The sequence below is a fragment of the Hippichthys cyanospilos genome, chromosome 22 (assembly GCF_059441005.1).
Source record: "Hippichthys cyanospilos isolate Australia breed blue-spotted pipefish chromosome 22, RoL_Hcya_1.0, whole genome shotgun sequence".
Lineage (NCBI taxonomy): Eukaryota > Metazoa > Chordata > Actinopteri > Syngnathiformes > Syngnathidae > Hippichthys > Hippichthys cyanospilos.
The window spans coordinates 7,299,844-7,371,086 of NC_142390.1; the positions used below are offsets into that span (position 1 = coordinate 7,299,844).

General features: G+C 41.5%; 4 protein-coding genes across 9 annotated transcripts in view; 3 read left to right on the forward strand and 1 right to left on the reverse strand.

Moving 5' to 3' along the window:
- cry1a (cryptochrome circadian regulator 1a) overlaps positions 1–4,428 on the reverse strand; it is a 13,072-nt gene extending 8,644 nt beyond the window's left edge. Inside the window, exons 1-2 of the mRNA XM_088405798.1 lie at positions 3,556–4,428; positions 139–247 (exon numbers count right to left, since the gene is read on the reverse strand). Coding sequence (XP_088261924.1) covers positions 139–247; positions 3,556–3,713 — 267 coding nt within the window. The 5' untranslated portion in view covers positions 3,714–4,428. The remainder of the gene's footprint in view (positions 1–138; positions 248–3,555) is intronic.
- Positions 4,429–7,433: 3,005 nt separating this feature from the next.
- LOC148405712 (ankyrin repeat- and BTB/POZ domain-containing protein 3-A-like) lies at positions 7,434–56,590 on the forward strand. Of its 2 annotated transcripts, XM_088406803.1 has the most exons (17): positions 7,434–8,518; positions 36,353–36,505; positions 40,404–40,641; positions 43,033–43,185; positions 43,877–44,042; positions 46,275–46,364; positions 47,133–47,234; positions 48,220–48,313; positions 48,408–48,543; positions 48,650–48,882; positions 49,733–49,911; positions 51,301–51,406; positions 52,988–53,090; positions 53,162–53,243; positions 53,328–53,396; positions 53,477–53,590; positions 53,990–56,590. In XM_088406803.1, the coding sequence occupies exons 1-17, from the start codon at positions 7,603–7,605 to the stop codon at positions 54,224–54,226; spliced, it is 3,171 nt and encodes a 1,056-aa protein (XP_088262929.1). In that variant the 5' UTR covers positions 7,434–7,602; the 3' UTR covers positions 54,227–56,590. The 2 variants fall into 2 exon arrangements, with proteins under 2 accessions (XP_088262929.1, XP_088262930.1); XM_088406804.1 differs by lacking the exon at positions 47,133–47,234 and having other exon boundaries at positions 7,435–8,518.
- A 768-nt stretch (positions 56,591–57,358) lies between these two features.
- Positions 57,359–63,580, forward strand: LOC148405713 (uncharacterized). 5 transcript variants are annotated; one of them, XR_015864291.1, is made up of 10 exons: positions 57,359–57,692; positions 58,497–58,699; positions 58,783–58,884; positions 58,959–59,054; positions 59,118–59,228; positions 59,356–59,479; positions 59,555–61,038; positions 61,274–61,532; positions 61,604–62,285; positions 62,368–63,580. XR_015864291.1 is itself a non-coding variant. In XM_088407029.1 (9 exons), exons 1-9 carry the CDS (start codon positions 57,665–57,667, stop codon positions 62,149–62,151), a joined length of 2,955 nt encoding a protein of 984 aa, XP_088263155.1. In that variant the 5' UTR covers positions 57,359–57,664; the 3' UTR covers positions 62,152–63,580. The 5 variants fall into 5 exon arrangements, 4 of the variants coding, with proteins under 4 accessions (XP_088263155.1, XP_088263153.1, XP_088263154.1 ...); XM_088407029.1 differs by having other exon boundaries at positions 61,604–63,580; XM_088407027.1 differs by having other exon boundaries at positions 58,959–59,228; positions 61,274–62,285.
- Positions 63,581–67,137: 3,557 nt separating this feature from the next.
- The window catches only part of igf1 (insulin-like growth factor 1), a 16,958-nt gene continuing 12,852 nt past the window's right edge, over positions 67,138–71,243 (forward strand). Inside the window, exons 1-2 of the mRNA XM_088406174.1 lie at positions 67,138–67,590; positions 67,987–68,155. Of these exons, the coding sequence (XP_088262300.1) occupies positions 67,540–67,590; positions 67,987–68,155 (220 nt within the window). The 5' untranslated portion in view covers positions 67,138–67,539. The remainder of the gene's footprint in view (positions 67,591–67,986; positions 68,156–71,243) is intronic.

Below are 71,243 nucleotides of genomic sequence, written 5' to 3' on the forward strand. Positions count from 1 at the left end.
TAACTCAAATGTGGCATCCAGGCAAGTTATGAAGTTATTTTTGCACAAGCTGCATATGCAAAGGTTTTTATGTATGGAGGAATCATCATGAGCATTACACATGGATAAAAGGAGCGTATGAGTAAATGGGCGTCCCACCTTGAAGAGTCTCGGAAAGACATCAGTGGGCTGGCCCCGGATCACAAACAGACGAGAGTTGAGCTTGCGGAGGTTGGAGTCCAGGTCCTCCAGACTCTGCAGCAGGAATCTACGCAAGGACGGGAATGTCAGCTTGCATTTTCCTCCCCAAAATATTCCGCTCGCATGAACAGGCAGGTGTGTTGGCCGTGTGTAGGCGGCGGAAAAACACAACTTTTGATCCGCCAAACACACACGCAGTAAGCGGCACTAATACGGAGCTTCCCGTGCTATCGCCGTGGCAACACTAGTTGGGTAGGTGGAAACCTCCAGCTTGGGTTCCGTAAGTGCTACATTATTTACCAAGCAACCTCCTGAGTGAACATGAGTAATGATAAAAATGCTTTTTAAAAAAATTCTTGAACCCTTTTTGAAATTGTAAAGCAGTGGGGGTTTTTTTTAGCCAAGGAACGCTTTTTTGGTGGGAAAAACTCTCGAGGCACACCAACAGCAAAAGAATTTGGATATTTGAGACTCTATAGCAAGGGTGTCAAACTGATCTTTGTCGTGGGCCACATTGTACTTATAGTGTCTGTTAGAGGGCCGGAATAAATCTAAAAATAGTCTAAAAAAGCTTCAACTTTAACGTACCGCTTTAATTTCTCTAAAATCCTGAAAATTTAGGACTTAAAAGGACTTAAAAATAGAAAAACATGTGTCTAATAAACGCCAATTTTGCTGGTTTACGTCTTTACCTAGTTTTGAAAACAGAGGCCGATAAAAACTGTTCAAAAGATAGATCGGGAACAGAAAATGTTTTTTTTTTTTAAGACAATCTGCTAGTTTAGCTAGAAACTTGAAATCAAATCAGCATTTGACAGGCCACATAAAATGATGTGGCGGGCCGGTTCTGGCCCCCGAGCCTTGAGTTTGACACCTGTGCTCTATAGCCTATATTAACAATATTTAGTCAATTCAATATACATTTTATGAACAGAAATCAAATAAACACAGTTTAACACCTGTAAGGTCAGATGTTTATAAACGTTTTCTGTTGAGAGCTACATACAGAAAATAAAGATGTAAAGGTCACTTTATTTATTTGTTTTTTATAAATATAATAATTCATAAATAATAATAATATAATTTGTAAAAAAAATTAATGAATAAACTGTAAAAATAATTCAAGCAAGCAAATTAATTGACGCCAGTGCGATATACTGTAGCTATTGTACTGCTAAATCGAGGCAAATTTGATTTTTTTTTCTCACATTTCTAACCCAACCTACCGTCAAAAAATTCTTTATTACCTTTTTTAAATAGCGTTGCAGGCCGTGACGACATGTATTTTTCGTAAATGCCGAGGGCCGTCAAAATGTGGCTGTCGAGTCAGAAATAGCCCTCGAGCCATAGTTTGGATACCACTGCTTTAAGATCTTGTCATAAAGTACTGTGCTGCCACCTGTTGATAGTACAGCGCATCTGTGTCAAACATATGGCTTGCGGGCCGGTTCTGGCCCCCAAATGGGTTTAATCCGGCCCGTGAGATGATTTTGTAAAGTATAAAAGTTAGCAGATTTTTTTTTAATAAATGAAAAATTTAAAATGTTTCATAACTAATAGCAATGTTGATCTTTTATGATTAATACTGATGACGTGCTTGTTTTATTTTGAATAGTATTAAAAAAGAATAATACATGATTTTATTGGTCCAGCCAACTTGGGAATAGGTTTTTCTCCATGCGGTCCACAAGCTTAAACAAGTTTGATTACGCTGCAGAGATAGTTAGCGATAAACAGCTGAGATAGTCCAAGGGGGTCTCGGCGCGGAAACAGGTCAAAAAGACGGGGAGGAGGGGGGTGGGGTTCTACTAACACAATGACCCAATTGTGTAACACTGGCGCCACTTAAGTGTTCTTCACTTCAACTTAAGTGTTCACTTGCTGAGATGTACAATACAAATTTTTTTTTTCACGCAGCGGCCTTGGTTTTCTATTCACGCGTGACGAAAAAGCATCCGCGTCAGCGCTTGCGTAACCAAGATGGATGCGCCCTGTTACATGCTCACGTGGGACCACCCCCATTTCACCTGTACGCAATCACACTTCCTCATTAAACGCAGACTACTGCCCGACTGAATTGGAGCTGATTAAAAATTGGCCAAAAAAATGACTGGTTCTTTGAAGATAGTTTTCTGTGCAATTTTAGCCAATGCTGTCAAATATTCTGTCACATCTTTATTATTGTGGGTGTCAAACTCATTTTTATTGTGTGCCAAATGAGCACTGTAGTAATCGACCTTGACCACTAGATGGCAGTGTTACCATACATACTACAGATGAATTACACGCTTGTAATTCAAATAAGGAATGGAACTCAATCTTTCACGTTATACCACTCATGTTTACATAATATTTTGTCGGCCTTGGAAGATGAGTGAAAATGCTAAAAATCTGCAGGCACTCGGGTAGCATTTTCCAATAATGCTTGGCACTGAAAGAGCTAACGACAACTTGCAAGTTTGTGATTTTAGCAAGAAATTTGAAGTTAAATCGGCATTTGGCGGACCACAAAAAATAATGAGGCGGGCTGGATCTGCTCCTTGGGCCTTGAGTTTGACACCTGTGCATTAAAGGATCAATTAAGATGTTATTTTAGGGTTATCACTAAATTTGATATGTTTGATATGTTAATAGTAAGGGATTGTTCATTTTTAATGATTTTTAGGTTCATGTTTTAGTTTCATAAACAACACACTATTATTGGAGCTTGTTTGAACCATTCACTGCCATTGATGGGAATAGACGTAAAAAAATCATATTTTACTGGCTTGGCAGTGAATGTTTGTTTTGTTTTTCTTTTCTATTAGTATTTTTTATGTGGTATTCCTTGGTTCATGAGTTTAACTATTGAAGCCGCGCATGCTAACGCAACATGCTGTACAGTACCCTATTAAGCATTTGGGTTTACATTATTTATTGTTTAGATAACTGTTTTATTGATATTTATTTGACTCTCGTACTATGGCATTCAATTCAGATACTTGGTGCAAAAATTTTCAGCATCACGGATATGAAATTTTGCCAGTTCTGCCATGAGCACAGTTTCCATGTTTACGTGTGTTTATTTGCATTTGTCAGCATGCGGTTAGATTAATTGAATGGACCCCAATATGCATAGTGAATGAAGTACAGTCCTTGAGGGCCGGTATCCTGCATGTTTTCCGCTTTTTTTTTCTCCACGAAACGCCTGATTCAAATATTTATTTTATTGGCAAGCTCTGCAGTAGCTTGAAATCGATCCTATTCATTTGAATCAGGTGTGTTGGAGGGAGAAGGTTCGAAAACATGCAGGAAAGCGGCCCTCCAGGACCGGAGTTTGACCCGTGATGTAAAGTGCGGAGTCGAGTGTTTGTGGATGCATGGTGGGGGTCTCACCTCCACCTGTTGATGCCCACGTTGGATGAGCCTGCAAACCAGGGGTCGAGAATGTAGATGCAGCGGATGGTGTCGGCCCCCAGCAGAGACTCCTTTAGGGACGGGTTGTCGTGGAGCCGCAAGCCCTTCCTGAACCAGTGGATCGTATTCACGACCATCACTCAAATGGATTGAGACTTCAAGCTTGGAAATGTCCTTCAATGTGTGCGTGTGTGTTTTTAAATCCGGCTTGTTGACGTTAACAAAAATCCAGGCAGAAAAATGACCAAAAGAAAAGCCCAACGTTTTAAAATGTGTCAAAGTGGTGGCCAAGGTATGTAGGAGTTAACCTTGCTCCAATAAAACCTTTTCCATCGTGACAAAAAATTCAGAATGCGTTAGAGTCTGAACCATTTGGCCCTCAAAAGGCTGCGCACAACACGGCAACGTGACAGGCAACCCGGCGGGCGCTAGGACCTGCGCGGCTAGCAAACAAGGCCGCCTCGTTGTATAACTTGTTTTTCGAAAAAGGCCCCAAAAACAGAAAAAATGCGCAGATTTAATCTTTTTTTTACACGTATATGCGCACAAAAGCCATGATTTATTCCAAAGTTGCAACGAGTGATGTTGTTAACGAGTTTACAATTCGATCGTAATGTCCCCGCCACAACACGGGTAACGATGGTTATGTAAATACACGTAGCAACAACGATTACATCCAAAAAAAGACGACAGATCGGAACCGCAATTCACACTTATCTTCTCTAAATGCCTCGTGGATCTTTGTGGCTCGTATCCTAAGCAGCCGAACAAGTGTTTTTGCTGTTTTCAAGGCTAAACTTCCTCCGCAAGATACACGAACGTCAACTCACTCCTCGCGCCGCACCTTCTGACTTATCCACGCCTACTGGATGACGCACAAAGCTTTGCGGACCGTGATTGGTTCGACTCGCCCACAGCCCACTCACGTTTCCTCAGCGTGGTTCCACCATCACGTAACAGGAGTGCCGATGACGCTTAGTGACCCAATTACTGTAAATTTAATCAATTTTAATTTTATAGTACTTCACATTTATGTTAAATTAATATTCAAAATTAATCATCTTGTTTTTTTAAAGTAGCTACGGAGTAAAAGGTGGACAACCTTTGGCGGGGACGCTAAGACTTCCGGGTTCAGAGGTCGAATTTATGCGTTTTATTTTAACTGTATAATACCATATTAAAAATATTTCACCTTATTCAACTTGGTCAAAAACTTAAATTAATTTAAATATCAATATAATATGATACAAATATAATATAAATATCTTTGATACGAAATGATTTAACAGTTTGTAGTTACAGGTTGACCTCGCTAGAGGGAGGTACTAATTGTATGGACGTTGATAAATTGTACACATTTGCAAATTGTTTGTGTTTTTTTTTCACGTAATTTTAAAACTCAGTGGTTTTATGATTGATGATAATGGTATGTGACAAAGTTAATTATTGTTCAATGCTGCATACAAAATGTTTGTGTTTTGTGCGTACAAAATTTACAGGATTAGATTTGTGCCATAAACACGCAAATGCGATGTGCAATACAGCGTAGGAAATGCATGTTTTGCGCGTGTAATAATTTGTTTTATGCATGCAAATCTATAACTTGACTGGTACAACAAATTAGAAAAGGCTGCAAACACTGAAGCAGGAGATCACACTGACAAGCACCAAAATTACGTAAATACCAATTAATAATAATTATATGAGCAGTCAAGTTGCATAAATGCGCCAAATGCACAAACATAATCCAAAGCAACGCATGAGTTGTAATTCAATGTAACACAATACACAAAGGCGACACAATACACAAATAAGACATAAGAAATATGGTATAGCATACTATTGGCCAAATGTGGTGTATTGGTGCAGATGTGGTACATGTTCATATCGTAAAATACTCAATTTAAAGTAATTGCACGAAGAAAAGACAGAGGAAAGCACGAAGAACGTTTAAATTCTTCTTCTATGCAGCCAAAGTAGCAACAGCCCCAAGAAAAAGACCGTCTTCCGGGAGAGGCAAAACGTATGAAAATAAGATCGAGGGGAACCAATTAAGTGTTTTCTTTCCTGGCCTGTTTAAGACAAACACACAATAAAAGGTCAGAAAAATGCTTTTTTTTTTCATTTATTTCCGTTCAACGGCGACAGTGCCTCCTGGCGGACACAAAACGAACGTGGCATTAGACCCGCCTGAAGATTTATGCGTGAGACCTTTGAAACCGCACGATGCTTGTCTTAAAAGTAAAGACACGAACGAAGGCACTTTTTTTTCATTTTGTACACACGTATGCATTACGACTACCCTGACGGGAAACACCAAGTGTTTGAAGAAAAAAAATCACACTAAATCATAACCGCCAGAACGTAGGTAAACTAAAAAAAAAAAAATTACGAAGCCGATATTTCTTTGGCGGGCATTTTAAGTAATGCAAACGTGTATATAAAGCGGCCCACTCCTCTATCGTCTGAATCTTTTAAAACACATTATGTTTTTGTCACCCTATTGCCCCTGCTTATGTCACTTTTATTTTTTTCTCTACAAGATTACCTTACATAAATACCGGTCTAATTATGTAAGGTAACTAACGCGGGCACGTGTGAATGCAATGGCAGATTTTGTCCACTTGAGGACGGTAAAACAACACAAGAAATAGACAATCGGGCATTTTGCTGCAGAAACGATTTGAAACGTTTTGGATAGTAAATTCTTCCAGTCCATCGATAAATAATGAATAAATCACGTGCTATGCTTTGGATTATGGGTATTGACTTTCCATTAGATATATAGATAGATAGATAGATAGATAGATAGATAGATAGATAGATAGATAGATAGATAGATAGATAGATAGATAGATAGATAGATAGATAGATAGATAGATAGATAGATAGATAGATAGATAGATAGATAGATAGATAATATTTTTGGGGTATAAGAATTAAACGAGACATTCAAATATTAGTATTTTAGTACTTTAGGATTTAAAACACTATATTAGGACCAGGACTATATACAGGAAAAAAGGGGAAAAAAAGCACATGATGATGATGCTGATTTGCTGTTACTAGGCAACCGTGCCTTAACAAACCCGCGTAGAGTGCACGCGTGGATTCATCTGACAGCTGCCCACCTCATCCTGCAGTAGGTGCAACTCATGTTCAACAAATGTGTAGTGCACAGACATGAATAGTAAAGTTAGTTAGTTGGGTTTATACTTTGTACATGATCTTATTTATGGAAGCAATTGGAATTAGCGTCTTCTTCTTTTTAAGAACTAATTCAGGCCACTTGTGCCAACAATCTGCTGGTGTCTCCCCAAAATGGCCACGATAGGAGAATCCCTGACTTGTTCTTGTGCAAGGCAAAAAATTTGATTGTAGCTTAAATAAATTGTTACGAGGTGCTCCGAGAGGGATCGTTGCCCCTGCGAAGCCGTCAAATATTTGGACTCAGATTGCTTTTGTTGCATAAAGTGGAGCAATCGTGCGTGACGTTTCAGCGACATTGTTGAGCAAAATGTCACATTGGAGGAATTTGAAGCGTCTAGAGAAAATATTATTTTGCCGGACTTCATGATCATCTTTTTACGATGGTACCAGAGGGTCTCAGGGAAGGAAAATAACAAATAAATAAATAAATAAATAAATAAATAAATAAATAAATAAATAAATAAATAAATAAATACAAGTAATTTGCCGCAGTTTTTTTTTTTATCTGCATGTGTTTAGTTTGCGGTTTGTTTTTGGAGGTGGTCCCCCATAATCTGCTGCACGTGAAACGAATACGCGATTTGTTTCTGCGGGTTGTTTGGTGTCCGCCAATCAAGGCAGGCTCCTCCCCATGTTGCGCGAGAGGAGCCCCACGCACGCGCGTCCGCAGCGCAGAGAGTCAAACGAAAAAGACGGAGGGCAAAAGTTTGTCACTCGGTCGGGCGATGACGCGCGCGGCTCCCTGAAGCGCGAGCGCCCCGCGGGTGGCCTGAAGTCCCGCTGGCATGCCCGTGCCCGGCAGAATGCGGCGCATCCATGGCGGGCAACGGCAGTAATCCGAGCTGCGCCGCGGGCAGGACGCTGGAGGACCTCACGCTCGATTCGGGTTATGGTGGCGCGGCGGACTCGGTGCGCTCGTCCAGCGTGTCGCTGTGCTGCTCCGAGCCGCCCCTGCAGTGCCTCTCGCACGGCGGCAACCGCTGGCATCTGACCGAATCCATGCACAGCCGCCAGAACAGTTTGGACACGGTCAACACGGTCCTGGGCGAGGACGCGGAGCTAGCGCTGGAGTGCGCGGCCGCGCAGCTGTGCGCCAAGCTGCCCGAGCCGGAGGAGCTGCCGTGGAACCTGGCGGAGGTGGAGGTCGCGCTGCGCAGGTGGCGGCGGCGGCCCGGCGAGGAGCCGCCGCCCTCGCCGTCACCGTCGCCCGGGTCGCCCCCGCCGGAGGTGCTGGCGCGACTCTCGACGCTGCTCGGCCGCGCGCTGGTGCGCCTGGCCCGCGAGGCGCAGCGGCTCAGCCTGCGCTACGCCAAGTGCACCAAGCTGGAGGTGCACACCGCCGTCAAGGTGGTGCTCTCCTGGACCGTGTCCGTCAACTGCGTGGCGGCCGCGCTCAGCGCCCTCTCTCTCTACAACATGAGCGGAGCAGACCGCTTGGGCCGCGGCAAGTCCGCCCGCTGCGGGCTCGTCTTCTCCGTGGCCAAGTTCTTCAGGTGGATGGTGGACAGCCGCGTGGCGCTGCGCGTCCACGAGCACGCCGCCATCTACCTGGCCGCCTGCATGGAGAACCTCTTCCGGGAGGTGCTGGCCCGCGCTGCGCCGTCGCAGCTGGAGGCCGACGGACTGGCGGATCTCAGCCCGGAGGCTCTGGAGCAAGCCGTGGGGACAGACTCGGAGATCTGGGGGCTGCTGCAGCCCTGTCAGCACCTCGTTTGCGGCAAGAACTCCAGCGGTAAGAAAGTGATCCAAAAGCTCGCCGCTGCATCTTGCAGAACGCGAGGAGATTGTATTTCCGGTTCGCTTTTGGAAGCTCACATGCATTTATGCTCCTCTAAAATATGTTAGCTGCTGGGAAACATTCCTGGATCTCAAGTCCCAGAATAATCCTAACACCCAATTGGTCCTCCAAAGATTCTATTTCCAAAGTCACCAAAAATACACAATGTGGGAATTCTATGGTAAAAACTTGAGCTACAAAAGCCAGGTTCCAGGAACTTTAAATGCTTCGGTCCTCTAAAAGTCTCTTTTCTGACGTTTAAGTCCTGTGGTGCAAACGGACCAGATCTGTGGTATTATCAGTTCGTCTCTAGATACCCCATAGGAATATTTTTTTTGCATTATATACTGCATATTAGTCCGTGTGTGTAACGCAAGATGAATTTCCTCTGGGCAAAACCCAAAAGCAGCAAATGATCCAATTATCTCCATAAACTGTGCACATTCATTTAGTAATAATGATGTCGCTGTTTATCATTTATTCGTACCGTGTGTGCTCATTTTATAGAGAGATGCTAATCTGCCTAATTAGCCCCCCTGTTATGTTTGTCTGTAACAAATGGCAATGCTGTCTAATCATTTAGCTAATTTTCACGTGTTCAATTTTTAAAATGATGAATTCATCAAATTAATATGATTATTACCCAGCTCTAGCACTTTCTGTTTTAGCGGCCACGAGCTTTTGTTGGCTGAAGGCAGGAAACACTAAGTAGTATCCTTAATCCTCCAGTTATGTTTGTTTACAAGCGACAGCAATAATGTCTCTGGGTCACTTTGACCCGGGATGTATCAAGTTGCTAAAAAGTGTCAAATATGTGTAAAATCCAAAACAAATATTTTGATTAACCAGTCATTTATGGGTCAATTTGACCCAAAGGTGTGATTTTTTTCAAAAGTGTCAGTTTTTTTTTCTTTTTTTTTAATGGAAATCTATTCACATAGTAACGAAGGCAATATTTAAATGACACCCTTGTGTTGCATTAAGTTTCTCAGGAATAGTAATAAAATCCCGGGTCAATATGACCCACCACGTATGTAGTTAGCCAAACATCACAAATGTGCATAATTCAAATCCAGTGTTTTGTTTTCATCACTGATTTATGTTTGTTTGTCCGGAAGAGCAATAATGTTGCTGTGTTAAATGTATTTCTCTTGAATAGTAATAACATCCTGGGTCAATTTGACCCAGAGCCATGTGTAATTATACAAAAGCATCAGCATGTTTTTTTTGTGTGAGTAATTTTGCAAACTGGGCAGCTCGCTGGTGCTGTGAATATCATGTCACAGTTAAAGGGACCCGAGTTCAAATCTACCTGGCTCTGGCCTTCCTGTGTGGGGTTTTCATGTTCTCCCCGAGCCTGCTTGGGTCATCTCCAGCTTCCTTCCACACCCCACAAACATGTGATTGGGTGCGTGAATGGTTGTTCGTCTCTGTGTGCCATGCGATTGGCTGGCAAACAGTTCAGGGTGTCTCCCGCCTACAGCCCAAAGCCAACTTGGATAGGCACCAGCAGGCTTGCTGCAAGGCATAGAAATTGGCCTCCGTAATTTGAAACAAGGCACATTTCCAATTCCAGGCCAGCAAAAAGCCATATTGGATGCTATACGTACCCCTGCGATGATTCCGATGACTTTTAATGATTTTCCACACGTAGATGGCAGTAGAGTGTACTTGTTTCAAATCCACACCCTTCAGGGATTATTATTGTCTGTAACTGCGAGATTAGTATTGATTCGTATCTGGGAACATGGTTGCAAATCCAGTGATGGCTTCAAAAGTAGGGCTCCGCTTCTAAAACGCTTTTCGCAGGAAGTAATCGATCGGTGTCTCCGTTAGAGAAGGCGGGGTGGTAAACATGTCAAGATGATATAGAGAAAGGTTGCGATAGACGTTAGCTTTGCTGTTTGTTGGCTGTTTTAGCAATTGTTAGCGGTTAGCATCATTGTTTCTTAAGGATTGTCGAAAAGTGTATGGCTCTGAAAGAGTTAAGTCGATAGTAACTTTTGCCAACATTGTCTTGTAAAGTGTCTGGGTCACTTTGACCCGGGATATATTTAGTCATGCAAATGTGTCCATAGTCCGATCTAATATTTTGTTTCAATCAATGATATATGTTGAATTCTTAAGACGAGCAATGGTGTCTCTGGGTCAAAATGACCCGGAAGTGTGCGCATTTATCCAAAGTGTCAAAGAATGTTGACTGATTGGAAATCCACTCACAAAGTCAAGGCAAAACTCAATTCATTCCCATGTGTTGCGTTTGTTCCTCTGAAATGGTTATAATATCCTGGGTCAATTGGACCCGGTGTCTAGTGTAATCAGCCCAAACCTTTTTGCGTGTTTTCTGACATAGATTTATTAAAGAAGTTGCAAAACTGTAAAACAAATGAAAAAAAAAAGTACTACATACTGATGCCAATTTCACTGGACCTGTTGATTATACAAGCAAGCAGAAGTCCAGTGCAGAAAAACGACATTCAACATTTACTATAGCTTTCAAATGGGTCAGTTTGACCCTCAACATAACAAGATGCTTTTCCCATGAGTCTGATGAGTTTGAAGTGAGTTAAAATTGTTTTGAGATCAGAGTTTGTGGAATATCTTTGCTTTGATTACATGTTAAATACATGTTCTAGTTAATTTGTTCTTCTTTTGAAAAGCGTGAGATTTGCTGATGCCTGCAAAAAAGCCTGTTTTAATCTTACCGTTTGTCCCCGATGAAGCGTTTTCACATTTGAGGATGTACGTATGTGGGCTATTTGAAAGATACAGGAAAAGCTGAGGGCACGTTTAAAGTTCATAATGGGTCCGCCGGGACCGTCTGCCGCTTTTGGAATTCCCATCATGTTGATTGTGTACGATTTCGTCTCATTGATTGCGACCTTCCCCAAGGAGCTGTCGGATGCGGGACGGATGAGACTGCGGCGGAATGCCGTAGCGTAGCCGCTCCATTAAATTAGCAGCGGGACCTCTCGCCCATTCCATCGTTTATGATGCCGTCTGCCACGGGGGCGCCCTCTCAGTTTACATATTTATTCCCGCTCATAAGCCTTTTGTTGTCGTGGCCATTATTAGCTGCCCTCCTCGCGGCTGACGCATGGCCATCATTCCGCCAGCTGTGATGGATTTTTATGCGGCGGATAATTTCATAAGGCAAAATGAGAAGTTTTTTTTTTGCTATAAGAGCCTCATTCCGTTTGTAGCTTTTATTTTCCAGTAATCGCTCAAGGATGGCTCTTCTTCTTTCGGAGGCATCCAAAAGTGCCCATCCGGCGGATGTGTGATCTGACAAACATTTGTTGAGTCATGACATTTTGTGTCTGTCACACATGATGGACGGCCTTCACATTTTTTCGACACAGTTCAGTAAGCCTGTCACAGAGCGAGGCCTTCACTGACACCGTGTCGTGACAACGACAGGTTAAAGCCCGCCACTGACGACGGTTTGCTGCCTCAGGATATTTTGGAGGTGAGCCTGTATCGCAGGGGTTGGCATATATAATATATATATATATATATATATATATATATATATATATATATATATATATATATATATATATTACACACACATTATATGTGACTGTGTGTGTGAGAGTTGCTTCCAGCAGCTTTTGTTAACCAAGGTTGTACTACATTATTTTCTTTAAAAGAAGCAAGCAGACAGAACCAAGGTCTGAATCCATTAAGCATTAGATGAGATTTATTTTGTGTTAAGAACTCTTTAAGCGCTCCAGTTTGTATTGTTTACTTATCCGATATCTTATTTTGAAATCTGCTTTTAATCTGGAAGGCAATGCTGTTTACGTTGGTCATTTAGCTCGGTGTTAACGGAGTTTGTTACCTTCTTGGATTCAAGACAAGAAATAGCAGAATGACCCAACGTTTGAGTCCGTCCTTGGTCACACACAAGGGCATTAAGATGATATTTATTTTGCCTGGGTCTGAAGATGAAAATAATTCAGGATCGTCTTATGAGAAAAAATCAGAATGTTTTGAGCAAATAAATCTCAATAAGAAAATGCTCAATTTACTTTCTTGAAATTTGCATTATTTTCGTACAAATGTTCTGCTTCACATATTTTTTGTTTTTAGACTAAAAAATAGAATATGTCCTTATTATGAGACTTTTTTTACTTTCTTAAAATTGACTTTTTGCAGTGTAATCAGATTTTTTTAACATGAGTGTGTAAGATTTAGACCTTTTTTCCAATAAAAAGGAATACATTAAATCATTATAATTTTCAAAAACCTCCCAATAAATATGTTCTTAAGGACCAACAGTATATTTAATATATCGTCGTAGGTCTAGTTATCATTAAATGATCTTACATGGGGGGTGGCACTCCTCCCGAGGCGGCCATGTTTGTTATATTTACGGACAATGGTAAATGCAGCTCCTGCAGCACCTCCTGCTGTCCAGAATGAAAAACGGTCTAAATCTTACACATTGTCCCTTTAAATGTAGGAAAAAATGGCCTTGATCCTAAACTGAAGATCATTCCAAATTATGTTGTCTTCGTATAAGAAAAAAATATGCTTTTTGAGCACATCAATCGCAATAAGAACATGCTAAATGAAATACCTTGAAAAATGAAAAAAAGCATTCTTCGATGATACATTTTCTGATATTTCTCCATTTTGGACAAAAAATAAAAACAAGTTTCATGTTATAAGCCTTTGTTGCTTTCTGATAATTGACCATTTGCGGTGCAAACTCTAACTTGGAGACTAAGCCTTTTTTTTATATTGCACCTGATTAAAAAAAAAAACAACTCAGGGTGGCTGTCCTCTGTAAGCCATTGGAAGGCGACAGGACCGCCGGCTGCCGCTTGAATTAATGAGGGCGAGTGCAGGGTGAGTTGCCGGGGCCTCTGGGGAGAAGCATCTGGCGGCAGCGCCACACTAAATAGGCCAGTGAGACGCTCTTCGTGCAGAAGCGCTTCTGTGGAGGCAGGAACTCCTCCTCCTCCTCCCACCGACGTGATGCATTTCATAACTATTATCAAGGCAACATGTTGCAAAGGGGAACTCTTCTTGCTGTCAAAATCCCCAACAGGTGCATCTGAATCTGTCGCGTGGAATTTGAGGCCACCTCTCGATTTCTCATTTAGGAAAGTGTTGCATGTTGTTTGCATGGATTTTAAGCTACATTTGAAAAAAGGTTACCTTTAACTCACAACTATTTGCTTCAATTAAGAGTTTAGGACTTGTTTTTGCAAGTCCTAAATCACTTTTTGAAGAAAAAAAAAAGTCTTGAATTGAAAAAAGTTGGCCTGTAAGAAGGTTCCTCCCACCTGTGATCCCTTATGAAGGTTTCTGATTTTCCCCAAATTGGGGTTTTAGAGTTTTTCCTTCCCCTTCTGGGAGCTTTGACAGGGGGCTCCTCCCACCTGTAGTCCCTTCCGAAGGTTTCTGATTTTCCCCAGTTGGGGTTTTGAGTTTTTCCTTCCCTTTCTGGGAGCTTTGACAGGGGATGCTGTTGTGTACCTTACACCGAAAAGATGTCTGTATGACTTCTTTTTTTGAAAGAAGTCTCAACATGACCTCTTTTCATCTGTGAAGCCCTTTGAGACTTCGGTGATTCAAGGCTATATAAATAAATTTGGATTGAATGATTGCTTGATTGATTGTTTCCCCATTGGCTGACCTTCTTCTTAAAGGGACAGTGTGTAAGATTTAGACCGTTTTTCATTCAAAAGAAAGAAATCCAGTGTTTGTAAATTTCAAAAACTTGCAAATTAATGTGTTTTTTTTATGACCAACAGTATGTTTTAACTGTAATAGTAGTTATAGTTATCATTAAATGATATTACATCTGGGGTGGAACTTCTCCGGAGGCGGCCATGTTTGTTATAGCTACTGACAATGGTAAATGCAGCACCTGTAGCACCTCCTGCTGGCCGTAATGAAAAACTGTCAATCTTACACACTATCCCTTTAAAACAAACAAAAAAAGCCCTTTTTTTTAATAGAATTTTTTTCTTTTTTTTTTTGATCCGGCATTTTTTGCAGTGTAGAATACAAAATAAAAACTAGAATTTTATCCATTTTTATGGTCGTATACATGAGTCAGTGTTGCATGTACATTTCTCCTTAAAGCAGCCATAAGGCTCTAAGAAATGAGCACTTTAAAGTTATTTTCCCACCTCAGCAGGCTGGGAATTTCATTTCTACAAATGAAATTCCACCCTTGAAGTCCTAGAATTTGGTTTCAAAATCAGGTAAACCATCCAAAAGTTGGTGTATTGTCAGCTTGCAAATGAATTCTACACTGTGTGACCAATAACAATTTGTCGCCTGCTTCAACAAGCTGCATGAGGAATCCAAATTCCACTTCAGCGTACTGGAATTTTTTTTTAATCTGAACATTTTCTTCGCAAGAACGCATTTACTTCAAAGTATTGTGCATTGTGTATGCAAGAAAACCTTGCATAAGTGAATTTAGCCAATCCCGTCTTGCCACATGCTGTGCTAATACAGCATCAACACTACACAACATAACACTTTTTCTTTTTTTGGCTTCTTCTCACCCGACAGTGTGTCATCATCTAAAGAGGCGGCCTGTCTTTTCTCTGACCTGCATTTTGCGGTGTGAGAGTTTTTTTTTTTTTTTTTGGCTCCTTTTTTCTGTAAGTGGATGAGTCAGGCTCGTTCAAGTTGAAAGTGGCTGCGAGCTTTCTGGATGTGTGTGATATCGCAACATAAACATGGCGGCGGCTAGCTCGAGTAGGAAGGTGATAAAAGGCGATGACGAAAATTGAAATGATAATATCGAGCGTCCATCTGTCTAAATACACAAGCGTCTTTTTGTGTCACAGTGGGATAAAATGAAAGCTTAATGATAGCCAAAATGGCTGACATTCTGTTTTAAGACTTTTGGAGAGTATTTTCGCAAACTGCAGTGTTTTGCACTACTTTTTGTATGAAATGTTATCTGGTCGCAAACAAGATAACATATGACAATAAATCTCTTAAATCTTGAATCAAAAATTATCACTCTCCATTAAAAAAACTCCAATATTAGCGTTCATATACACAGAGTCCATTCCAGATTCCGATCCTGGTCTTGAATCCGATCAATGGCTTCTGTTTTCTCATGCTAACTATGGGATTTTGTTTAAAATCAAACCAGGTACTGTATAATTCCTGCTGATATATTAATATTGGTATATATTGGTACTTATGACTGCGATATCAGAATCGTTATCAAAGTAATAAAGTATTCTGGAATTTTCTTCAATTATCCATGTGATATAAAAACTTTTGAAAATACAGTGGGCCCCCGTGTTACGAACTTAATCCGTTCAGCGGCTACGCTCGTAACTCGAACTGCTCGTATGATGGGCAATTCAAACCTATGTTAATTAGTGAATGCGTGCAACGTGTGCAAAAACCTTAGGTAAAAACATCACAACTCTATACACATATTAAAAATGAGTAACACAATCTACTGTACAGTTAAATTAAATAACATATACAAAGGAAAAATGACATTTACCTTTGGGATGACGTGACTTGAGCTGGGTGGAGGCGGAGGGGAGCAGAGACCAACCTGCAGAATTTATTTATTTCTTAAACTAGAACATATCACCGGCGATTTCCTTCTCTTTAATAGAAGAAGCCTCTCCATTTTGTTGTCGAGCGAGGTCCGTCCCCCGGCAAGAAAAGTCTTGCCCTTAGAAGATTGCCGAGCGGTTACGGCCATACTCACAAGCCATGCGTGCGCCTCCTTCGTATTTTTTTATTATCTCCTGCTTGGTTTCTATTGTCATCATCCTCTTACTTCTTCCTTTACCGCCACTTGCAATTTTAGAAGCCATGTCTAACAGATAAAGTTTGCAAAGTCTTCACAACACACCGACCAGCCGTGCCATCAAGCTAGATGAAGAGGTTCGGCCAATAGCTTATCGACATTCCTGTGATTGACGTGACGCCAGCCAATAGCATATCCGCATCTCCGTGACTGAGACCGGGACTGTGAACTTAATTGACCAATAGCGTAACGGGATCTCTGTGACTGACACCGTGACTGAGACAGTGACTGTGACATTGTAAGAGCAATAGCATATCGGCTAGCATGCTAGAACAATTGATTTGACTAATGCAGCCAAACGAAAAAAAATAGCACAGACTCATTGACCGGCATGTTAGGGCATGTTAGATTGTTCGTAAGACGAAAGGTGCGTAAGAGGGGGACAAAAAACGCCGCGGTCCACGTTCGTAAGACAAAAAGTTCGTAAACTGGGGGCCCACTGTATTTAGAAATGAAAATCAACTGAGGTCTTGTTCTTCCTTTTGTGATGCTGGCCTTGCCACTCCGGGAGTCTGCGGCATTCTCGTCGTCCCATTTGTGTCAGGGGGCCTCTCGTTGAATTCCTGACAGTCTCAGCTTGGGCGTGTGTGTGGTGTGTGCAGCAAATAATTCACCAGCCAGCTCCTTTATTATTTGACACACACACACGCGCACATGCACACACACGAGACTTGACAGCCTCCTACGGGCTGGGTGATGCGTCTACTTGCGATATAGAGGAGGAATATTTGAGTTGAGTCTGCAGGGTTCCCATCTCATTCTATCGTCAGTCGGTATTGTTATTATACAATCAGCTCTTGGACATTTTATTATTTAAAAGCTACCTGTGATGCCCAGAAAGAAAGAGAGGAATTTTATTTCACTGGCAGATATTACCGTGTGGTGTTGTCTCGGCAAGTAATTTTGTAGAGCTGTTTTAAGCTTGCTTTCATAAAAGCAGAAAAAAAAATTATGAACCATAAGTTTATCACAAAAGCAGGCTTATGTCGTAGAGTTTCGAGTTATTGACAAATACAAACCTCAGCTTTCAGGGCAACTTTTTGAGTTACCTCTATTATAATTAGAATTATATTTTTTGTATTCTTTTTTTATTAACAATTATACCTCAATCTCATTTCACTATCTACCTACCTACCTACCTACCTACCTACCTACCTACCTACCTACCTACCTACCTAGCTAGCTAGCTAGCTAGCTAGCTATTCATCCATACAATAATCAAAAATAGATGTCCAGAATAGGTCCAAATCCAAGCATACATCATCAATTTACCAATCAACCTATCCTTCCTTTTATGCAACCATCCATCCATAATATTTATTTCATGCATAAATCATTGCCCTATAGACATGAACACGTGTGTGTGTGTGTGGGCGGCCAGTCAGTCTGTGATTCAGCCGCAGATGAGGTCACAAGCGAGTGTAAACGGCGCTGCGGAGCAATGATGAGCTTGCCCGCAACCCGTCTAGGGAGGCGCAGGCACACGGGTTAGCGGGGTGAGAGGAAGTAAGGGGGCGGGGCTTGGGTTTTTTGGGCTTTTAAAAAGTAGGCCAGCTCGTAGCCCCGAGCGGCCGCCACGGAAGGGCGCCTTTTCAGACGCTAGGACTTGCAAATTAGCCAGCACCATTCTGCAAGCCCGACTGGCCCAATGTAGGGCGACCAATCCAGGGTGTAAATCGCTTCCTGCAGATGTGCCTTCAGATTGAAAGAAATGCTCTTTTTCTTAATTGCTCTGGATCATTTTGAAATATTACAATGCAATCTGCAGTTCCGTGTGTGTGTTAGCGGAGTTATATAAAAACTAATGAACCGGTTTTGATTAGATTTTTGCGGCCTGCTAGATAATCACCCCGGGAGCCTTCCATTAGATTGTGGAAATGATGCGGAATGTTGTTGTCTATGTGAGAAGCCAAAACAAGTCATTTCACCCCAGCGCGCGGCCTCGACTTTAAAATAGCTTCTTGTAATCATAAACTAAAAATCGTTTTGAACTGTTGTGCGAATCACAAGGAGCCAATCCGGTGCCACCGAGCATTCAAACGCACCAATGAATTTGTTAAGAAGCATATCCTCCCGCCCACTAGGAAAACTGAAGAGGAGGCTGAGTGACAGTCTCGCAACCCGCCCCCCGTTTTTTTTACGCCTGGCGAAACCGGGGATAATCACGGCGATGAAATGAGGCGAGTCCCGCGCGGGCCCCCGCCAACTGCCCCGGAGCCACCCCATGACAAGCTTGATGGATGGCGCCGCCCGCCTAGCTAGCCCCCTTGGGAACGACGCCGCCACGCTCGAGCGTTCGGAATGACGGCGCTCTGTGGGTGGTGGAAAACGAAGTCCCCGGACGAGCCGAGAAGGAAAGGACCCAAATATTGGATGCTAAAGGATGTTTAGCTTCCTGGCTAAAGCTAAAAAAGGTCATAACCTTTTTTTTTTCCTGTGAACCTTGTACAATAAGTGCTTGGTCACATTTTAGATTGGTCAGTCATTTTTGCAATCACAGTATCAGGTATCAATAAGAAAGACTGAGAAAGAGAACACAAGCTGAGTCAAAAAGGGAAACAGACTTTGTCCTTGTATAGAGTAGCTGCTCATCTACGCCACTAGGGGGTGCTATGGAGCTCTCAGTCTCAAAGTCTGTGCAAGGGTTAGAAACTTTTAAAATTGCTGTCACAAGTGTGATTTAGGAAAAAAAAACACGGTTTCATACCTTTTTTCAGGTTAAAACATTCAAGATGTTGATGTTAATCATTTTTACATTTAGTTGGGGGCTTTGCAAAAAACACGAGACGCATTAAAGAAAAATTCAGGACAGACTTCGCCTGTGTCTTCTCGTGACATCATCACATCCCACACATAAGCATCAAAAATTTGAGTCGTTGACAGCCATCTTCCGCGACCAATCTGAGCGAGAGGGCACCGGAGTGGGAGGACTGGACGCTGAAGTGCGTTGAGTCACGAGCGGGCTGCAGAGGAGCGTGTGTGTCACGCCGCAGTCGGCAGCGCTGCGGCGTGACACACACTTTTTTTTTTTTTAACCATCTTATTCTTGGACTCGGGTGAGCGATGAGGGCGGGGCGCACATTTGTTTAGCTCCTAGAAATGGACCCCGGTTCCCCCAGCCGGGACGTAATTTCCCTGCAGCTCCTTTATTGAGTGACACTCCGTCGAACCTTAATGGACCTCCATCAGTCACGAGTGCGCTCGGACCGGCGACCGAATGAAAGCAGTCGCCGCCACCAGACTTGTAATTGGCTCCTTGCGAACGTCCACTAGAGCGGCGATAAATGACTTTGCTGTAATCAGGAGAGTTTCTGCTTCCAAAGGGCGTATTTGGAACGCTCAAGTTGTTCACAAATGATTGGATGAAAATAGCACTCTGTGGTATATAAGGGGAGTTAATTAGCTCCAACTATCGTATACTTGCACAGCTAATTTTTCAACAGATTACCCCAGTGGTGAATCCGATTTGGAAAAAGCCTCCGAGAACCCACAAAATGTCCATGAGGTGCACATATTATCATTGCAGAATAGGGATTCCTTCCTCACATGAAACCATGTAACATCTATGACGTTGAATGTGTATGACTTGAAAAGGCGGAGCCTAGAGTTAATCTGTTTCAGTCCTGAATCCTTATATATACTGTAATATATATATATATATATATATATATATATATATATATATATATATATATATATATATATATAACAATTGTAAAATAATACAATAACATTTATAATGAATTAAACAGTGTATATATATATATATATATATATATATATATATATATATATATATATTTATCATATATATATATTTATCATATATCAATGTTGCAAATGATATACAAGTAATATAAAAATAAATAAGTATTTTTTTGGGCAACATAAAACCATAATAATGTCATAATAATCTATATTTTTGTATTTTATATTTTAAAATTGTCATTTATTTCTTACTTATATAGTGCATACTAATATATATATATATATATATATATATATATATATATATACACACACACACACAGTGGGCCCCCGTGCGACGAATTTAATCTGTTCAGCGGCTACGCTCGTAACTCGAACTGCTCGTATGACGGGCAATCCAAACCTATGTTAATTAGTAAATGCGTGCAACGCGTGCAAAAACCTTAGGTAAAAACATCACGACTTTATACACATATTAAAAATGAGTAACATAACCTACTGTACAGTTAAATTAAATAACATAAATATACAAAGGAAAAATGACATTTACCTTTGGGGCGACGTGACTTGAGCTGGGTGGAGGCGGAGGAGAGCAGAGACCAACCTGCAGAATTTATTTATTTATTTTCTTAAAAGAGAACGATTTCCTTCTCTTTAATCCATAATAGAAGAAGCCTCTCCATTTTGTTGTTGACCGAGGGCCGTCCCCCGGCAAGGAAAGTCTTGCCCTTAGAAGATTGCCGAGCTGTTACGGCCATACTCACGAGCAAGGTTAACTATGCGTGCGCCTATATATATATATATATATATATATATATATATATATATATATATATATATATACAAATATTTGTAAAATAATACAATAAAATTTACAATTTATTAAAAAATATATATTAATATTATTGTTGCAAATGATATATTATAAAAATAATATTATAAAAATAAATAAGTATGTTTTGGGCAACAGAAAACCAATATGTCATAATAATATATATGTATTTTTTGTATTTTATATTATTTTAAAATTGTGTCATACTATTCTCATGCTTTTTACACATAAATGAGGTACAAGTACAAGTAACAGAGGCCGCCGCAAGTCAAATGACTGTAAAACGCTTTGCAGGTCGCACGTGTGGCTCATCTCATTTGAACATCAAAACAACTAAAAACAGCAATAGTAATTTAAAAAAACAAAACATTGTTTTTTTTTTATTTTCCGTGCTTCTGCGGAATGTGCTACTGTGTTGCCATGGCAGCACTTCGAGCCGGGCCAATTACAGAAACATCATTGTAGTCCTGGCTATGATGTGGACAAATCAAATTTTTTAACCTGCATTATTGTGTCCATTTTTTGGACAAATTCTTCCACGTTCTACTCGCATATTAGCAAAAGGATGGCACACACCCTGTAGTGTTCGTGCCATGTTGAACTTTGAAATGTTGCCACCATCTGGGTAAAATTTCAGCTCCCTAGTATCTTCTATTAATGCACTTTTATATTGTGGACAATTTATAGTTTATAGTGTGTGATTTTTTAAAATACACTCATTGGAATCCACTTTCTCACCACCAAAAAAAAAAAATAAATTCTGAATTGGAGATGCAGTCTTGTGTGTTATTATCCATCAGACTGCGCTAATCCCGTCACATGACATCATGCAATCCCGCTAGCTAACATAACTCGTTAATCTGGGTTTGCATCCAAAACAACATGTAGGTCCCAATTGATTTTTTTTTCCCCCACTGCCTTACACAATTTCAAAGTACGTCACCGTTGATCCGTAGTACTTGCAAAGGTTTTGTTGCTGTTGCCGATTTAGCATTTTGTCCAATGTGACTCACTGCTACGTTTCCCCAAATCGTGCTAAATTTTTAAATATGTACATTTGAATTATGGTTGCTGTTTTCATGCATTGACTCGGCAATTAGCACTCAGCGCGTTCGTATCTGACGTGATATCATGATTTATTTGTGATTTTTTGACTTCTTATGAACCATGTCAATATATAGTGCCACCCAGTGTCCAAAATGAGCCACTACAGTTTTTTTTTTCATTTTCTTTGCACTTCACAATACTCCTTGAAAAGAAGCTGGACAACCAAATATTTTGAGTGGGGGATTTTTTTTTACATTGTATTTTTGTGTTTCATTGTTGGCTTATTTATTAATTTCAATGTAAAATAATTTATTAGTTAATTGTGTTCTATCCAAAATAGGTACTGTATTTTTCGGACTATAAATTGCGACTTTTTCATCATGATTTGAGCCCTGCGGCTTATAGTCCAGTGCGGCTTATCCGTGGTTTATAGTCCGGAAAATACGTGATTTTTTTGTTTTTTGGGGGAAAAAAAAAATCATTGAATTTTCATGCCTTTTTTTTCACATGCGATTTAATGAAAAATGTTATATTGGGATAAAAAGGAACCCAAAAGGGAAGTAATTTCACTTTATTTATCTTTACTTTTTATGTACATCATTTACAATAATATATTTACGGTTGACCACTGTTATTCGCTGGTATTTGGGGCCAGGCCTTATGTACCAGCCACTTGAGAATATGATTTACCTCTGCGTGGCTCCAGAGCTCAAAAGAACTTGACAACCATGCGTTTCAAAGGTTGATTTTACTCTCGGTCCAAAATATTTGATTAAAATGGCCCAGACCCAGTAAACAAGCAATTTGTGTCACATGCTGCTTCACCAGCAAAATAATCAGCTCCTTTGCTCTCATTTCTCGCGCAACAAGAATTGATGGAATTTCATAGTGTGTGCGCATTAATATTAATGTATTTTTGATTAGCTTTCTCAACTTGCTAACATTTGGAAAGGTCATTTGCCGAGACGAGGGGTTCCCATGTTCCCTCGTTCTCTCTGCCTTGCAGTCTGTTTTTTTTGACCTTGCTGGAATTTGTGAAGGTGCTTCCCGGTGTCTCCGCCGGCACTTAGTATTCCGCTCTGCTTTGGAGCGCCGTCTCCGTATCCACGAAAATGTCATTTTTTTTCCTCCCTCTGGGAGATAGTTGGAACGACGCGGTCTTTTATTTGCCGCGCTCTGACAGTCCCACGCTCTTGTCGTTTGGCATCACAAATTCCGTTTTCTTGGAACAATCTTGACATAAATCATTCCCTCCGTCGCATAGCCCCAACCTTTCCTGATTAGAATTCCAGGCTGGCGGATATTCCAGAGCCGAGTAGATAAATATCTCATTTTTGACCGTCTCTCTCTGAGCTACTTGGTGCAAAAGATGCGAATTCCATCCGAAATCCTTTCGTCTGCAGTCATCGTTTATCATCAGAATGTTTCCGCAATTTGGCAAGGAAATGATTGATTTTTTCATTATTCTTATGTGGACAAAAGGAAAATTGCGCGACTTAGGTCTAATTGATATTGAAATGAGGTCCATTCTTTCCAAAATCCTTTGGGTAATCCGCAGTTTGCATTCTGGTGTCTGTTTATTGAAAAAAAAAAAATTAGAATGGAACACAATAAAAGTGCAACATTCAAATGGCTTTTGAAGCCGTTAATTAGTCTGAATTATGGGAACGAGGTCCACGGTTCCCAAACTGCTCGTTAACAATGTTGTTAATCCTCGCAAGTGTGCCTCCATCATTTGTGAGTTTCCTCTAAATTAGAATGCAAATACAAATGTTGGAATTTAAATGGGAGTGGAGTTTTAGCATTTTGTTGTAAATGCTCATATTGAGGTCCAATTTTTGTCATGAGTGTGTGTTTTGGCAGGTTTATCCATTATATGATGACAAATAATAGTGCAGCATTTTTAAAGTGGTTGGAGACATTTTTTTCTGTGTGTAGTCTTCCTAACTAACGAAATCTTGTTCTTTCTTTAGAAGTCATCGGGTGTATTTTTATTATTCCGCTCACTTTTTTGATGCGTCTCAACTCCATTCCAATTTATCAAATTCACGCAATTCCTACTTGAATAGGTTCCAAATATTAATTTGAGGGACACTTGTATTTTTTGCTAATTCAAATATTTACTTTTTTTCCCCACAATTCTCCATTTTACACATCAAAAATTGTCATTCATTTCCATTAGGAAATTTAACATTTCGTGTTAAAAGTTTTCCCGTTACACATTCACACCATTCCTATTTGAACATGTTCCAAATATTCATTTGAATGACTCTTGTATTTTTGCTAATTAAAATATTTACTTTTGCGCCACAATTTTCCATTTTACACCCCAAAATTGCCATTCATTTCCATTAGGAAATTTAACATTTTGTGTTAAAAGTTTTTCCGTTTCACATTCACGTCATTCCTATTTGAACATGTTCCAAATATTCATTTGAATGGCTCTTGTATTTTTGCTAATTCAAACATTTACTTTTTTTACCACAATTCTCCATTTTACACATCAAAAATTGCCATTCATTTCCATTAGGAAATTTAACATTTCATGTTAAAAGTTTTCCCATTTCACATTCACGCCATTCCTATATGAACATGTTCCAAATATTTATTTGAATGGCTCTTGTATTTTTGCTATTCCAAATATTTACTTTTTTGCCACAATTTTCCATTTTACACCCCAAAATTGCTATTCGTTTCCATTGGAAAATGTAACATTTGGTGTTTAAAGTGTTCCCGTTTCACATTCACAACATTTAGCTTGTTCAGTTCACCCTAGAGATCATTCCCATTATTTCAATAACTCACACATTCCAAAATCTTCCCACAATTCCCCATTTTCCACCCACCAAATGTACCATTTGGTTACATTGGGAGATTTGACATTTCACTTTTAAAGCATTCCCATTTCATACTCACAACATTTATCTCTTTCATGGGATAATTTACAACATTCCACATAAAGCCACACAAGTCATTGGTCAGTGGTTAGGGAGTTGAAAAAAGGTTGAAAGGCACCTTTTTAAATGATAAGAAGATAAGAAGAAGATAAGTGGATTGCTCCAAAGCTGCTTGTCGCTGCTCTTGAGGATCCTCAAAGCTGGATTACCCTCAGTTATTTCTAAAAGTTCCCCCCGTTTTGCATCCGTTGGGGTGAAGGTGTTCTCTGCATTGTCAAATAAACACTGAAGTTTGCAACGGGGTCCGCCAGCGAGCTGACAAATGCTCTTCGGGGAAAACAACCTGCGGTTTTTGGCACCGTTCCCCACTTGGGCCGCCAGATGGTAAATGGGTTCTCCCGCAAGAAGGCGTGTGCAATATTCCGCAAATGAGCGTGACGGATGCGGCGTCCAATGCTCGTCCATCACCGCTTAATTACTGTGACTTACCTTTCCTGCTCTTTATTCAAGTTTGCATCATTGGTTGATTTTCGCGTAAGATTATTGCATTGCAAGCTTGTTGTGTGTGTGTGTGACCTTGGTGTCTTTGTGAGGACTTCTTGGATTTGCGGGGACCGTTTTGGTGGACCCCACCAATTGGGACCAATTTTGAGGGTCAAGACTTGTAGATATAAATCAGAAATGAATTTTGTATGATGAGGCAATTTGGTGTGTTGGGAAAGGAACTGCATTAAGGCAATCAGATGTCCCCACTGTGATATAAAAACCGATCTGTGTGTGCGGGTGTGTTCAAAGCACACACTGTAATTAACAGAGGGCGAGTGACCTGGTTTAGCGCAGTCAATCGCAGGCAATGAACTCGTGAATGGCCGCATCAGGGCAAAAGTATCGGGACGCAGTTCTGATTACATCAACCTAACAATTGTGCATTGTGGGTAAACAAAGCCAGGTTGATTAGCAATTGCTATGCTAGGTTTGGTGCGGGGAAAAAAAATTGCCCGCATGTTTTAAAATGCAGTTATGATGATTGCACTTGCTCAGAACCAAATTGACGGGATTCATTTTTGTAGTTAACACTCAGGCCATTTTTTGTCCAAAATCACACCAATGTTAGCATTTACCCTTGTTTTTGAAAATGGACTTTTTTTTCCTATGAAAATAAGAGTCTTGTACACGATCAAATGCAATGTCGTGATGAAGCAATTATTGGTACAAAAACTGATTTTAACATATCATATCTTTTTTTGTTCTTATGTGTAAAATTAAAAAATCAAGAGTTTTTAGGCTTGGGTTCACCACTGAACATTTCTGATTGTTTTATTGCCAAGAGAAAATTCGAGTCTGTGTTTCTTGAAGTGATTAATTTGTCCAAGGGTGTTAATTCCATCATCTTTGATGGCAAAGACAAAGCTTTGTGCGCTTGGTTATATCCTCGCTTTTTTTTTTTTTGTAAAGATGCACCACTAAGACAACAAGCGATAGCGCGGATAAGATAGTGGAGGATTGCAAAAACGGATGTCAGCCGAGCACGGCTGCAGGCGCTGAATTTACAGTGTGTCGCAATGCACCCCAGCCTAGCGCAGCGCCAACATCCAAGACGTCGTCGTGGCCGCCCGCCTGCTGGCTGTTACGCTGAGGGAAAAACGCAAAAACAATCAAGTGTCTCAGGGCAGTTATACATCGGCATGCGCTGCCCCCTTTTGGCTTGGATGACTTCACTTACATGCATGAAAAAAATCGCCTTATTATACTTTGCAGTTTCTTTTTTTCAAGAAAAAATTACTATAGATGGTCCATTTGTGAAAAAATATACATGCAATATATACAGTATGCATCGTCGTTTTTGAGGAAAAATTGGCTTATTATGCGTGGTTATTTTTTCGTATTATTTCATTCATATTTTTTGTTTATTTTGCTATTAATGGGTGATTTTTTTGGTTCACTATGGAAGGGCATTTTTGGTGAAAAAACGCTTTACTGTACATTGTCGTTTCTTTTTTTTTCAATTACCATACATGGTTCTTTTGTGGAAAAATTTACATACAATTTACATTCTCGAGAAAAAAAACACCGTCTTGCTATACATGTTCACTTTTAGTCAAGAAAAAACATTACTATACATACGTACATGGTCGTCTTGCAGAAAAAAACTTCCTACTCTGCGGGGTCATTTTTTTTAAATGCCTTCCTATACAAGTTTATTTATTTTTTTTAAAAAGAAAACCCACACCTTACTATATAAGTAGTTGTTTGCGAAAAAAAAGTGTCAGGTTCACATTTGTAAGAAACTATGGTAAAATGGAGAATTTTTTTTCAATTTTTTTTCCAGCTCATGAATGAGGAGAACGGAGAAGGACTGCACAAGTACAATTATTTTGCTCTCTAAAGCAGCTTCTCCGTACCCTCTCTTTTAATTTGATTCAGAGCTCCCTAGTTACATGAAGGTAGCCACTCTAGAAAGAAAAAAAAAATGACAGCAACCTTCTCATCGCAAAGCATTTCTTCATTGCAAGCAGTTATATTTATCGTAATTACTATTTTTGAAATTATTCCGATAAAAAAGGCAAAGTGATCTTAAACTGCTCGTTGTTGGCGTCTCTTTGGCGCTCTCATTTGGTCACCAAAAGAATAGCGACAAACTTCCCCTATTTTCTTTCAATAAGTCAGCAGGTGAGCGCCGATCGCTCCGGCGGCGCTCTGATCTCGTTGAGTGGAAACGGCTGCGGCGCTCGCCGGCCCGCACGAGTCGTTATTGATGGAGTGCGGTCGCGATGGCACAAATCGTTGGGCTGCATCGAGCCGGCAGCGGACGCCGCCCGCCCGCGGGCTTCCGCCATCCATCTCCCGATTGCAACGCAAAGCTTGTTACTCCACTTGTTTCCAAAACAAAACCAGACTCGGTTACCAGACTAAGTGGCTTGACTCTCATTTAAAGCCTGAATGAAAGTATTTTGAGCCCTACCCGTAGTGTGAAAGACGACCATGAACTTGAAACACAACTTTTACTTGCCAGGCTTAAAAAAATACCTAAATTCTTCACTGAACTGAAACCCTAACCCAGAAACCCAGACCCTTGTCCAGAAATTTGATGTGAAACTCAAAACCTGCCTTGAAAGTTTACTTTGAAGCTCTAACTCTGTTTGTAAACCCTCCTTGTAGCCGATGTGGCATTCTAGTTAAAAGTAAAATAAAAACATCACTCATGAAAAAGAAGGAGGAAGAGGACGGGGAATGCCCGCCCAACATCAACTTGCTTTCAGGTTGCAAGAGATAATTTGCTCCCTGGGGGAGGTCCATGAGAGCTTCTCGTCAAAGCCATTCGAGTTTTTCCCGCAGGAAAACGCCGTAGCGTTGAAATATATATATGGCTAGATATATTCAAAACAAACTGATGCAGAGATGCAAACACAGCTGGAGGCTCGGTTGTCAGTCGTGAAAATGTCAGCGGATCTCCTTCATCTTTCCAGGATTCCATGATTTGGAATGGAAACTTTCACATGATTTCTTTTAAATAAAAAATATATATGTGAAGATTGGGCTGCATTTTGTCAGTTCACTAAATGTCATCCATCTTAACATGCTATGTTGAACCACAAAACCGTTTTGACGATACAAGGAGTGACCAATGAGTGCTTTGCATTTATGTGGTAAGCTAAACTTGAGCTTCTGTGATAAGCAAGCTCCTACTTACAAAGAATGCATGTCGCTCTACTTTCATCAAAAAAGAGTTTTGCTATTCCTCGCTACATTAGCATCTTTGTACCTATTGTTAGCTGTGGCTGCAGTCACAGCTGGGTGCTTTGCATTGATGTGATGAGCTAAACTTGATATTTCTTGTGGTTTTACTTGGGGAAATCCACAAGTTCCCTCCACCTGTGTTTCCATGTTTAGCTTGATTTCTCGGTGGCCCTTGGGCAGCATTGCTTTTGCCGTCCGTCACGCCCAGCTGGCTTTCATTTGCATTCGCTCAGTTCAGTCCACTTTATGTGACCTTATGTTTTCTTTAGAAGCTCTTGGGAAGAAAATCTCCATGCTTGAAGGCTCACTTTACATCAGGGATTTATATGTTACACTTGAGCTGTTTTTTTTTGTTTTTTCTCTGTGTGGTGCTCCTCAAGGGACTCACTTATTTAGGTCCGTGTTTATGTGAATTTCCAGGTATGTTTCCCAGTAGTTCCTGAGTGGTACATCCAAATTTTGAAAAACCCGTTAGGACACAGGTGTCAAACTCAAGGCCTGGGGGCCAGTTCTGGGCCGCCACATGATTTCATGCGGCCCTCAAAATGACAAGTTTTTGGCTAAAAATGCCAAGTTTGCAAGTTGTCTTCCACTTTTAAACGTTTCTTAATAAACAAGCACCTTTTTTTTATTACCTGTTCCTCTTGAACAGTTTTCCTGGCCTCTAATTTCCAAACTAGGTAAATGTGTGACGATCATATTTGAAACGTATTTGACTTTAGTCATAATGGCCCTACAACGTGGCCTACAATAAAAATTAGTTTGACACCCTTGCGTAGTGGGGAAAAGTAAATGACCAAAAATGGACATTCAAAAATTTACAGCTCATATTCTGTACATCCTTGCATATGACTGCAATAGACATTTTTGTAGGTCTCGTGCCTACAAACTTCCATAGAGCGCGATGATAGATACAACTGAAGCTGCTTCCATAAAAAAAAACTATTGGGGGCGCTACTGAGCCATTTTGTGGTAATTGTGCAAGAATTGAATAAGAATTAAATGATTTTGCCAGGCCTTATCATTGTGTAAAGTTTCACGCGTTTCCATGCATGTTAAGACACTCAAAACTAGCTTTGTTTTGGCGAATAACTTGTCGCCATGGCAACGGTGTTTTGACATCATTACGGTCTAAACACTCGTGCGAGAAAATGGGAGGTAAATCGGGTTAAATCACTAAGTAAACTGCATTATTTCTGGTGCAATGTTGAGGGAGGAAGGTCTCGCATTTAGAAAAAAAGAATTCATGTCCTTATATAGTCAACAGGAAGTTCAACTAGCATGCACGCTGCATACAAATGCAACTTTTTTGCGCAAAAAGAATCACTTGCACTCTTTGCGTTTTGGTCCAAAGCTAATGATAGAAAGCCCAATCGGAAAATTCCCTCGCGTGGTTACCCGCGTCTTTCCACTGGACTATTTGAGGAAGATCTGAGTGATGTGGGCAAAGTCCGGCACTCGCTAATGTGGTGGGAAGGAAGGCCAGTTTTTTTTTTTTTTCTGCTCTTCTGGCTCCTCTCGCGGCTGACCCACTTCTCTAATTGGATGCCGCCCGCCATACCGCAAAAAAAAACCACAAAACGATTCCCTGTAAATACACAGCACAGTCTGGATTTGCCATATTAAGTTAAATGCTAGCTCATTGTGGCATTTAAAGGGATAGTCCGTGTTTAGCTTTAATAAATTAGTATTTTTGTCTTTATTTAACTCTTTATTTACCAGTCACTTTTCAACACTTTAACCTAACGTGAAAATATTTAGAAAAAAATATACACATGGTATCGATTGTCCGAACTCTTAAAAACGTAAAATTACGTCTTTGGGATTGAATGAGTTAATTTCTTAAGGGAATTGTTTTTCACGTGCGATGAATACTTGAAAACAATTTTCTTGTGCCTACATCGGGGAAAAACAAGTGGCCCGCGGCGTGAGTTTGATGTTTCTTCAGCCGCGCCAGGAAACGCGACCCCGGCGAAGGCCGTCACTCGGGAAAAGTCGGAAAAAGCTTGACGAACAAGTCAGCGCCACACCTGACACCTCCATTAACGACCCGGTTGACGGGGCGCGCCGTCACCTGCGATTCCATCCGGGGTCGTCACGGTGACAGGCAGTGGCAGGCCGGGGCCACGGCCTACCCCTCCCCCCAAGTCCCGCCCCCTCAACCTCACTCAGCATCTTAGCTGTCAGGGGCCGGAATGTTGCCACCGTGGTGCTGGCAGCAGCAAAAAGAAGATGAAGGTCTTAACAGCGCCGATCTGCCACTGTCAGGACTTCACTTCACTTTGCTACCTCCCCCAGGGAGCTTTTGTTTTGTTTTTGCTTTGCCGCGTGCAAGTCTCACTCCCAAAAATGATTACGGTCCCATCGGTATGTGGACCCTGCAGTGGATTTTTTTTTGGATTTCGGCAAGATCAGTAAACAAATAGTTTTGGGGGGGGGGGGTTCTTTGTTTTTGAAGCTTAACAAAGAAGTCTGGTGGTCTGTAAGAGTGCAGGGACAAGTGAAAGAGAAGATTCTTAAAGCTATCAAGGGAGGAACTTCAAAAATCCAGGAAAAGGAAAGACAATATACAATGTTACCCTTATGTAACTCATTCACTGCCAATGACGGCTATAGACGTCCAAGATCCATTTTTACTGGGCTGGCAGTAATGAGTAAAATATTTGATTTGTCACTTTACATATATCAAAGAATGATAATGCGTTAGTTGAAACAAACAACAATAATTTTCCAGATGAACATTGAACTCGTTCACTGCCAATGACGGCTATAGTCGTTAAAGATTAATTTTTACTGGGCTGGCAGAAATGATATTATTTATTAATGTAAAGACTTTAGGAGCATGTTTTATTATTCTTTACATAATGTGCTTTTAATTCCATGATTTTTATGCACTAATGTCATTCTAATATGCACGTTACAGTTTTGAAATAATTTATTAATATTATTAATTTAAAGGGATTCAGGAACATTTAGGGGGGCCTTGGAACAAATTAGGCTATTTACATTTAAAAAGTGTCTCACAAGCATTACAAAACGACTTTTGGAACAAATGATTTTTCTTGAATTGCCACTGTATATGTTCTTACGATATTTGAATGCCTTCAACCTCTGGAGTCATTCTTTTCAAAACCAATTACAAAAACGGTTACATCAAACAAAATACACTATTTGAAGACTCCATATTGGGAGGAGGCGGGGGGGGGGGGGGGGGGGTGACCATCAGTCAATCTATACTTTTTTTCTTATTTCAGAATGGAAAAATTACTTAGTATAATTGCTCGTGTATATAGATAGACATGGATGTTTTCTATTGGAGTTGTCATGTCTCCTGCAGCTTTAATGAATCACAAGCATGATGACCTAATCACAGGCACGGTGACCTCATCACAGGATGGAACAGCACGGGGTCTGTCGCCATGTTCTTGGGAATGAACTTAGCAGTGATTGCGCAGACTGATAATATATGGACTTGCACCTACATCCCCCACTATCAGAAAGTGATTATCTTTCTGCCATAATGTCTCCCTTAACCTTTTGTAGCAGAAAGTGCTTTTGTAACTAAGGCCAACCCTAACGAATAAAAGAGGAGCCCTCCTTGTAAATAATAGCACTTTTTCTTCCTTCTTGTTTTTTGCTTTAGGTTGCCTGAACCCGACAATAAGTTTGGTCACTGTAAACTGATTTGATGTTGTGCACTAGCGGAAATCCTTTGACTTTTGATCATATGACAGTCGCTCATCAAAAACAGGCAAAAACAGGCTTTTTATCACAGAATTTTTTTTTTTTTTTTTTTTTGGGGGGGGGGGGGGGGGGGGGGTACATGGCAGCCTGAGGTAATGTCAGCAATCACGACGGTAAACTTCAAGCAGGGCGCAAACCTTGCTTGTGCGTTGACCCGGAACTTCTAAAGCTGCCTCTCCCAATGTTCCCAAACAAGCAGAATTATGTCATCACGATTGTTGCCTTGCTTTTCTGCCGTCACCTTGTGTGCGGGGCGAGCTCTTTTGTCTTTTTTTTTTGGACCATTGTCACCACGGTAACCTTTATTTCAACTTCAATCGCACATATTTTACACTAACGCGCCGACTACCACTTTCTGTTGTCTTTCTCTTTCTTTCCGCAGTCTTTTGGGTGGGCGATGTATTGATTGGAGATCTAACAAACGACGTATCGATCGATTGTTCTTCTGATTGCGGGACAGGACTATTATACGTTTGCTTGTCCAAGCGTGCAGCTGCGAGTCTTTTTATGATGTTTGCGCTTCCCATACGCTTAGACCCGCTGAGCCAATCCCAGCGCAGTGGCCTGTTGCCATAGCGACTACCTGTTAATATTCCGGCAGAGTTTTCTCACCGGTGAGGGTAGGCGTTTTGACGGGATTGCCGCACTCCTCCTGGAGAGAATCGATTTCTGCGGCTGGAGAGGAGAAAGGCCGCAAGTCGCTCGTCATCAAGAAGGTGGATCAATGTGACCTCATTGACCTTGACAAGGATTATCGCCACGGTAATCCCCCTGTAAAAGGAATTCCGCCTTTTTGTGTGAGTGTTCAAAGGTGAACTACCGCAGTGGGCCTTTCACAGGGAATTGGCCCGCCATCAAAGAGAAGCTCGGGGAAAAGCACATTATACCCTTCTGCTTGATCCTCACACCAATGACAAAGAAAAAATTCACTCCCTGAAGCCACTTTGACTTAGCCTACTTCTCAGAGTACAAGTCGCCCAATTTGGGCGAATTTTGCAAAAGTCTATCCCTGACTTAAGTGCTTACATAGGTTGGGAGTTCTCAAACTTTTTGGAGTCAGGGACCCCCTTTAGAAAGCAAATTTTCCAAAGAAACCCATTGCAAATATTTGCAAGCATTGAAGAAATTTCCCTTTTTATTCACCAACTGATTCAATTTGAAAAGTTTACTTATATACAGCTATGCTGAAGTTTAGAAAATAAAAACTGGAAATTGCCAAATTGGTCCTAATGTATAGTCAAAATCAGCAATGTAAAATAAAATCCCGCTTCAGATTTGCTAGCGGCAAGCAATTGTAGACACAAAACACATTTTGACAAATTTCAAAATGATTATTTTCAATGCCAGGAATGTATTTTTGTGTTTATTTTAAAGAGTATGGAAATTCAATCCCAGATGCTTAACTACATTAAGGACATTGCTTTCCAGATACAGTGGGCCCCCGTGTTACGACATTAATCCATTCCGCGGTTGGGGTCGTAAGGCGATTTTGTCGTATGTTAAATAGCTAATGCGTTTTGAACCCCAGGTAAAAATATCAAAAGTGTACATACATATTAAAAATTGGTACCAAAATAGTATAGTAAGTAAATATAGAAAGTAGAGAGTAAAATATAGAAAGGATTTATTTTCCTTTGAGTGGGTCTTGTTATGCTCATACCCTAGTAAAGGTAGCCTAGCCTAGGCTAGCTTTGTATTTCTTGATTATCTCCAGCTTCGTTTACATATAAATCATCTTCTTACTTTTCTTTTTAACATCACTAGCGATTTTAGGACCCATGGCTAACCCTTTCAACTTTGAATTAAGCAGTAAAATGCACATAAATACGCTTTTGTAACCACTCACAATCGAGCAAAGCTTTCCTGTTCCGCCATTTTAAACAAGTGAGGCCGACCAATAGCAGATCAGCATTGAAGTCACGCGTTGCATGGAAGCAGTTAGATGACAAAAGTAAATAAGTGCAATTACCTAAAAACGTCAGCGGATGGAGGCAAAACAACACAAATACAGTGATCCCCCCCTACTTCGCTGTTAATGGGGGGTGTCGACCCCCCGCGAAGTCTGAAACCCACGAAGTAGGGTACCAGTTCCTAGGTTTCTATGTATGCCCCAATATAGCCGCAGTAACCATAAACAATCCTTTTTTTTTGTATTTTTTTGCGTATTTTATTTCCTTTCTCCTATTATTCAACATTACATTATCCTTATTAACATTATTAACATTACTGTATATTCATTAAATAACAAATATTACTTAGTTTGTTGAGAATTTGTTCTCAGGACTGGTTATCTGCACCAAGACTCCGGTGAAAGAGTACGCAAGTCATCACGTTGAACATTTATTTTGGCTCATGTATGGTATATCATATAGTATCTGTTGAGTAATAAATCAACAACAATCTTAAAGTCAGTAAACTAACATATATACACTTAATCTATGAATTGACTGTATTTTTAGCCGACATTAGCGGGTTAGCAACAACTAACAACTGCTAACTATAAAGCGCAACCTCTACACAAACGAACACATAAACAGAATAAACAGTCATCGCTTACTAAACATAGGCAGTAGCGTGCGTTATCAACATAAATGATAATAAACTATAAATATGAGTTTACGTTGTCAGTCCCTACGTCACCGTAACTAGCCGAATGACGCACAGTGAACGTAAAACAGGAAACGGAAATGCAACGCGACCTGACAAATTAAAAGCATGCATTTCAAAATAAGATTAAAAAAAAGTCATGAGCTCTAACGCTTGAGGAATTCTTAATTACTTAATTACTTAATTACTTATTTGATGAATACAGTACTGTATAAAGTACTTTTTTGCTTTTTTCAATTTTTTCCATTTTTGCGCATTCTTTTAATTATTTTTAATTTGAAATATTTTTAATTTTTCCTGGAAAAACCTGCAAAGTACTGAGACTGCGATATCTGAGACCGCGAAGTAGGAGACATCACTGTACAGCCAACTTCCTAGGGTCATGACAGTTGTTTTGGTCACATAACCGGGAACCTGTCATAAAGAGGGAATGAAAAAACTCTATTCCACGTCGTAACATTAAAATAACGTAAATCAGGGACGTTGTTACACAGGGGTCCACTGTACTTAGTTATTAAATCAATACGTAAGTATCTGGGATTGAATGTTTCAACTCTTAAAAAAAAAAAAATAACATTGAATGAGTCAAACTGATTGACTTGATTGTTTTATTGAAGGGTAATGAATACTTTCACATTTGATTATAAAATAACATGAAATTAACACGTATGTTTTTATGAATAACCCAAATGATTTCACGGACCCTCTGCAGTCAGACCACAGACCCCAGTTTGAGAACCACAAATAGTCCTCAGGCATCCACAATCGTATTTGGGCGCCGCACGACTTTCCTCCAAGTTTCATATACTTCGATGTGGGAATGTTTCTTTGGTCAGGTCTCGCTGGGACTTTCCAGAAAGAGCTTGCCGGAATTCCCGCCGCGTGCGTTTGCCAGCCGCGTTCCTCGCCGAATTCCAGTCTCACATTTGGGGATTGACTCCAAAAGTTGTTTACTGCGCACTTCTCCCCAAGACGACAAGTAAATGCTTACGTTTGTACAGGGATGAATTTCTGGAGACGTTGATAGGAAACATTCTATAAACTGCACAGCTTGACGGAATCAAAAGTGTTTGATGGTGTTAAGCTTCAGATATGAACTTGCCTTGTTTGCTAATCAGAACTTCCTGATGTACCCTGGGAGTTTTTGTACTCTTTCATTCCATAAAAAAAGGTTCCATTTTGCTATTTTATATCTTTACATACTTGCGACGTCGTCGTTCCGTCAGCTGCGTCCTTCTTTATCGTTCGCTGGAGTTTTTGAGTTTCCCCGTTGGCTCCTTTTCGCTAATGTCGCTTTTTGTCGCTGTCTTTGAAGTTTGAAAGATCAAGAAACCCAAAAAGTATTTGAATGATCTGGCCTCACAATTTCATAACAGTTGTTCCCGACCTTGTTCCTGCAGGTGTGTTGAGCCTCCCCGAGAGTCTCAACCTCCACCGGGATCAGCAGCAGCGTTCCGGTCAAGGCCAAGGTCACGGCTGCTACACTCAAGCAGAAGTGCGAACTCTGGAGCAGTCGCTGCTCGCCACGCGAGTGGGAAGCATCGCCGAGCTGAGTGAGTAAATTTTCCATTTGGTTTAGGTTGTCTAGTTGACGAAAATTTGAAACGTTTTATTCGAATTTCACTTGACAAGATCTCAAAACATTTGAGTCAAATTTCAGGCGTTTTATTCAATACATGCCAAATTAACAAGGGTGTCAGCGGATTTTTCACCAACCTGGCCTTATTATTACCAGACTTGTGCTGAGTTTGAAAGGGTCGTCGCGTCGTCAAATATCAAAATATTTTCACTTTCAATGCCCTCAAAATGTTCAATGGCATCAGCCCTATTCATAAATACACTCAACAAAAACATGACATTAAGGCTGGTTGGATGTACTGCCATGTTCTCTGGACAAATGAACATTCAATGCGCAAGCAAAAAATCTGGTTGACATTCCCACTGTCAGCTTGCCAATTGAGACAATAAATAAATATATATATACATTACAACGTCCCTGACTTACGTTATTTTCATGTTGCAACGTGGAGTAATGAGTTTTTTCATCCCCTCTTTATGACATTTTTCTAAATTTGCAACTGTCATGACCCCAGGGGCTTGGCTGTATTTGTGTTGTTTCGTCTCCATCTGCAGGCGATTTTAAGTAATTACACTTATTGCCTGTTGCCGTCCCTGCAAAACGTCACAACAATTTTGGTCTACTATTGGTCAGCGTCTCCTCACAGAGATGCTGGTCTGCTATTGGTCGGCCTCACTTGCTTCAAAATGGCGGAACGGTAAAGCTTTGTTCGATTGTGAGTGGCTACAAAAGCGTCTTTATAGTGCATTTTACTCCTTAATTCAAAGTTGAAAGGGTTAGCCATGGGTCCCAAGATTGCTAGTGATGTTAAAGAGATGATTTATATGGAAATAATGCTGGAGATAACCCCGGGAATATGGGCATAACAAGCGCCACACCAAACAAATTCGCCTTATGACCCCAACGGATTAATGTCGTAACACGGGGGCCCACTGTATCTGGAAAGCAATGTCCTTAATGTAGTTAAGTATCTGGGATTGAATTTCCGTACTCATAAAAAAAAAAAAGCAAAAATTTCGGATTGTATACATGTATATTATATCTACGTAGCACTTACTATATATACTATTTTGGTACCAATTTTTAATATGTGTGTACAATTTTGATGTTTTTACCTGGGGTTCTCAATGCTTAACACTGGGACCCACTAATATATATATATATATATATATATATATATATATATATATATATATATATATATATATATATATATATATATATTAGTATGATGATTCTTTGCACACAAATCATTTTGTATTGAATCGTTCGGAATCGGAGACCCCATAATCGGAATCGGATAAAATGAGGCAGTCAGATTCCCACCCCTACTGGTGAGTATCACGTACTCGTCGATGAGATTCAGGAGATGAATGGAGTTTTTTTCGCACGTGGAGTGCTTTTAGGACAGCGCGTCTTCTCCATCATTCGGATGGAGCGTTGGGCTTATAATGGCTTTTTCTAATGGAGAGCGTCATGAGATTCACCGGCATGCATAGCCTTTCATCTATTTTTTATTATCTTCGACTTTATACGCTGCCAGGCTTCATTTTTCCCGCGGTGACACATTGGAAACGAATGGGGATGTAGAACCGAATGGAAGTTGCGAGTAGCCTGCGCTAATGTCGAGAAGTGACATTTGGAGTTGAGTTATTTCACTTTCCGTTTTTAGAGCCTGTCACCAAACTTTGCCGCCTTATTCTATCCACGCAAAACTCAAATTTGGGGTAATTCTGCTTTCGTCTTGGTCAACGTTGGAGTTCCTAAGTGGTCTTGGTCTGGATTTGGGAACAAAACGAAAATTGCTTGTGGATACTGACTTTTTACAGGGAAGTGAGCTTTATTTTCCATGTTATTTTGTACGAAATTCATTGTTTTGAAGTGTGAAATACAGAAAAACTGGAATATTCCGCTGCCAAAGTTTATTTTGCATTTTTGATTTCTCATTTCTCGGACTATGGCGTTAAAAAAAAATTTTGAGAGAGGATATTTTGGTCGCATGGTTTGTCTATGTACAATGGGAAAAAAAAAAAAAAATTGTCGAAAAATTGAGATAACAAATATGCAAAACTTAGCATACCAAGGCTCCTTTTTTTTTTTGTAGAGCAGTTTTGTGAATCATCATTTGAGGAGCAATTTTCTAATTTTGTGGACTTGACCATACTGCAGAAAATTTGCTCGTGGATGACTTCACCTGAAATGACAAAACAAAATGGCTTCCCCTTTGTGTCTTTTTGGCCGTCCTTCTTGAGCATCTCCTCATGATGACCATTGCGAAGTGAATTTTTAAGATTTTTGTTTCTGCTCTAACCTGTGCTTCATTATCGAAATATTAGGCTTGGCGTTTATGAGATGTTTATGTATGTAAACATAGCAATTAGCATGATTTAGCCCTTGTGCAGTATTTTGACCATTTTTGGTCATTTTCTGTCACATCATTCTAGCACGCCCCTGCTAGTATGAGTGGTTTCAACTTTGACATGTGGCCACCATTTGGGTGGAATTTCAGCTCCCTGGTGTAATTTTTTAATGCTTGATGTAAAATGCGTTTCATGTCAGGGTCAAAAGATTGGACAAAATACCGCACATTGGTCAAAAATTCAGCCGAAGACCGTTTGACTTGGAAATGTGAAATTTGGTAGGAATGTCTATCAGGAGAAGCGTCCCAAAAAAGTCTCAGGCAGCCATGCTTGAAAATACTCAGGATGTCTGCCACGTTCGTCAGAAAGGAGTGACAAGAATGGTGGAAAAATACTGTGCGAAGCTATAAAATATTTAAATTTGCATTCTTTCAGCGTGCCTTCAGTTTTACTGGATAAAGGTTTTTGTTTTGGCGGGTGTCCTAAAGACGGCCTTGCAGGAACGAGACAGGCGGCGACCATTCGGTGGCCTCGCTTGCCAGGAATTCACTTAAAGCAATGAATCCATTCATCTCAAACGAGAATGTCCTCGTTTTTCCTGGACAGGAACGGTCTTCCGTCTTTTGTCTGATGAGGACACCGCTGACCGACTCGGAATAAAAATAGAAAGAATGAATTCTTCATTTATTATGCATGTATATTCTACGTTTTGTCAGTATACAGTACAAAGTGATGAGTCTGCTTCCTTGTATTTTTTTTTTTTTTGGCTTAGCTAGCCCCCCCCCCCCCCTCCCCAAAAAAAAAAAAAAACCTTCAAATTAAAAACAAGCAACGACAGCAGAAGAATTAATGAAGCAGCACAAAGGCGCTTCATCAAGGGAGACATTAGCGGTTTGTCTCGTTAAAAATCAAAGTTGTTATTTGTAGGCACCCCCCCCCCCCCCCCCCCCCCCCCCCCCCAGCTCGCCAAGCTTGGACGCTTTCCAGAATCTCCCTCTTTTGTTTTGTCCTCTTTATCTTCATGTCGGGCTGGCTTCCTGGAAAGAAGGCGCGACTGACAACCTTCAACAATTCCAAAAGAATTAAAAAAAAAAAAAAACAAATGCAGCTAACCTCACCTTCTGGAAGCCTTCCTTTGCGCCAAAATCACATATGTCATATCTACATATTACCTGCAAACTTCCAATTTCATTGAGATATTGCCAGAAAGGAAATATCTTGTTTATAACAGAAAATATATTTTATTACCCCCTTGCGCAATATTTTTACCATTTTTGGTCATTTTCTTTCACATCGTATTTTGGCCAAGGGATGCCACACTCCTGCTAGTGTGATAAACTAAGTGGTCGTGCTATGCTGAACTTTGACATGTTGTCACCACCTGGGTGAAATTTCAGCTCCCTGGTGTCATCATTCAATGCTTTCCCTTTGATGTGAAATTTCTTTGATGTGAAATTTTCACAGAGATAAGGTTACGTGAGGTTGTGATTCCGGTTGTGGTTCCGATTGCAGGCGACTTGGTGTCGCGGGCCATGCACCACCTGCAACCGCTGCACATCAAGAACTCCAGCAACGACAGCCCGCTCCACCAGCAGCACCACACGGGGGTCAACTCGGGCACTGCGGCCTGCGCCGGCATCCACTGGGAGCCTGAGGCGCTCTACACCTTATGTTACTTCATGCACTGTCCGCAGATAGAATGGGAAAACCCCAACGTGGAGCCCCCCAAGGTCACACTGCACACTGAGAGGTACATGCCATTTTTGGGATTTTAATTAAGATTATGAGGTTTGGCCCTAGTTACAAAAGCACTTGCTCCCCTGAAAGATTAGAGATATTCTGACAGCAAGTTAACAATCAGTTTCTGATAGTGGTGGATGTAGATGCAAGTCCATACGCTATCAGTCCATGCAATCACTGCTATCATCTTTCCCAGGAACATGGACAGACCCCGGACTGTTCCATCCTGTGATTAGGTGCTTGTGTTAAATTGTCACGCCTGTGATTATGTTTTTGGGTCATCATGCCTGTGATTGATTACAGCTGCAGGAAACATGACAACAGAAAATATCCATGATAGATGTTGTAGAAACAAATATGGGATAACCTATAAACAGATATTCTTACAATAACTGTATCATATAAAAGTATTTGAAGATAAAAAAAAAAAATCCAGAAAAAAAATCTAATGTAATTCAATTTTACAGAAGTAGAGTAAATGTGGTGGACTCAGGCATTTCCAATCCATTTATAATTTTTTTCCTTTTTTATTCGGGCAGGTGTCAACATTCATTGTTTGGTTACTGACATTTTTGCATTGTTGAACTTGTTTGTGTCGCTTCCATTTGAAATGTCGAAATCCTTCCCATCGAAGAAAAGAGAAGCAGAATGCAGGAGCGTAAAATGAATCGAAAATGAGGAAAAATGGAAGGCCGTGATGACGGGCGATGCCAGATGAGGCCCGGCTTACTTTCGGCCTGACCTCATTTGAACCCTGAATACCCAAATAGGAGCGCTAGCATGTTTTCCCAGTAGGCTTTCTGCTTGTTGCTAATTCTGACCTTTCACCCACTTTCGATCCAACTGTGCATTTCCAAATTTGCTCGTGAGCGTGCCGTTGAATATGTTTGTAAGAGGCTATTTCATCACGGTGAAGCGGGCGGCCATCTTTGTTTGGTGGTCTCCTCAGCAGATGCTCGCCACTGTCAATAATTTCTTGATGCGCTTCGGAGGTGTCATCATGTTGTTTTTGTTGTTAATAGCACACAGAGAATTAATTGTTGACAGCTGACGTCCCAGATGGCTAGTGGGAGATGCTAACCGTGCTAGTAGGCTTGCGCGTGTTTTTTGTTTGCCTCGACCCAAAGTTACGGTGGCCCTGAAGTGCAAATCACACAAACAAAAAATTTAGAAAATAAAAAAAAAGGCAAATAAAAAGTAAAAACAACTCACAAGAATGCGGGACACAAGAAAAAAGAAGCGCACAAGAAGGAAAGAGCACGCAAAAAAAAGCAAATAAAAAGAGCACAAAAGAAAAAAAGATACATGCAAGACAATAGAAGCAAACAATAAAAAAGATCAAACAAGAGGCACAAAAGAAAAAAGAAGCACGCAAGAGAAAAGACACGGGCAATAAAAAAGAGCACGCAAAAAATGAAGCACAAAAGAAAAAACAAAGACGCAAACAAAAAAATGAGCACAGTACAAAGCAGCACAGAAGAAAAAAGAAGCAAACAACAAAAAAGAAGCATGAAAGACAAATTCAAGAACCTGAGAAAAAGCGTATAATGAGATTTTTTTTTTGTCCAAAAAAGGAAACATATACGGCAAAAAATCCACAAGAAAAGAAGATTTTTAATTAATTGAAAAAATATTAGCTTGAATTGAGGCTCAAACGAGAAAAAAAAACAAAAACGCTTAATTTAAGCTACATCTAAAAAAATGCTACGAAGCCTTTTTAAATAAAAATGACTTTATTAAAATGAATCATTTGCTTGAATTTGATTTGGAACTTGGTTCTGAATTTTGAATTTTGTGCACTCAGATTGGTTTTAAAACCATTAGAAAAGTCTTAAATTCGGTTTTCTAGGCTATGATCAATATTTTTACCCCATCGGCAGATGTCTTTTTCCTCAAAACAAGAAAATGAGCGAAATCTATTATTTTTCCTTTTTTTTCTTTTGTCCCAACATTTTTTTCTGTGCATGTATTACCTAAACTTCTCTAATTTGTTTATCGCGGCCAGCATATTTACTGTTCAGCAGGAAATGGTCCAAAACGTACTAAAAATTTCAACATTTTTGGACACAAGGGTTACCAGATAGTAGCATGCACCATCAATTTTTATTTTTTTTGAATTTTTTCAGAGGAAATTCAAGACTTTAATTCATGCCTTATGGAAGTGAAAACACCGTACAATATGAAAAAAAAAAAAAAAAAAAACACAGAGCGCAAATATGTGTTGAGATACATGACAAGCTCACTGCATTCTTTTGATGGAAGGCCGCTCGTAAGAGTTTTAGCATCTCTGGCACAAAGTCTAAATCTATTTTATCACCATCCATGGGACTTTATAGAGAAGCATAATGAGGAAGTCGATACGGGTAACGTGATTTAGATCCGGTATTGACGCCCCCCCCAGGCCGTTCCTTGCGATGCCGCCGTTGATGGAGTGGATTCGGGTGGCGGTGGCGCACGCCGAGCACCGCCGCAGCCCGGCGGTGGACAGCGACGACGTGCGGCAGGCCGCCCGCCTTATGCTGCCCGGCGTCGACTGCGAGCCCAGACAGATCAAGTGAGCCCTCGCCGCACCGATAACGGTTCATATACAAGCATGCTAAGTCGCTAGGTGCCAGTAGCGGAAGGTTACTGACGTGTCCAATCAGAAAAAACTCCCGCCTCTGATGTCACCGGTATCCGCAGCAGAGGACTCGCGTATGAAACACAATGAGATGTATTGTCAGCTTAACTACCACTTTAGAAAGCAGTTCCTTTATGTTCCAATTCATTTGCTCTTTATTTGAAAAGATGTCACAGGTATCCGCAGCAGAGGAGGACTCGCGTATGATACAAAATGAGATGTAATGTCAGCCGAACTACCAATTTAGAAATCAGTTCCTTCATGTTCCAATTCATTTGCTCTTCATTTGAAAAGACGTCACCGGTATCCGCAGCAGAGGAGGACTCGCATATGATACACAATGAGATGTATTATCAGCCTAACTACCACTTTAGAAATCAGTTCCTTCATATTCCAATTAATTTGCTCTTCATTTGAAAAGACGTCACCGGTATCCGCAGCAGAGGAGGACTCGCGTATGATACACAATGAGATGTATTGTCAGCCTAACTACCACTTAAGAAATCAGTCCCCTCATGTTCCAATTAATTTGCTCTCCATTTGAAAAGAAAAATGCTTGCGAACCCTCACATACTCCCACTTGAGAACCACTACTAAACAGGAATTATTACCGTACTGTGCGCAGAGCAGAAGATTGTTTGTGCGGCTCCCGCAAGATGGACGCCGCCTCCACAGAGGCCAAGTTCCTGCAGGACCTGGGTTTCCGCATGCTCAACTGCGGACGAACCGACCTCGTCAAGCAGGCCGTCAACCTGCTTGGACCCGACGGCATCAACAGCGTCAGCGAGCAGGTACTGTCTAAACCCTCGTCGAAAGTATATCAATTCAGGTGGTCTTTCTTGATGGAAAACTATAAACACTATAAACACCAACCGGATGCCAAATACTTTTTCAGTTAAGTACTCCCTAACCAGTGTGTGTGATTAGACTTTGGAGCAACATTTGTAGCCGTATTTGATTTAGATCCAGAAAATAATTCATGTGGCGGAAAATTGAATCGATAATGACAAAATAAATGCGCACGATGTTTCGCAAAGGATTCTGTCGCACAATTTATGTTCGCTGCTTCATGTTGCAATTAATTGCCTCTCAATTTGAAAAGAAACCTGTACTGCACCTGTCTCAGTATTAAAAAACATTTTATATATATATATATATATATATATATATATATATATATATATATATATATATATATATATATATATATATATATATAGTGTATTAAAATGTGCAATCCTGCTGCCCCCAAGTGGAAGGGTGGCCAGCATCATCTTCAGTCGTCCATCACTCATTTCTTTTGGCTTGTAGAGGATCATAATGAAAAGTCGAGAGCGCAAAGCATCTTCTGGTGGCTCGAGCCAATGTCGGCGCCGCCACGTCGCCGTCTCCCACACAACCAAGTGTTGCTTGAGCCGTCGTGCCGAGCAGAAGGCCCAGTTAACCCTTCGCCGCTGCACGTTCTCTTCTCTTGCCAATTTTGCTCCAAAAGCCACTTTGCACAATAGAAATATCAAACAATTACCTAAAAAAAATAAAAAAAGCCATCCCGTGTGCAAGCTGTGCTACGTAACGGTCATTCCCTTCGCCACTTATTCCCTCGCCACTTATTCGCCATTTGCACAATTCAACGAAAGAAGATTTGAATGTGCTGCAGCAGGACACAGTGCAGAGGGGATTTCGCTAAAGCAATGAGTCACTGGAGTGGCAGTGGGGGTGGGGGGGGGGGGGGGCATATAATCCAACGGAACAAAATTTTGGCTGATGCGCCATGTTTTGGAGGCCCTTGGAAAAAAAAATGGCACAAGTGCGAACCACCATGCCAACAGGAAGGCAAGAAAAGGGAAAAGGGAGAAAAAAGCTGTCTGAAATATATGAGTAAGAAAGTTCCTGCAAGTTTTTTTAACAAGGAAAATGTCAAAAGGAAAAAAGCCAAGACTTCACAGGAAGAAAAATCTACTTTAAAAAATATATAACTTATTTCAAAAGCATGCAGGAAAACATTCACCAGAAAAGGCTAAATTTTGTATTATTTTACATAGAAAAAAAAAAACAAAGCTCATATTGTACAACAGGAAAGTTGTAAATGTATTCAAATAAATACCAGCTTTAATTGAAAAGTGTCATTTTGAAAAAAAAAAACCCTATACCAACATTATATTATTATTTTTTAAATATTATATAATATTTCAGGTATAAATATTTTTAAAGTAATTGTGAAAGTTTGATAATTAATCATCGCATGATTAATTATTATTATTAATTAATATAATTAATAATTGCATTTTTCAACATCCATATTTTAAACCTTCAAAGCTTGTCACAGTTGTTTACATGTGTAAAATCTTGGACCTAATGTAAAACCTTAAAAGAAAAATATTTTAAAAATATTCAAGGAAAAATATTCAAAAACTGTTGTTGTAGCGTTATTTGATCCTTTAATAAAATTCTTTTATTTATTTTTTTTAATTCTTCAAAGACCCTGCTTTTGCTTTGACAGCCCTGATTTGTATTAAAAATAGTTTTTACAAGGGAAAAAAAAAAACATAGGTTACAAGAAAAAAAAAAAGTCACAATATGTCAAAATTGTATGGCTTCTATTGTAAAAAAAAAAGTGCTTGAATTGTACAAGTAAAAGGCATAATCTGCTAAGGGTTAAAAGTAAAACTGTAAAGAAAAAAATGCTTAATTTTATAAAATAAAAATCTTAATTAAAAAATAATAGTGGCATGAGAACAAACGTTAAAACAAGCCTATTTGTTTTTTTGTTCATTTTTTGTCATTGTATCTTTAATCCTTGTTTGTTCAATCTTTGATCTTTACATCAAAGGCATTGAAAGAAGCTACCAGGGAGCTGAAATTTCACCCAAATGGTGACCACGTTTCAAAGTTCAATGTGGCGTGACCACTTCATTATCGCTAAAATATCGTGAGCAGAGTGAATTTGTCCAAAAAATGGACATAATACTGCACAAGGGTCAAAAATTCAAATTCTAATTCCAGAACTGTTTTTGTTTATTCAGGGAATGACGCCCCTGATGTACGCATGTGTTCGCGGGGACGAGGCCATGGTCCAAATGCTTCTGGACGCCGGCGCTGACGTCAACGGCGAGGTGAGTGACTTAAGGCTAATATGCTTGCATCATGCTTGCATTTGCGCCGCTAAGGACGCAGCCCGCTCATCATATTGCCCGGCTGCTTTTGTTTGTTTTGCTGCTCATCAATAATACACGGGGCCATTCCTGGAGGGAATGTGTGACTCGCCGCCGCACATTTTACCAACAAGCACTTTCCCATCACATCACTTATTCAAAGCCACTCAAATTACTCACCATTTTGGGAAATTTAGCCCTCCAAAACAGTGAGCTATATTGCCCAAAAGCATTAAAAAGTATCAAAAAGTAATTCAAAATGTCAATTATCAATAAAAGAGACCGATGACAAAAACACAACCCGAGTCAAATCTTCCTTTGCTCGGCTCAAGTTAGATTCTTTGTCTCCGGTGTCTTTTATTGATAACTGACAGTTGACACAGTTGCATTAAAAAAAAACAAAAAAAAACAGGTTCCAAACACTTGTAAAATTTAGCAGACATTTCTAGACCTAAAGAAACGTGATCAAAAATCCAAGCCCAAAGACGCATTTAATTTATCGTGAGGCTTTAGACGCATGGTATGGTGTCGCCTGCAGTTAACTGGCTCGTCCTAACGTATTTTAACAATGCTACTCTTCTTAGCATTAGCTTCGTCCGCTCGCTAACACCATAAAATAACACGCCACTAAGTAGACGTAACCCTTGGCAACTCATCTTCTTCCTGCAACTGCTCTGCTTGTGGCGCCCCCCGCTGTTCGCTGTTAACCTTTGTCATGTGACTTCCCAGGTGCCCGCCCTGGTGCACGGGCACCCGTCCGTTTACCCCGACGCACGCGGCGGGACGGCGCTCACGTTCGCCGTCTTGCACGGACATGCGCCCGTCGTGCAGGTAGTGATGCACGTCCATGAAAAAAAACAAAAACAAAAGAAGAATACAGTTATTAATAAGCATTGGTTTTATGGATTTATGGGCATCATTGATTCATATTTGGGTACGGGCCAATAGGAGAGCAGGGGGAGTGAGAAAAAGATGAAATTCCAAGAAGTAATTTTGGAACCCGTGAAGTTGTGAAAATTTTTCTCAGATTTTCCAGACCCACGGAGTTAAAAAAAAAAATCGCAGAAAATAAACTCGCCACGATGGCTATAAATCATATAGATATTCACAAAAAAATTATAAGTATATATAAACTTGTATCCTTTTTTAACACTAACAAAAGAAAACGCAATATAAATATAAATTTAAACAAAAAATAACTTTTTTAACAGGGTTTATACAAGCTACAGGTTAGTCCAAAACTGAAAAAAAAAACCCTTCAAAGTAATTTGAGTTGAAACATAAAAACATTTTAATCACATTAATCAAAGCGATTTCGAGAAAAAATGTAAATGTTTATTGCACCATCTGGTGCACTGGATGTGCAATTACACTTAGCGAATCAAAGCCTGTTCCCCACATAGCGCCCCATTTTTTGAGAATAACTATGCATTTAAACAACAAACATTTTCGACATACTAAACTATTTGATGCCAAAAAAATGATTTGATCAATAAATAATAATAAAAGTAATTTGAGTTGGAACAACAACACATTTAAACCTAAAGAAAAAGTTGTAAATCACATGAATCGATGTGATTTTGAGAACAATTTAAAATATTTATGAGAGCACCACTGCACCACCTAGTGCCCTAGCTGTGCAATTACACTTCAAACGGCAAAGTCATATCCAAAATTTGACCCATTTTGTTGGCCTTTTACCCATTTGTGTATTCCAAATCAAGCCACTGCCTGTCCGTCATTCCATACACAATGATTGCAACGCTTTGGGAATATGAGTCCATTTTGCGTTTTCCTTTCCTCTGTTTGGCCTCAGTTGTTGCTGGACAACGGCGCCGGCGTGGAGGGTTCGCTGCAGGACGGCGCCGACAACTACACGGAGACGCCGCTTCAGCTGGCCTCCGCCGCAGGTCCGAAATATAATTCCGTACAAATAAAAAACCCTTGAATTTCTGGTGACGTTTTTCTTTTTATTGATGAATTTTTTGTTTGTATTTCGAGCAGGAAACTTTGAGTTGGTGAGTCTCCTCCTGGAGCGCGGCGCCGACCCCATGATCGGCACGGCGTGCCGCAACGGGATCTCGTCGGCGCCGCTCGGCGACATGAACTCCTTCAGCCTGGCCGCCGCGCACGGACACAGGTTGCACTGTTTTGTTTGAAGTCATTTTATTATCGTGAAATATCAACTTCTTCTTCCCCGAATTTTCTGACTGGGTTTCCGTCAAATGTCCTCTTTGGGTTTGTAGGAACGTGTTCCGGAAGCTCCTGTCGCATTCGGAGAAAGGCAAGGGCGACGTGGTTTCCCTGGAGGAGATCCTAGCAGAGGGTTCGGCGTCAGCGCAGACGGTTTCGGCGTCGCAGGCTAACGGCGGCGGGACGCTACGAACAGGAAAGGCCAAGATGCGCGCCCTGAAAGAGGCCATGTACCATAGCGCCGAGCACGGCCATGTGGACATCACCATCGACATCCGCAGCTTAGGTCAGACTCACTCATCCACGCATACTGCCGTGAAAAAATGGTTAGCTTGATGCTAACAAGCGATGCAAATGTAGATATTTGAATACAAACGGTGGAGCAACTCATGGAGATGGGAAATTTCAATTCAATTTAAAGAGCTGATTTGAGGTACAAGTATTGTCATTTGTGTTATTTGAACACAAATAGTGAAGCAACTCATGTAGATGGAAAATTTTCCATTTGAATTCAATTTAAAGAGCTGATTTGAGGTACAAGTATTGTCATGGAATGAACTCAACTTGCAAGTCAAGTCATTACTGTCATCTCAGTATCATCAATGAGCTGCTGGTCATTATGCCGCATTTCACGCTCGTCATTGTCCACTGGACATCAGGCACACTCATGTCCATGATGTCCATTTTATCAGAACGGTTTAGTGGACATTCAGAAAGCCAAAAGTCCAGAGTTTCTTTATTTTTTTATTTTATGGCTGTTTTACCAAAGTACTTTTAGTTACTAAAGTAATCAATTACATTAGGTCACTAAAAAAATCCTGAGGTTCAGGTCTTGCTGGGTGGAAATGAAATAGCTTATACATCTTCCTAAATGTTATCGATTAATTGATTAGATTTCTATCTTGTTTCAACAGGAAGTGGAATTTCCAATATTTTCATCGTTTGATTTTTCTTGTTTTTTTATCACTGGTTATTTACACGAAATGTCATTTTTTGACGCAAATTTTGTCAATAAATCCCCGTAGGGATGTTCGGAATATTCATTGCATTCTCATTCACGCGCCAAAAGGATGTCAAAATGGCCGACGTGGCCTACGCGCGGATAATGACCAGGTGTTTGCGATGGTTGCGGCCAGGCGTTGCGTGGACGCTTCACACGTGGCTGGAGTCGCTGCGGACGGCCTTGGCGCAGCAGCGCCGCCCGCTGATCCAGGCTCTGCTCAAGGACTTCAGCTGCATCCGCGAGGACCAGTACACCGAGGAACTGCTCACGCACGGCCTGCCGCTCATGTTCCGCATCCTGCGATCCTGCAAGGTCCTCCAAAAACAAAGCCAAGCTCCTTACTCAAATGCTCAAAGTCAACAATAATCACATACTCGATGCTAAGCAAGAATTTATTTGAAGTAGGATTAACTTCATATTATTATTTTAAAAAATGCAAATTTTAGGAGTTTCGACTAATATTTTGAAAAGAAAATGACGGTGGTAGACAGAGGGAAGCACTACAAACACAAGAATGAAATAAACAACAAATTCCAACAGAAAAACAAAAAATATTTCATGTTAAAATGTTCAATATTTAAACAAAAAACAGCAAAATGATGCAGTAACAATGACAAAATGGAAGCAAACTTAGAGCAAAACAAATGCAAAAGAAAGCACTCTAGGGTTATAACAATTATGAACAAAAACATGCAAACACATTTGGAGTGAAAATGCAAATGACACACAAAAGCGACAAATAAAACAAATGTAAAAAAAAAAAAGACGCGACGAGATGACCGCAAAATTTGCTGCAAAACAAAACGCAAGCAAATGCAAACAAGAAATGTAAACACATTCAAAGAAAAACCTGAAAAAAAAAGAAAAAACGATGCTAGATGACTAGATGAGAGCTGCAACAATAAATGGAAGCAAACTTAAAAACGAGACACAGCGAGATTAAAACTGCAGGAATGCAAACAATAAAAAAAAATGCAGCAAAAAAACGACGCAATCAAAAAAACGAAATAGAAGCAAACTTAAAACAAGTGCAAACGATTTAAACTGAATAAAATGCAAACACTAGACAAAAAATGGATGCAACCCCCCCAAAAAATCACAAAAAATGAAAACAAAACAAATACAAAAAGAAAAGACATAAGATGAAAACAGCTGCAGTGGCAAAATATGCTACACCCCTAAACAAAATGGAAGCAAGATTAAAACAAAACAAGTGCCAAAAAAAGCAAGATGTAAACTGAACAAAATGCAAACACTAGACAAAAAAAAACTGATGCAACCCCGCAAACAAAAAACAATCACAAAAAAATCAAAAAGAAACATACAAAATATGCTACACACCTAAACAAAATGGAGGCAAAATTACAACAAAACAAGTGCAAAAGAAAGCAAGATTTAAACTGAACAAAAATGCAATCACTGGACAAAAAACGGATGCACCCCCCTCCCCCCCAAAAAAAAACAATCACAAGAAAATTAAAAAAAAAACAAATACAAAAAAAGACACAACAAAACAGAATGCAAGGGGGAAAAAAATCACATTTTAATTAGGGTAAAGTAAAATTTCAAGAAATTCCGAGCTTCTTTTGGCTTGTATAAAACTTGAATGTGTTCTGTGTGTGTGTGTTTGTGTGTGCGTGGGCGTGCGTGTGTGTGTGTGTGTGTGTGTGTGTGTGTGTGTGTGTGTGTGTGTATACGCAGAACGAGGTGATCAGCCAGCAGCTAGCCGTGATCTTGACGCAATGCTACGGCCCTTTCCCCATCCCCAAGCTCAGCGACATCAAGAAGAAGCAGACCTCGCGTTTAGGTGACACTCCTCGTGCTCTTCCATAAATAACTTGATTTATTCTCATTTTTAACTTTCCGTCAAATGTTAAAGCTTTTAAAATGCGTTAAATGTCACAGCACTCTTTTAGACCCATCCCCCCCACCTCCAAATTTTCCAATTATTTTTGACATTTTTTTTTCTTCAAGTTCTTTCCGGTTAGGAAAAGTCTATGCAAAGTTCACGGCTGTGCTTTAGCACCACCTAGTGTTTGAGTGGATCTTTGCAACAACACAATGACCTTCAATATGGTGACAGTAGCGGGAGTGTCTGTCTTGAATACACTGGGGAAAAAAATGCTGTTTTATGGTCAAATATTGGCAGAAAAGTACTGTTAAATTACGATCAAATTTTCTACATTTATGGTAAAAAAAATATATTATACTGTTGACTTTACATTTACTGTATAAACTTGACAAAGAAACTGATTACTTAAACAGACAATGTGTACGATTGAGACAGTTTTTTTCATTACAGACAGCAGGAGACGCTGCAATTACAATTATCCATAGCTATAACAAACATGGCCGCCTCCGGAGGAGTGCCACCCATGATAACTACACCGATATTCAAAACATATTGTTGGTTGTTAAGAGCACATTTATTTGCAAGTTTTTCACATTTATTATCATTTAATGTATTCTTTTTTATCGAAAAATCTTACACACTGTTCATTTCAGACAAGCAAAGCGCTGGTGTTCAAACTAAGGCACGGGGGCTATTTGCGGCCTAATGTTCACATGTTAGTTGCCCGCCATATCCTAAAAATACATTTTCGACAGTAAAAAAATGATGGTAGGCAGCATTAGAAAAGTGAAAAAAATCAAATGTTAGAATTATTATGTAAGGATCAACAGTATTGATACAATTTTTCCTGGAAGTGTAGAAAACGTGTCCCCAATTTACAAATCTGACCCGGATGACAGTTTCCCAATTTTGGTAGGCATGATTGTCATAAGAAGCCCCACAAAAAGTCTCAAGAAGCCATGCTTGAAAATGCACAGTCAGCCATTTTGCCGTGAAGTGGCCATTTTGGGCCACATTTTCTTACCAGCAGTAGTTTTAAAAAAAAAAAAAAAAAACGCCCCTACTGGCGGTTTCACTTAGTTAGATGAAATTTGATTGACATGTTTGTCCCACGAAAAAGCCTCAAAAAGCATTGCCCCAAAAGACACAGAAAATCAGCCATTTTTCTTTCGGGTCATGTCAGCCATTTGAATGGCTTGTTCAGAGCCTCCTTGAAATTTTGTCTACCAAAATTGGCCGGCATACACAGACAGATGGGTGAGAATTTAGAGATTTGTTTCTTTATTTATTTATTTATTTTGAGGTGTAGGCGGAGCATGATGGCAAAGTTTGATGACTCATCCTAAAACAGGAAAAAGCAGAAGGCTACATAAGACATTCACAGGCGTTAAGTCGTAATTGTCGTGTTTTCATCATGCATCCGTGTCTTGATCTTGTCGAGCCGCGGAATGAAGGAGCACATGAGTTTTTCGTGGGGCTGCGCTCAGCGCTGGGGCAAGATGACTAATGAGGCGTTTTGTGTTGTCTTATGGGCAGACCCGCACTTCCTCAACAACAAGGAGATGTCCGACGTCACCTTCCTGGTGGAGGGGAAGCCCTTTTATGCACACAAAGTTCTGCTTTTTACAGCATCGCCCAGGTCAAATCTTTTTTTTTCCCTCTGTTATTATGATCTAAAAACTCTTTAAAAAAATTCTTGAATACCTTCAGGTTCAAGTTGCTGCTACAAAACCGACCAGCGGCTGAGAACACCTGCATTGAAATCAGCCATGTCAAGTATAACATATTCCATGTAAGATTTCATCCAAACCACTAGAGGGCAGTGTGGCGCCAAGGAACAAATGCTGATCTTTGGTTTGTCTGCCCAATGGTGCAGCTGGTCATGCAGTATCTCTACTGTGGAGGCACTGAGTTCTTGCACATACGAAACACGGAGGTCATGGAGGTAAGTGGTCTTTGGTTAGCTTAGCTAGCATATGCTAGCTGCAGTTAGCAAGCCTAACTAGTTTTGCTTGTGTCGCACAGCTACTGTCTGCCTCCAAGTTCTTCCAACTCGAGGCCCTTCAGCGACACTGTGAGATCATCTGCTCCAAGAACATCACCACCGAAACCTGCGTGGACCTCTACAAGCACGCCAAGGTCAGAAATGGGCCAAATGTCCACAAGAAGTTTGTACACCATGAAAATTTAGGCAAACTAAATCAGAAAAAAAAATGTTGAGAATGTTGTTCATGATAAAATGGTGATTAATTGTGGTTAATTTATTTTCTTCATTTTTTTTCCTACAGAATTTCATAGTTTTACAGAGAAAAAATATCAAACAAGGCACTTTTTTGAGTTGAAAAAAAAAACATGACATTTGCAAGCCTTTCAATGACTTCATAGAGTGGCTTAGCCTGGACTCCATCATGCAAAGTTCTTACTATGCATTGTGGGACAAAGTACGGTTGATACAGTATGTGTTTGAATGAGATCATTTGCAATTTTTTTCTTGGCCCTAAAATGGAGTTACTGTTTGTCGATATGTGGGCTGTGCAGTTCCTGGGGGCCTCGGAGCTGACCCGCTTCATCGAGGGCTACTTCCTGAAGAACATGGCGCTGTTGGTGGAGCTGGACGGCTTCAAGCAGCTTCTGTACGAGCCCTCGCCGCCGGCCCCCTCCTGCCCCGAGGCCCCGGCCGCCCTCTGCTCGGACATCCTGCACGACCTGGAGAAGACGCTGGCTTCTCGCGTGCACTCCATCCACTTGTCCGCTTCTAAAGGCTCGGTCGTGTGACGCCGCGGCTTTTCGGACCGCGGGACCCCGAGCCATTCGTAGCAAAAACCTTCGGCATCTGGGACACTGTGTTCCTCCCACCCCGAGTTTTGCATGAGGCACTTTTATGCACAGCCTGGACGCCACAGAAATAATGCAAAGTGTAAATAGAAGCATCTTTGTTCTGATGTCCAACTCTGTCATCTGTGGTGAGTGAGTGCGTGATCATTTGTAGCACCTTCCCCTCTATAATATTCAGAGGTGGGCACTTGGTCAGCACTCACGGATGCCCGTTTTGCTGATGGGAATTCCCCAAAAAATGGTGGGTTAAAAATGTTAGAATTGTCAATCCCTGCATTCAGTTGCGGGATACTAAACATGATGGTGTATGAAGGTTAACTTGTTAAACCCCTTAGCTGGCTTTATTTTCGTGTTACACTTATATTACCGTGTTGTGTTTCAGTTGCAGTGTAACTGTAGAACCACAGACATGGTGTTAACTTTAAGTGTAAGTACTAAAACTAAAAAAGAATGAGTGCAGACACAAGTATACCAGCGCCTGACGAATGATGGACAAGAAAAAAAAATGTCAAATGTCGCCCTCTAGTTGTGGCGGAAGGTTGGGTAAAAATACACAATGACAGACCGGCGATGACGGAAAGGTAGCGGGGCTCTGACGAATGTCGGACCAACAAAAAAATATAAGTTGCCCACCTCTGACAATATTAGCAAAAAGTCCAAAAAAAGCCATGAAAAGACAGGAAGTAGAAACTTGATGTCTCACGAGACGACGCAAAAATTCGGCAAAATTTGTAATATAAAATATTGGCCAGTATTCAAAGCTTTGCAATAAAATTAACAACTTAGCGTTAAAATAAACATGAACAGGAAGGAGACTTTTGTCACAAGCTAATTTTTTAGCTGCAGCAAATGCACGTTGCTCAGATAGATTATCTTGTGTTAGCTGCACATTTTTTACAGTGTTTACAAATTGTCTTCTATGCCAATAGTTTATTTGTTTCTTCTACAGAAAAAAAAAATTGGCACACATCTCATCGACACTCGCTAGCTAGCAGCCAAGTCGTTCATTTTGCTTTGAAGAAGACATTTTGGACTGATTTTTCATTTTGAAACATAAAATTTACAGTAGTAGTCACTGTAAAATGTGATGTATCCAATCCCAAAGAAAACCAAAAGCAAAATAACAATGCAGCACTGATCGAATTGTTGATTTACTGGCAGCACTTAATGATGTAAATAGTGACAGAAATCTTATATTTATTTTCTCACATATAGCCCGACGGTACAATGACCCTGAAGTGCGAAGCGCACAAACAAAAAACTGAACAAACAAAAAACCTCACACAAGAAAAAAGAAGCAAACAAGAAAAAAGCAAAGGAGAAAAAGGACACATTTTTTCGTTTGTGTTTTTTTTTCTTGTTTGCGTCTTTTTCTTGTGTTTTCTCTTGTGAGGCGTTTTTGTTTGTGAGGACCTTTTTTGTTTAGTTTTCTGTTTGTGTGATTTGAACTTCAGGGCCACCGTACTCTAGATATGTTTGTCATCTATTTTGTTGTTATGCCTGTAAAACGGATCCTATGAAGAGCAATATTTCATCAAGAGCATATATTTCTTGGTCCTATTAAAGCAGTAGAAAAGAGCCAGCACTGAAGAGAAATTACTGAAGAATGAACTATTTTAGCTGAAATATTTTCTATTACTAGAAACGCCAACTATGTATTTTGAATGCCCGTGTTTGAATGGAGTTGTCGAAATGTTTTCTACCGATGTCAGCACTTTTTGTGCTTGCGTTACTCTGCACAATCAACCGCGTTAGCGCTTTTGCTCCTGCAGAGGCGCCGGCGAGTCGGTGTGGTGTCAGCCAATGACTCTTTCTTGTGCAACCCCCTATTGGCGGGAAGTAGCATTAGCGGATTATTGTTTGCTCGCTTGCGCCTCTGCTGGTGGATGTTATAGCTAGACGTGGCGTTAGCAGCATGTTTCTTCTCGTCTCGTTTTCCTGTCGTTTGTCCCACCGTTACTTTGCCTGCTCAAATGTTATATTCAAGCCTTATTGGTTAACGGATTTTTTTTCCCTAAAAATCATCAAAGTTTATAGAAGTGAAGATAACTTCCCCGATGAAGATATTTGAAGACGCTTCACATCGAATTTTGAGAGGGGAAAAATGAATTTACCACATCCTCAACGGAACCTTTTTCTTGCCTTGGAGAACATGTACAGTGTAAAAATAATATATATAATTGAAAGTGAGACAGTGGGAGAAGCAAGGATGTAGTAGAGTCTAACAACAGCAAGAGGAATGTTAAACCTATGCTACGCGTTCCATATTTCTGTGGACGAACAATAAATGAACATTTTCATCTAGATGTTGCATTCTATTCTTTTTTATGCATCAAATGTACCAATCACAAATGACAAATAATTCATTGCTAGTGTGTTGTGGGAGGTTTTGTTTTTTCCATATATTTTTTCGTTTACAATGTTTTCCTTTTTTAAATTTTATTATTGGTTTCAAAGCCGTAAAATCTGTCTCCACAGTTTAAATTTCCTCAGGCAGACATTAATATTTTTTCTGATTTCTCTCGCTCGATTACTCTAAATTCAAACCGTGATGCAGTGTTCCCTTGTTTACTGCATGGGTTATGTTCCAAAAAATACCAGATTTTTTTCATTTATTATACTTTTTATTTATTTATTCATTTATTTATTTGTTTTTTCCTTAGTTTTTTTTCCATTATTATACCGGCTGTTCTTTTCATTTACTATGTTTTTATTTTTTATTCAATGTGGTTTTGGTTTTTTTACATACGTTTTCATTTATAATCTGTTTTACTTTTAAACACGTTTTCATTGGTTTCAAAATCGTAAAACCCGTCCCCACAGTTTGTAATTTTCTCAGACGGACATGAACGTTTTTTTTTTAGATTTCTCTCGTTCAGTTACACTCTCAACATTAATATTTTCGTATAAAACAATCCGCAAAACTAAACAGAGGCGGCGAAAAACCAAACCCCGTTAAAACGAGGGAACTCCGTAATGTGTTCACGGCAATCGCCGCGATGCTCCAAATCGCCTCTAGGGGCAGTAATTATTCACCTCCCCGCATAAATCCCAAGCGAACAAGAAGCGTGCCGTTTGATTCCTTCCTTAGCGAAGGAAGGACTGGAAAGTTTGCTAATGTGCAACATCGCCGGGATTTTCTTACTCTTGTCACTACCGATAGACATTTAGCCAATTCCAACGTTAAAATGCTCAGGGACAGTTGACGGAAGACAACAGAACGCCTCTTCGAAGAACGACGCCTGCGCAGTCGGGAGAAAAAAAACGAGCCGCCTTTTCCTTCCCACGCCAAGTGTCACCGCAGGGCCGGGCGAACATCGAGTCACAATCGAACCCCCAATTCATCTTCCTCGCTTTTTAAAAGACCTCAAAAGAAACATGGAAACTTTACATCGCACCGGAAATGGTAAAGCGAACAGAAATATTTAATGTGTCGCTCATGGCGAGTTTCCGATGTTTACTTTTGCTGTGTGTGCGTCCGATTCGTAACATGGCGTAGCCCGCTGTGAGATGGCGCCGGTGTGCTGCACAGAATTAACGTCTTCATTCGGTTAACTGGGGCAACTGCTGGTTATGCGTAGCTAAGGCATTTTACAATTAATTTAAATATTTTCCAACGTCATCCGAGTTGAAGTGGAGGAAACGTAGCAACACCATCTATTATTTGAACCACTAAAAATGATCTTTCCAGCAACTGTCTGTTGCTGCGTTTGAGGACTTCGGCGAAAAGGAGCTTTTCCGCAATAATTTGACTCAAAATTAAAAGGAACAAATAAAGCGCCACGTTAAAGTCTAATCCCGGGGCAGGCTCTGAAGACGAATGTTGTTTCACTAAAGCAGCAACCCGCGTCACAGTTCCACCCAACTTTTGCCGCAAAAAGAGGTTATCTGTCGACGTGGCTTAAAATGACGATGCGGATTGTGTGTCTTTGAACGCAGCAGAAGTCATTATTTCCGGCATATTTCCGTGATGCTGAATGCTGCGTTTTTTTTTGCATAAACCCCTAAATATAATTTATTTGTGACATTTTAAACAAGTTGATATGTAATGTATAGAAAGGCAGCGGTTGCGTGAGGGATTCTTTGTTTGAATTTTAGCCTCCTGCCTTCCAAGTTGGCTCTAATTGGTGGAATATTAGTTTGTCTGTATATGCCCTGCAATTGACTGGGGAACAGCACAAATATAAATGTTTGAATGACGTATTTTCAGCTTCTTCACTCCAGCTGCCATCCCTGCGCCTCTTCATTCCACCTCTTCGCTTGGTATCGGCCGCCATGTGGCAGGTGGTACAGCGTGGCGTCGTGCAGAACTACTGCACAGTGGAGGAGTTTGTCAGCACCGTCACAGACATCTTACCTGAGCTCTTGAACGCCGACCAAAAAGCACAGCTGCTGCTGGGTCTCCGGGCACGAGTAGGCCACCGGAAGGAGCTCAGAAAATTCCCTGAGACAGATGAGTGACCTGAAAAAAACGTGTATTTGGTTTCCTGTCTTAGGTGATTCTGGAATTGTGTCGATCCGAGACAAACCCGGAGAGGGAAACCATTGTGATGCACCTAAACCGAATCAAGGGCCTCATATCAACATGGGCTGCTCAGGTGAGCTTATTAAACGGACAGCCAATGGGCATCTTTTAATCTTGTCCGCTTAAATGGCTCCGCTTGTCTTTCAGCCGTGCTTTGCTCAGGTCCAATTTCCCGAGTCCAGCTTTGTGGATCAGATTGAGCTGCTCCTCAAAGTCCCTGAAGAGAGAGACAAGTTTTTTCAGGTTTGTATGGAGAAATGTCAAATTGTTGGGCAAAGGGTAAGATGTTTTGATGGTCGTTTCCAGGATGTTTTTCCCTCGACCTTTGGAACGGATTACGACAGCGCTCTGCAGATGCTCATGCTGGACTTCCTCTCCAGGCTGGAGAAGCTTCTGCCAGTGCCGGACATCCAGCAGGTTACCAGAACCAGCAAGCATGCACACGTGTAGCAGTAGAATGAACAGATTTTTCGCATAGTACAGAGGGAACATGTTTTATATATATGTATATGTATATGTGTGTGTATAATTGTCTGCTATCCAGACAGCCGCCTTGTTGAGTGCTGCTCCAGAGGCCCTGGAAGAGTGCGTCTACTCGGCTCCCGACCTGCCTCACCTGAAGGAGGCGCTCCTGCACCACAGTGCGCTTGGACATTTTGATTTTACCGGTGAGGCTCCTTACGGGAGACGCAAAACAACCCACGCAAAAGTTTTTGACTCTTGTTTGACCTGCTCCCGACCAGACAGCTCGCAGAGCCTCCCGACCTCGTTCGGGAACTGCATCCTGTCCTCGCTGGCCCTCCCGCAGCTAGAGAAGGTGGTCATCGATGGCGAGCAAATCCAGCTGCAGTCACCCTCGCCGCAGATGGCTGGATGCGTCACGGTGCAGATGGAGGGTGAGACCGTCACGTTTCTGGACTACATCCAGATTGAAGAAACGCCCGGCTTGCTGGATCCCCCCCCTCCAGAGGAGGAAGAAGGAGCGCTTGACGAGGAGTCGTTAAAACCGGCCGCGTTCCAACCGCTGAAGCAAAGCAAGCGCCTGCAGCTGAAGAGGAAAGCGGCCCAGGAGGAGAAGGGCAGTAGCGAGGCGGCAAAGCGCCAGAGGCAGAAGCACCCGAGCGACAAGACGTGCCCGGTTTGCGGCAAGAGCTTCCTGCGCGCCGCCGCCATGAGGCGGCACCAGGAGACGCACTCTGAGAACCGCGAGCTCAAGTACGAGTGCGAGCACTGCCGCAAGCGCTTCCGCGACCAGTACGACATGAAGCGCCACAACATGCGCGTCCACGAGGACAATGAGGAGGCGGAGCCGACAGAGCCCGAAGCCCCGGAGACGGCGGAGAACAAAAACTGCGCCCTCTGCGGGAAGTTTTTTGCACGGCAGGTGGACATGGAGCGCCACATGATGTCGCACTCGGAAGAGCGGCCGCACAAGTGCTCCTTCTGCGAGAAGAGCTTCAAGACTCACTACGTCCTCAAGAGGCACCAGAAAGACTTCTGCAAGAGTCAGGAACTCGCCAAGCCAGAAGACCAAAGTCGGCCAGAGTGCAGCCCGCCGACGGCGGAGGGCAAAGTCTGCCCCATCTGCGGCCGCACTCTGCCGTGCAGCGCCGACATGGACAAGCACCTGCGCTCGCACACGGAGGAGCGCCCCTTCATCTGCGTCAGCTGCGACAAGGGCTTCAAGTACCGCGACACGCTCAAGAAGCACCAGATCATCCACGGCCACGAGGGCGTCCGCGAGGAGGCCAGCAAGAGCGTGGAGGAGATCTTGGCCCAGGCCGAGAAGAGCCCGGAGGACGAGGCGCCGGCCGCCCGGCAGAAGACCCGCGGCAAAGGCCCCAAGGCCTGCCCGGTGTGCGCCGTCTCCTTCAACAACGTCAAGACGCTGAACCGCCACATGCAGAGCCACACGGACGAGCGGCCCTTCCACTGCGTGCACTGCAAGAAGCGCTTCAAGCACCTGCATGGCCTCAAGCGGCACCAGATCTACGCCATCTGCCACAAGAAGATGGCCCGCTGCTCCTGGAAGAAGGAGGCCAAGGCCGGGCCCAGCCACGCCGACGCCCAGCCGCTCCAGATCCCCGTCTGGTGCTCCAACTGCGGCAAACACTTCGAGTGCCTGTCGGCGCTCAAGGAGCACCAGAACGTCTGCAAGGCGGACCTGCGCGACGTCCTCGCCTGCGGCGCCTGCGCCAAGGAGTTCAAGAGCATCACTATGCTGAAGGTGAGACCCTTTTCCTTGAATTGCACGGAATCGACGGGCATTTTCTTCAATGCCGCATTTTGGAATCGAACAGCGTACGCTTCCGGTCGTCGCGGCATTAAAAAGGCTGAAATTAGATTTGCTGATACCTGCAGATATCCCGCTGAAATTTCATGGGGCAACATCTAGGAGAGAAAACCTTTTGATATTTGGAGTATTTACCTCCAACTTACCTCCAAACAAACTGTTTTTAAAGGTGCACCAGAGGATCCACGACCCGCTGTACTGCAAGGAGTGCGGCAAGATCCTGGGCAGCCAGCCGGCCTTCGACCGGCACAAGCTGATGCACCGGCCCATGGCGTGCACCATGTGCGACAAGAGCTTCACTCTGCTGCGGCGCCTGCGCGAGCACTACCAGAAGCAGCACGCCTTCGCCGGGCCCTACCCGTGCTCGCAGTGCCCCAAGAGCTTCTCGCAGCTCTCCTACCTGGTCATCCACCAGCGCATCCACAAGGGTGAGTTCCCCTTCGCTTGCGACGCCTGCCCCGAGCGCTTCCGCTCGTCCAACTGCCTGACGGTGCACCAGCGCAAGCACACGGGCGAGCGCCCCTTCCTGTGCTGGCAGTGCGGCAAGTGCTACCGCTCGGCCTCGGAGCTCACCGTGCACATGGGCACGCACTCGGAGGCGCGGCCCTGGGCCTGCGCCCAGTGCCAGGCGGCCTACCGCACCAAGCAGCAGCTCACCAGCCACGTGGAGCAGGTGCACATCGGCGTGCGCTACCCCTGCGCCAGCTGCGGCAAGCAGTTCATGAAGGAGACCTCGCTCAAGCGCCACGAGCTCATCCACACGGGCGAGCGCCCGCATCAGTGCACCGTGTGTGGCAAAACCTTCCTCACCGCCAACGAGCTGCGCCTGCACACCCGCTACCACACGGGCGAGCGCCCCTACAAGTGCGACGTGTGCGGCAAGGCCTTCATCCAGTCGGGCTACCTCAAGTCGCACGTGCGCATCCACACGGGCGAGAAGCCCTTCCAGTGCGACGTCTGCCACAAGGCCTTCCGCCTCTCCTACCACATGAAGAAACACCGGCGCACACACGCCGCCGCCGCCAAGATCAAGGCCTACGCCTGTGACCTCTGCGACCTCTCCTTCCTGCACAAAAAGGAGCTTTGGGAGCATGCGTCCAGCCATCAGGTCAAGATAGAGCCCGCCGAGACCCAGGTCTGCATCGAGTTCTGCTGACCTTAACTTCTTCCGTCCCAAAGAGGTATTGACGCGTCCTTACATATCGGACGTCCCAGATTATGATTGACAGGCTTTTTTTTGTTTGTTTGTTTTTTCCCATACAGAAATGTATCGAAACAGTTTTCCATAGAAATACAGTGGGCCCCCGGGTTACGAACGTAATCCGTTCAGCGGCTACGCTCGTAACTCGAACTGCTCGTATGACGGGCAATCCAAACCTATGTTAATTCGTGAATGCGTGCAACGCGTGCAAAAACCTTAGGTAAAAACATCACGACTTTATACACATATTAAAAATGAGTAACAATCTACTGTACAGTTAAATTAAATAACCTATACAAAGGAAAATTGATATTTACCTTTGGAGCGACGTGACTTGAGCTGGGTGGAGGCGGAGGGGAGCAGAGACCAACCCGCAAAGTTAACACAGTTACGCTGATATGCTATTGCTCTTACAATGTCACAGTCACTGTTTAGTCACGGTGTCAGTCACGGAGATGCTAAAACATATCACCGGCAATTTCCTTCTCTTCAATCCATAATAGAAGAAGCCTCTCCATTTTGTTGTCGACCGAGGTCCGTCCCCCGGCATGGAAAGTCTTGCCCTTAGAAGATTGCCGAGCGGTTCCGTCCATAGTCACGAGCAAGGTTAACTATGCGTGTGCCTCCCTCTTTTTTTTTTTTTTTATTATCTCCTGCTTCGTTTCTATTGTCATCATCCTCTTACTTCTTCCTTTACCGCTACTGGCAATTTTAGAAGCTATGTCTAACAGATGAAGTTTGCACAACATTCCTTCCTTCCGTTTTTCACTCATTTTCTCTCCTTCCTTCCATCCCAACCAACTGTGCCATCAAGCTAGATAAAGGCGTTCGGCCAATAGCATATCGGCATTTCTGTGATTGATGTGACGCCGGCCAATAGCATCTCCGGGACTGACACCGTGACTGAGCCAGTGACTGTGACGTTGTAAGAGCAATAGCGTTACTGTCACAAGCGTCAACTGCTGATTTTGTTGACGCAACTAAGCGAAAATATATTTGCATACTCAATGGCCGGCATGTCGGATTGTTCGTAAGACGAAAGGTTTGCTCCTAAGTGGGGGACAAAATTCTCCGTGGTCCACGCTCGTAAGTCGAATTGTTCGTAAAACAGGGTGTTCGTAAACCGGGGGCTGACTGTAATGCGATCGAATGTCTTCAGATTCTCAAAAGATAGCGTCTTTGGGATTGAATGAAGACGTCAATCCCGTGTGCCTCGAGGTCTTGCTTTATTTTTTATCTACCTGTAAAATTTCAAATAAAACAGGACTGCGCTTATTTTTATTGACTTATTTGAATGTATACATTTAAATGTACATGAATCACCATTTATGCCTCAAACTGAACATTTGCTTCATGTTAAATCAATGTTCAATGAGCCATCGAACGTTGGTTTCATGTTAAAGGGACACTGTGTAAGATTTGACAGTATTTCATTATTGACAGCATTTACAACATGGCGTCCTCCGGAGAAGTGCCACCCCCCCATGTCATACAATTTAATGATAACTAGACCTACGATTATATTTAAAATGTGTTGTTGGTCGGTATCAACACCTTTATCTGCAAGTTTTTGAAAATTTTAATAATTTAATTTATTCCATTTTAATGAAAAACTGTCCGTGTGTCCAAATGATCCATCCAGCGCTGTGGTTTCCACGTCATGACTTCGTTTTACCAATAGATGTCAGTACAGTAATGAAAATAGAGGCGGCTGATAGTGCGTCTTTGTCGCCCCCTACTGGACTCCCCCCACAGTACAAGATGCGCCCACCTGGCAAAAGATGCTCATCTTATCCTTTTCGTCCTCTCGTTGAATTCTTGGTCCCGTCTTTGAGACCTGTTTGGCCGCCGTGATCCTTTTTCAACCGCCGCTATCCCATGTGACGTCTGCGGACGCGAGAGGGACTCTGCGGAGCCTCTCGCTGTCCGAGCCCGACCTCGGCTGATTTATGCCGGCCTGTAATTGCTTCAGCGTGCGGCTTCCCTGCACATTGTGAGGTATCGACACACACACACGGCCCTCGTGTGTGTACTCATAAATAATGTATTCTGTCACGTAGCCTTACAAGGCTCAAAATGCTCGCACGCCACACTCCTCAAAATGCTCGTGTTTTCATATTTATGAAGGAAATGACTGCATTATATATACTTGATTCTGCAGCACTTGCTCCTTTTCACAGTTTTCGTTTTTATTTGATAGATTAACACACACTATAAAGTCCCCTTTTTAAAAAAAATCACTTGTACTTATTTTGTTATATGGCCTGTGAGAGCAGTGTTGAAGAGTAATGTAATAATAGTGTTCGCCAGTAGGCGGCAGCGCAGCACTTTTGGACAAATCTTAAGGGGTGACCTTGATTTGCAAGCCTCGCTAATCACTGCCACCTGAGGATACAGCCATCCTTTGTCAAGGTACCGTGACCGAGGAGAAATTTGTGAAAAGATCTCCGACCTGGACCCTGAAAAAACATTTGGAGCAAAATGAAGGCCCTCACATGAGTGGAGGTAAGATTAATATGATTTCTGATGATAAAACTTGATTAGAATGACTTTTACAGTTGAAAATTTTCTACTTTTTGGCTATTGGGAGTACCTCTTTTTGGCTATTGGGAGTACCTCTTTTTTCTAAAGTATGTCTTGGCTTAAACAAATTTGAAAAAACATCCCTCTGATTTTGAAGAACTTAAAAAGGTACTATGAGTTCAACTGATGATTTTTTTTTTTTTAAATTACTGGATGATATATTAGTTGGTTCTATGTATTTTGAATGGTTGATTTGTGTAGATAATTTTGTATTTATTTAATACTTTTTTTGTATCCAACGATTTCTTACTTAAAAGAAGAGTTTGTATGCAAAATATGCGCTGTATAAAAGTAGACTTAAATGTGCTATTAAAATCCACAAAACGATAAACAAACGTGGGCGAGTGTACCGAATGCCTTGTTCTTACTCGTTGCTCTTTTGGCGGTTAGCAACGAAGCTTCCTTGCTCATTAGCGCCACCTAATGACCGTGCCCTTCCTGCGCAATGAAACCCGACGCGAATAGATGCTCTGTGAGATTTATGGCCCTGTCGTCACTTATTTCACCAACGTCATTGCAAGTTGAAAAATACGATTTTATTGAACTCTCTCCGCTGTGATTCATGAGCCCATCTATCAAGTCGCTTCATTTTATCCTCTAAATCAAACTGCAGCGGGAATATTCGACAATCCTTTATTTACATGCCGTTTTGCAATGGGAGAAGCTGGCCACAAAGCGACATTTACGAGATTTTCGACAAAAGATCCTGCGGGGAAATAGTAAAAACACATGAGCTTTTTTTTTTTCTCTCTCTCCCCCTTTCCTTCTAAGTGTCGGAATCTGACATGACGCAGTGTGTCAAACGGCTGACAAGTGCACTGAAAAATTGCTTTTGATTGTCAGCAGGCGCGTTGGAAACCGCGGCGACCCTTGCACGTTACCGCGGAAACGATAAAACAAGCGCCCCTCCGCTTGGCTTCATTTCTTCCATATGAACCGACAAGCGGAAAGTTTACAACTTTGAAATCCTTGAGTGTGGATCAACTACAACGGAAATGTATTTGGAGTTTCTTCCTTTTTTGGAGATGAGATTTTAGTGTCGGAAGCGTCACATTTAATCTGGAGAACGGAGGATTAATGGCTTTCCTAATCAAGCATCCTCATGTGACCCTGCTTGTGTGCACGGACATAAAAGTGACGTTTTGCATCGTAGAAATCAATAGTTTGATTCAAAATAAGCCACGAAATGGAATCTTTCAAGACTATATAGAGCGCAGGTGTTAAACATGGAAAGTTTCAAGACTATATAACGCACTGGTGTCAAACATATGGCCCGCGGGTCGTATGTGGCCCAAAAAGAAGTTTAAGCCGGCCCGCGAGATGCAATATAACTCCTGCGGAAATTTTGAACTATACGTTCACAATTTGATATAGAGTGAAATGAACACAAATACATCTGTTGTTATTAGCCCAATTAATCTTTTATTGAGTTATTTTCTGCTTTCCAAAACAGTTTACAGTTGACTCACACATTTTTTTTGATCATTTGTGACTACGTGAAGGTGAACATTGCAAAAATAGCATGATTTTACCCGTCTGGGAATATCTTATCCTCCATGCGACCTCAGAGTTAAATGACTCCTATATTATAGAGTATCGTATTGCGTAGACCTGCTTCGCTGCAAAACACCCATTTTTGACTGAAAAAAAAACTCCAGAATCACAGTAAATTGTTAGACTGGTGACTGTTATTTGTGATCGGTGCCGCCTGGCACAGAAGAAATGATGGCACGGTCCAAAAAGTGGGCAAGCACGGACCCGCCAACGGGGTCATGCTGTGATCCCAAAGCAGCTTTGGGCGTCATGGCCATAATCGTAATCGTCGCCATCATCTTCGTCATGATGCTCGTGCGCATGCGCTTTGACCCACTTCCCTCCCTCCTAGCGTGTCTTTTGGCTTCCCTCGTGGCCGATGCATGCCGGGAGGGACGCACGCTCGGCTGTCCTGCTTTGCGATTGGCTCGCACCCACCCTTTTAAACCCTGCGTGCTCTGTCATCGCTCAATGGCGCCCCCTGCCCCCCCCCCTCTCCCATCCCATCACCTGCTTCGCAGCGTGTGTCAATTTGCAAGGTGGAACTGACCTGAGATCAGCCAGAATGACACGTTCACTTGTGCATATCAGTCGCATTGATCGAACTCATCCCCCTGCAAAAAAAAAAAAAACGCTCATCTGCGAAGCAGCAAAAAAAAAAAAACAGAGAGAGAGAGAGAGGGAGAGGGAGAGAGAAAAAAAGTATGACGTGATTTGAACGCGTGCCCAAAAATCCTTAATGAATAACTTCGGAGGAGCGCGAGCTAGGCTGTATGCTGGCCCAGCTGTTTCCTGCTCCACATGTCTTTGCTTGGCTGTGTGTGTAATGTTCGATAAATGTGAGGGATTTTCTCGCTAAATCCGTCTCCTGTTCGCTAAATCTCACTTCTCTCCAAAACGAGCGTGCGCAATGGAACAAAAGTGGGAATGTTGAGATGTGACATTGGCCCCCGGCGCGCGCATCTCCTCCGCTTTTTCTGCCCCGCTCGCTCGTTCGCTCTTCTTCCTCCTCCTCCTTCTTCTCTTTTTTCCCCCCTTCCTTTTCTCTGTTTTTAATGACTTGAAATAAGTTGACTTCTCGCCGGCTTTTTTTTTTGGGGTTGCGGAGACCCGCGGGGATGTCCTGCGCTCTTTCCTCCATCCAGTGGCATTTATGGGACGTCCTCAAGGTAACTCGTACCTGCGCTCATTTTTTCATATGATCTTTATGATTTTTGGTTTGGATTCAGCATATTGCATATGCATCTTCAGTTATTTATTGCCGCTTGCATGCAAGCTTTGTGCATTTCTGCCTTGGGACGAATTGCGTTGCATTTTTTTTTTTTTGCCTCCACGGACGTTATTATCTCGTCATTATTTTTCAGCGCTAATTGTACGTAAGGACGCATGAGGAGATGGTTTTATTTTGCGAGACTTGTTGAAGTTTGTAGGACAAGTATTTGTTCGTATCCGGAGGTGTCGTCTTTTTTTTTTTTTCGGAGGAACTGAAATGCAACTTTCCGTGCGATTGTGGGAATGCGATGCTCTTGCCGCCTCTCACTTTGCTTCTCTCGCTCCCCGTCCAGAGTGCGATGTGCTGGATGTGCTGGATGTCCCGTAGCCACACCCTCCAACTACTGCTGTGCGTCCTCAGCCTGACTCCGGCGGCTTCAGGGGCGCGGCCAGAGACGCTTTGCGGGGCGGAGCTGGTGGACACGCTGCAGTTTGTGTGCGGAGAGAGGGGCTTTTATTTCAGTAAGTGCAAAGCGCTCCCTTCTTATTTTTTATTCATGAAAGGCTGACTGCGTGCGCTCATCAATAAAAAAGCAGCCGCCTCCACATTCTTTCCCCGAAGATGCCCGGCCTATATTCTCACACCTGCCGTGGGCAATCTTTATTATTTTTTATTTTTTTTTATTCGTGAGAAAAAAGGCCACCCCGGTCAAATATTTCACCTAGCTTGCAGTTTTGAATTGGATGTTTTACATAACAAACAAAAATGCGATTCGGGATTTCTGGACGATATTTAAATATATTTCATATAAAGCTCAAGCTTTAAAGATGAACGCATGGCGCTGTTTTGTACCTCTGTTTTGAAAATGTACAGTGTACCTCTTCTTACAAAGTTATTTTGTAACGCGAATCTTTGAGAAGTAGCGCAGCTTTTTACATGGAAATAGCCTAATACGTTCCCAAAATGCTCCTTTAAATCACAGGTGTCAAACTCAAGGCCCGGGGGCCAGTTGAGGCCCGCCACATCATTTTATGTGTCCAGCAAAATGCTGATTCCTTCAAAGTTTCGGATTAAAATACTAAATTTGCAAGTTGGCTTCAACTTTTAAAAAAATTCGGGGGGGGGGGGGGGGCAGTTTTGCATACCTCTGATTTCAAAACTAGTTAGAAGTGTGGAGAACACACCTCAAACCGGCCCTCTGACAGAAAATATTACCACAATGTGGGCCGCCATAACATTTGTTTGACACCCCTGCTTTAAATGAATATTATTAAACTATAAAAATGCATGAAAAACGGTAACAAATAAATGTTAGAATTACATTAGTGTATAAAACTCAAAATATACCATGTAGAGAATAATAAACACTCCTAAAACCTTTCATTTAATCAAATGAATTGTGGCAGTTGACGATATGGATGTAGTTCACTTGTCTGCCTTGAGATGGTGCTGGAGTGTTGGTGATGAGTGCAGAGAGAGAAATCATTTTAGGTTGTTAATTTGTACATGTTTATTTGACTTTTCCAATGATCCAGGAATCATTCATAAGTCCACAGGAGCAGCATTATTTGGTTTTGAATCATTTTGAGCATGTAAAATGACTTAAGTTTAGTTTGGGGTCATGCAAAGTGCATCCTGTTTGATGTCATTGCTAAAGTGCTAACGAAGTGCTAACAACGCAAACGTCAGAGGCGACAGCCCAAAATGGTAGGACAAATTTGTGTTTTTACAGTAAACATCTGTCCGAAGAACTAGTGTCTCATTTATGGGCAAGCCGGCATATTAATAATTATAAAAACTGTAACACTTCTTTTTTTAAGATCCAGGGCCCAAATTGGATCAAATTGACAGTGGTTTTGTTTTTATTGTTTAATAACAAACAGTTATTATTTGAATTCTTCAAGAATAAATCCCGTGCAAGATATTCAGGCAGCAATAATGTATAAATTTAAAATTGTAGGTCAGTTTTTACATGCATATTAAATGTATAGCTTGCGCAAAGAGAAAGGAGCATAACTTGGTTTGTCATCTTTTCTATTTTTTTTTTTTCAAATTTGATTCCGTGTTGCTATAAGAGTGCTTAAAAATGAAATAACAAAATTGATCAATTATTTTAAGGAATTAAGTACTAAAGTAATCACTTGAATTGATTTCTTCAGGTACTTAAGTGCCTTAAAATAATTGATCAGTTTATTGCTTATTCATTTTGTGTGCCATTTTTAGACGCTTTAGTACCTACAGTCATCAATTTCTTTAATTTAATATCTAAAGTAATCTATTACATCAGTATTTTGGTGCATATAGTAATTATTACTTTGACACATAATCAGATACTTTAGCAATATTACCTAAGGTAAACAATTGCTTTAGTATATAAATACCAAAAGTTTGATTATTTTAGTATTTAAGGTAATTAATTTAGTGTTTAAGTAACTAAAGTAATCGATTATGTTGTACGTCCATCAGTCATTTTTTAAACCCTCCGAGTCAGACACACGCCTTTGGAATTGAATGAGTTAATTGTGCATGAAAAATAATTCAACTGCTCAAAACGGCTTATAAAAATGAAATAATACACCTTGCATTTAGTTTTGTCTGACTGGTTTATAAGCCACTAACGTAATCTACTCTGTGCAAAAATCTCTTAGGACCTCTCTTATTATTATTATTATTATGATCTTTTTTTCACACAAGCTGAGTCGAGCTGGCCGGCACCGGAATGAATCCGCCTTTAGCGCCACCGATGCAAAGCGGGCTAACGGAAGCCAGAGAGACATGCGAATGGCACACATGACTCTGGAAGCTTCTGGCAACAGCGTTCAGAAACCACAAATAAGGCTTAAAGCAAGCATCCAAGGATGATGGCGGGTGTCAAGTGGCAACTTTGGCCATCAGGGAAAGTCTTTAAGTGGAGTCGGGGGCTCCAAATTTCATGTTTTTCCAACCGAGAAGGGGAAAAGTACACAAAGAAAAGCAGGAGTTAAATCTCAGCTTGTTCCATTACGGTTGCTTCCTTCCCTGCAGTGAAACATGACATCTCCTGTTTGAATGTGGGCAAAAAAAAAAAAAAAAAGCCAACTCGCAGCCCCATCTCGCTTGTAATCAATCGATGGACCGGCGTGCCGCTTTTTCATCCATTAGCGAGGCTTTGGTCCCGTCCCAAAGCTGTGAGAGATTTTTCCACATATTTGGCAACTGCCAGTTCCAAACAGAAACGAAAGAAATCCATCACAGCATCTCCGACGCTTTTGTATTCCTTTTCAACCGATTGCCCCCTTCAAAACTGAATGATGAAGGATCACGTGACCGGGCTATTAATTCTTTATTTCGTCTTTTGTGAATGAAATCACAATAACCCTAACCCTAACCCTAACCCTAACCCTAACCCTAAGCCAAACCCGTACTATACATTTTTCGAGCCTTGTGCTAAGGGAAATGGCAAAAAACTTGTTTCCTTGTTGTACTCGCCTTCTGGTGTCCTAAATCTCCCTAAATTATCTTGGGGGGGGTAATCAAGATGTCTTTTAGTTTGGTAACGTGGTTTTATAATGTACTAATGGAGCAAATGCAAGGTAGATCTGAAACAAATGCTTTGGACACTTTTACCAG

What these genes read in the sequence shown, in the direction of transcription:
- LOC148405713 (XM_088407026.1), top strand. Translation starts at nt 57,665, where the DNA reads ATGGAAACTTTACATCGCACCGGAAATG. An exon ending in TTTACATCGCACCGGAAATG is followed by an intron (nt 57,693 to 58,496) that starts GTAAAGCGAACA and finishes ACGTATTTTCAG; the next exon opens with CTTCTTCACTCCAGCTGCCA. An exon ending in CAGTGCCGGACATCCAGCAG is followed by an intron (nt 59,229 to 59,355) that starts GTTACCAGAACC and finishes TCTGCTATCCAG; the next exon opens with ACAGCCGCCTTGTTGAGTGC.
- LOC148405712 (XM_088406803.1), top strand. Translation starts at nt 7,603, where the DNA reads ATGGCGGGCAACGGCAGTAATCCGAGCTGCGCCGCGGGCAGGACGCTG. An exon ending in GAAACACGGAGGTCATGGAG is followed by an intron (nt 53,397 to 53,476) that starts GTAAGTGGTCTT and finishes TGTGTCGCACAG; the next exon opens with CTACTGTCTGCCTCCAAGTT. An exon ending in ACCTCTACAAGCACGCCAAG is followed by an intron (nt 53,591 to 53,989) that starts GTCAGAAATGGG and finishes TGGGCTGTGCAG; the next exon opens with TTCCTGGGGGCCTCGGAGCT.